The sequence below is a fragment of the Phascolarctos cinereus genome, unplaced genomic scaffold (genome assembly GCF_003287225.1).
Source record: "Phascolarctos cinereus isolate Bilbo 61053 unplaced genomic scaffold, phaCin_HiC Scaffold_2;HRSCAF=192, whole genome shotgun sequence".
Taxonomy (NCBI): domain Eukaryota; kingdom Metazoa; phylum Chordata; class Mammalia; order Diprotodontia; family Phascolarctidae; genus Phascolarctos; species Phascolarctos cinereus.
In genome coordinates, this window is record NW_027555625.1 from 100,182,814 (window position 1) to 100,254,902 (window position 72,089).

The 72,089-nt window shown below is 35.1% G+C and overlaps 1 pseudogene; it reads right to left on the reverse strand.

Moving 5' to 3' along the window:
- Positions 1 to 19,095: 19,095 nt before the first annotated feature.
- Positions 19,096 to 51,655, reverse strand: LOC110215095 (zinc finger protein 410 pseudogene; annotated as a pseudogene).
- Positions 51,656 to 72,089: the final 20,434 nt, after the last annotated feature.

Consider the following 72,089-nt stretch of genomic DNA (forward strand, 5'->3'; position numbering starts at 1 on the left):
TAAAATCCCATCTTCGCCTTGAAGCTTTCTACAACCCTTAGTAAATCCAGTACTTTGCTTATGTTAATTATTTCCTATTAATCCCATACATGACTTTCTCCTTGTGTATAGAAATAGGTATAAACAAATGTATAGGCATATTGTATCCCTCATTAGTTTCTAAGCTCCTTAAGGGCAGGGAATGTTTTATTTTTTCCCTCTTTTTGTGTCACCAGTATGTAGCATTGATGTCTAGTACTAAAAGACACTTAATAAATGTTTGTTGATTGATTAATTGATTCACTGAACCTTTCTCCCTTAGAAAGACAAGTAATATTTTCTAAGCTGAGAAGGTAACATTTGGAAATAACTCACACATGTAGAGGTATCTTCTTGAAAATATTACTTTCAACTCTCAGAGGACTGAATCACAGGCAGCTGTGGTGGTTTCCAGACCTCTCAACCCACAAATGCGAAAGGTCAGTGAAAAAAGTCTGTTTCTTCAGTGGCGAGAAGAGCACGGGGTCTCAGCTCCAGTTCCCCCAGGGTTGTGGCTGCGTCCTGAGCTTCCAGCCCACAGACTGAGGTGGAATCGAGTGGCTGATCAGAGGGGGATTGCAGGGATCTCTCTGCTGGTGCAGGATTCTCTTGCTTTACCCTTGCTTGGATCTGGGTCACAGCTCTGGGTGACAGTCCTGGGGAGAGGAGGAGCATTGGCCTTGTAGTGGCTGTGGAGGGAAAACCCTCACAGTTCCAAGATGGAACTGTGTCCAAGAGTGCTTGTGGTCACTCATAGACCATAGCACAGGCCAGGAAAGGAGTAAACACCCCACCGTTGATCATAGCACCTTGAAAGAATTGAAAATTTAGAGGTCCCTAGAAGTATCTCTGAAAACAGCTGCACAAAACCCCTGAAGCTTGGGACAGTACATTCTCCACACTGGAAACAGACTCCTACCTTAACAAAGAGTTTGTAAGTCAAGTAATTGACTGGGATCATAAGTAAGCAGCACAAAAAGAGTAAGACTATATTATCTTACTTTGGTGACAAAGAAGATCAAAACGTACAACCAGAAGAAGAAAACACAGCCAAAGCACCTACATCCAAAGGCTCCAAGAAAAATATGAATTGGTCCCATGTCATGGAAGAGCTTAGAAAGATTTTGAGAATCAAGTAAGAGAAGTACAGGAAAAACTGAGAGTGATGCTAAAGGAGACCCAAAAAAATACTGAAGAAAATAACACCTTAAAAAATAGCCTAAGCCAAATGGCAAAAGAGGTCCAAAAAGCCAATGAGGAGAAGAATGCCCAAAAAAATAAAATTGCCAAATGGAAAAGGAAGTCCAAAAGCTTACAGAAGAAAAAATTTCCTTAAAAATTAGAATGGAGAAATTGGAAGCTAGTGACAATTTGAGAAATAAAAGCACTGTAACACTAATCCAAAAGAATGAAAAAATAGAAGACAATGTGATATATCTCATTGGAAAAACAACTGACCTAGAAAATAATCCAGGAGAGAGAACTTAAAAATTATTGGACTATCTGAAAGCCATGATCGAAAAAAAAAACCTAGATATCATCTTTCAAGAAATTATTGAGGAAAACTGCCCTGATATTTTAGAACCAGAGGGCAAAATAGAAATTGAAAGAATCCACAGATCTCCTCCTGAAAGAGATCCCCAAAGGAAAACTCCTAGGAATATTGTAGCCAAATTCCAGAGTTCCCAGGTCGAGAAGAAAATATTACAAGCAGTCAGAAAGAAACAATTCAAGTATTGGGGAAACACAATCAGGATAACACAAGATTTAGCAGCTTCTACATTTAGAGAGCACAGGGCATGGAATATGATATTCTGGAGGACAAAGGAGATAGGACTTCAACCAAGAATCACCTACCCAGCAAAACTGAGTATAAGCCTTCAGGGTAAAAAATGGTCATTCAATGAAATAGGGGACCTTCAAGTATTCCTGAGGAAAAAGACCAGAGCTGAATATAAAATCTGACTTTCAAATACAAGACTCTAGTGAAACATGGAAGAGGTAAACAGGAAAGAGAAATCATAAGAGACTTATTAAGGTTGAACTGTTTACATTCCTGCAGGGAAAGATGATATTTGTAACTCATGAGTCCTTTGTGAGTATTAGGGTAGTGACAGGGGAAAAATTATATGTATGTATACATAGATTGAGGCCACAGGGTGAGTTGAAGATGGAGGGGTGATATCTGGAAAATAAAATTAAGGGGTGAGAGAGGATTATAGTAGGAGAAGGAGAAAGGCAGAAGTAGAATGGGGTAAATTAGCTCACATGAAACAGGCAAGAAAAGGCTTTTACCATGGAAGGGAAATGGGGGATGGTGAGAGGGAATGAGTGAATCTTATTCTCATAGGATTTGGCTTAAGGAGGGAATAACATACACAATTGGGTATGGAATCTATCTTACCCTACAGGAAAATAAGGGGGGAAGGGGACAAGAGAACAGGGGGTTGATAGAGAGGAAGGCAGACTGGGGGAGGGGATAATCAAAAGCAAACACTTCTGAGGAGGGACAGGGTCAAAAGAAAGAATACAATAAATGGGGGGTAGGATTGGATGAAAGGAAATATACTTAGTGTTTTTTTCACAACAGGACTACTATGGAAGTGTTTTGCATGACTACACATCTATAACCTGTATCGAGATGCTTGCCTTTTCAATGAGTGTGGGGTGGGGAGGGAAGAATGGAGAAAATTTGTAACCCAAAGTTTTAAAAACAAATTTTAAAAAGAGAAAAAAAGGAGAAAAAAGAAAATATTAATTTCAGAGGGGGTCCATAGGCTTTACCAAAATGTTGAAGGTAATAGTGAAACACACACAAAAAAAGTTCAGAGCTTTTGTTCTAAATGGATTTCTTCACTTTGAAAAACTCTCTGCTTTGGTTGAGTGTGTCCTTCAATGAATCACCTAAACTCTCTGGATTTCAATTTCCTGGTCTGCAATATATTCTATAAGCAGATATTCTCTAAACTCCATTTTAGTTCTGATACTCCACTTGACTAAATTTTAGTAAAATCAGCAAAAACCCAAAAGTTGATTTTAGCTAGGTAAGAAACAGCTGATCTCTATTGAGAAAATATGGTTTGAGTGACTATCTTAAACATGGAATATAGAATTTCAGAAGAGGCACTAATTTTGGCAGATTAAATTATGGGGCACTGATACTATGTAACTACTTTTTAATTATATAGTCAATGTTGACTATTTATTTAATTATTGAATAATTAGTACAGAGTGGCAAGATAATTACTCAGGCCTTGCTCAGCCTCAAAATGCCTCTGCAGCTGTGGTGATTTCTGAGACTCCATGGCTTTCCTAGTCCTCCAGCTGCTTGAACAGCTCCTCCTTTTTCTATTATGTACTAGCATAGAGCTGAATCTATACTTGGGCAGAGAGAGAGAGAGAGAGAGAGAGAGAGAGAGAGAGAGAGAGAGAGACAGACAGACAGATAGACAGACAGACAGATAGACAGACAGATAGACAGATAAATATAGATGTACACACTGTATATATATATAATATATATATATGTATATAAATACATATATATGTATGTATGTGTGTATACATATATGTAGATATACACATCCATGGAAAAATAGAAAAAATGAAACCAAAAAAGCACATAGCACAGTGTCTTACATACAATAGTTGATGTTATGTGCACGTGTGTGTGTATGTATTGGTACAGTTTGATTGTCTGCCATGCACAAAAGATGTAAGGAACTATAATAATAAAGGCTGTCCATAAGTTACATTAGGCATGATACAGGAGAAAGTGTATTGGGCTATAACTATAGTGAAGTAACAGAAGATAAGTTTCAGTCAAAAATCTACCATTAACTAGCTGACGATATAATACAAGACTGGTCAGGCCATGCAATCTCTCTTATTCTTAGTTTCCATATCATTAACATGGGAACAATAAGACACTATTAAGTTTCAGTTGCATTAACTTTCTATCACTTTCTTAAATCTACAAAATCAAAATCAAGTCCTGTTTTATATTGTGTACATTTCTGAACTTTAAATCCTCACACAGAAAATTTAAAAATCAGCTCTAAAGCTGCCTTGAACTGGCTGTAGCACAACCCTATTTATTTCACTAGATATCATACATCTCTTACTTTATTGTTCTTTCCTTGATCTCAAAATGATATAATAAAAAATCAACAAGAGTGGGTTATTTAATGAAAATAGAACATGCTCAATTGAAAGGAATAGTAACCTACTATGTTGCATTTTTAGCTCCTGCTCCACGGCTCCTGAGTTTGACAGAAAAAAACAATCATGATCTTGTATGGTATTCACCTGCTACCCATTTATGCTATTTAACCTCCCATGGACTCATACTATTGATGGAAAATGTTTCAATTTTGCTTTTATCCATTATTTATCCTATTTTCCACACATATCTCTCCAAAATATTTTTTTCATCTCTCTTCACCAATACGATCCCAAACTTCAACATATAAGTGAAACTACTTAGGGTATATAAAGTCCCTTATCAACTTACACAAGCCTATCTTCCCAGATTTGCGCTCTCTCTCTCTCTCTCTCTCTCGCTCTCTCTCTCTCTCAAAGGCAATTTATTATATCATATTCTGATATGTCATATCACATATATCATCATATATTATATATATCATATTTAATTATACTTCATATAACTTCTAATTATATGATATTTTGTTGTGACATTGTTACATGATATATCATTATATACATTCATATTTTATTATATAATATAAGATGCTATATTAAACTATATTATTTATTCTCTACTCTACTTTACTAATCTATACTACTTTATTATTTCATATCAGACTAAATCATATCACATCACACTATATTAAGTATATTATATTGAATTAGATTATGTAATCATATACTATGTCATAACATATTATGAAAATTATATAACATATTGTAATAAAACATATTACAATATGTTATATAAAACATTATATGATATATCATATATCAGATAATATATTTTATAATTTTTGTGATATATACACATATATTTATACTATATCTATATGTATGTATTATTATAGATATATATTATATGTGTATATATATATATATGTGTGTGTGTGTGTGTGTGTGTGTGTGTGTATAATTATACATAAGGCCTTAACCCATATTTTATCACATGACATCTTATGGTATGGTACCATATTACATCACGTGTGTGTATAATACTTTAATAGAAGGGAAAGGTTACTAACAATTAGAGAGATCGAGAAATATTTCTCACATATATGTATCTTTAGAATATGTTTGTGCATATCTAAATTTATATGTGCATCTGCATTTATGCTTATATATTCACATTACTAATAATAGACTAATCTGTTTGCATGTTTTTTACCAACATAAGTTCTTAGAAGGCAGAGTTTTTTGGTTGGTTGTTTGTTTTCTTTTAATTCCTAATTCCTAGACAAGTTCCTAAAATATAAATTATTTTTTTTAATAAATACCTTGGATATTTGATTAAAAGAGCATATGGCCCACAATATCAAAGCCACAGAGAGATCGTATAGAAGAACATCTGCAGAAAAAGTCTTGTATTTACCAGAAATCTTAGAGTGATGTAATCTATATGAAAATAATGTTACAAAGATCTTGGTAATGAGAAAGAAGTGAGGAAATTGCAAAAGTTATACAGGATGATTCTCCTAAGGGATTGAGAGGATCTACTGCAGAGTTGGTTTTCTTTTCAAAGTATGAAGGAGATGTGGGCACATACATAAGCAGCAATGACTGAGCCAGTAGTTGAAGAATAATTGAAAATGAGAATTAGGGGAGGAGAGTAATAATTGAGGTGGCATGAGCATCATGAGATAAGAGAGAAATGAATAAATGAGAGAAAAGTGTGGGCCTCAGTAAGGAGAAATGCTACCTCTTAGTCTAAGATTGAAAAGGATAATGTTTAGGGTTTTGAGGTGTACAATTGGAAAGAAGTATTAGCTTCTGGAAGATGGTCTTTATTTTCTCAGTAATGTAGGAGTAGCTGGATTCCTTTATTTAGAGGGACAGAGAGGAACAGTATGCATGATTTCAAGAGATGAAGGAACAGTGAAATAGTTGATATGGTTTCTGGGAGCAAAGATGGTGGAGTAAGCAATGAATCATTGTATCACTCCAATATTCACCCCCAAACAACCATAAAATAGTACCCCAGAAAAATCCTGGAACATTGAAGCCAGTAGAAAGGTGACCTGGAGGATCAGCAAGAAAGGTCCATCTCACTCATGTAAAAGGGAAGTACATTTCAAGACAGGAAGTGTCCCAGCAAGCCAGCAGCAATCCTCACCTCAGCAAACTAATGGGAGAATCTGAGTCCTAGGAAGGTGGAGCAAGCAAACACCAACATCCGGACCCCTTACATATCTTAGCATAGTCCAGGGAAATGGTAGACTCTAGCTCTGAGAACCATCATGTGCTTTAGCATAGCCTTGGGCGGGCAGGCATCCTGCAGCAGCCAGACTTCTAGATGCTTCAGCACAGCCAAGGGCAAACAGGAATCTTCTAGGGGCCAAACATCCACATACCTCAGTGTAGCCCCAGGGAAACACACATGTCAGACACCACCACTAGCACCCCAACTCCACACCAGGTAAGCTGCCAGACTCCCTACCCCCTCCAGCAGTGCCATTCATTCCCGTTCCACTCCCTCAAAATAACACCAGAGACACATTGTACAGTGACTGACTTTGATAGACTTGGCTCTTCACAGCAATGTCAGAATGTAAGACAACTCCAAAAGACTCACAATGGAAATTGCTAACCACATCCAGAGAAAGAACTATGGAGTCTGGATGCAGATGGAAGCATACTATTTGCTCTCCTTTTCCTTTGCTGTTTTGTTTTATTGCTTCTTTCTTGTGGTTCCTCCCATTAATTCTAATTGTTCTTTACGTCATGACTGATGGCAAAATATGCTTAATATGAATATATAAGTAGAGCCTATATCAGATTGCATGCCATCTTGGGGAGAGGAGGGGAGTGGGAGGGAGGGAAAATTCAAAATTCAAAATGTTGTGAACTGAATGTTGAAAACTAAAACTAAATAAATTTTAAAAATGGAGAAAAGAACTATAAATTATATTCCAAGGGCATCTCTCTTACCATTCAACTTCTATGTGAAAACAGACTATCAGGCTGGTGAGTAAAATTATACAATTTCTTTTCTCATCTTTGTGATGTTATTTTCCTACCTGATAAAAAGTGTAAGGACCAATCAGACTGGGCAGATATATCAACACTTCTTACCACTTGCTTAACATTTCAAAGCTACATCTCTCTTTGCATCTGTGTTTCAGTCTGTTGTTCTAACTGTGGGATGACATTCAGGGGTCAGGCAAACCACTTCACATGGTAACTAATGAGATCTTGACAATATTCTGTGCTCTCTTGCGAACTAGTTTGGAGGTCTTTTTCGATTTTCAAAGATGCAATGGCATTTCCACAGCTGAAAACTCACAAGGCATGGAAGGGACAGGCAGTTCCCAAGTGGTTTTCATTTTCTTGATTAGTATTATACAAAGGAATTTCAAATGTATACAATGTAAATATGGAATACCTTTAACTTCAAAAACTGCAGTAGTGAAAGGAAACATTTTAAAATAATATTGCTTCTACCTTTCCTAAATAACAGTAACATATGTGTTTTTGTTAATTATACCTCTTCAAAACTGTATATACCTTATGATCCAGCAATACTACTACTAGGTCTGTATCCCAAAGACATTTTCTAACATTGTTAAAATAATGCCACAAAATGAATTCTGAAGCTGCAAGACCAACAAGAAGTTGAGGTGAAACAGTTTTTTTTTCAGCCCAATATAACCTGGAACGTTGGCAGGAAAGGTCTCTTTCACTGGAGTGAGAACAGAGCACAATCTAGGGCAGGCTGTGTCAACATAGGCTAAACTTGGAAGGCTAGCAGCAGGCCTTGGTGGTGACTAAATCAAGATGAACTGTGGTTTTAGGAGCTTTTAGCCCATAGACGACAAGGTGGGGTGAGATAACAGCTCAGAAGGAGATTAAATGATGGTCCTGGGAGTAGGATTCTGCTGAATTGGCTGTACATGGTTCTGGTTCTGGTTCACAGTCCCAAGGTAAAGAGGTACACTAGCAGGAGTGATGACCTTCATCAAGGTTCCAGGCTGGGAAAGAATGCTTGTGGTCACTCAGAATCCAAAGAATAGGCCAGGAGAGCAGTGATCACACACCTTCTTAGGTCATAACACCTTGGAAAAACTAAGAGCATGCAAACATTGAGAGCTAGCTTTGAAAACAGTAGCCCAAAAAACCTAAAGCTTGAAACAGTGTCCCTGCTACCCAAGGAAGAGATTCCAACTTTAACATAAAATAAGAAACCAAGAAATAAACTGGAAAAATGAGCAAACAGCAGAAAAAGAACCTCACCTTAGAAAGTTAATATGGTGACAAGGAACATCAAAACAGAAGACAACTGAATCAAAGAAATTATATGCAAAGTCTCAAAGAAAAATGTGAATTGGTTTCAGGCCCTAGAATAAGCTCAAAACAGGATTTTAAAAATCAAATAAGAGAGGTAGAGGAAAAATTGGCAAAACAAGTGAGAATGATACAAGAAAAAGGGGCAACAGCTTGGTAAAAGAGGTACAAAAGTACTGAAGAAAATAATATTTTTAAAGTCAGAATAAGCCAAATGGCAAAAGAGGCATAAAAATCCCCTGATGAAAAGAACCTTTAAAAAGCAGAAATGGCTTCCAGAAGCCAAGATGGCAGAGTAAGAAGTAAGTCACTCTCATCTTCTGTAATTGATCTCTGAAAGCCCAGGAAAAAAAAAAAAAAACAAGGAAAAACCCTGTAACAGTTGAGCCAGCAGAAAGATGGGATGCAGCAGTCTTATAGCCCATGAATTGGAGGATTAATGGGAAAGGCCACTTTAGCTGTCGGGGAGGAAAAGCAGGACAGGATGGGAGCTTTCCCAGCAAGCCAGCAGCAAGCCCACTTGAGTAAACCAGGATGAGATCATGAGCCCCAAAGTGGTGGAGCAGGAAAGCACCAACACCAGGACCCTCAACTGCCTCAGCACAGGCAGGAGAACCTGTGAACACTAGCTTGGAAAACCATCACATGTGCCAGCTTTCTCCAGCAACCAAATCTTGTGGCACTTCAGCACAGCTCCAAGCTGGCAGAGATCCTCCAGCAGCCAAATATTTGAGTACTTTAAAGAAACCCAGGTAAGCAGGAGCCCTCTAGGGTCCAGACTACCCATCACCATACCTGAGAGCTACAATGCTCCTGACCCCAGCTCAGCATCCATGATAAACTGCCAGACCCCTACAGACTCCAGCAGACAGCACCTGAGGTCCCAGCACACAAAGCCAGTGATCAGATCCTGGACTCCCATCACAAGAAGCTTGGGTCAGTGCCCCCTGTGCTCCAGCAATACAGATTAACTTTAAAAGCCAGGAAATAGGCAAGCATCATAAGTAGAAAGCAGAAATGATCAATGGCTATAGATCCTTATTATGGGAAAAAGGAATATCAAAGAACAAATTCAGAAGAGGACAATGTTGCCAATATATCCACACTGGAAATCTCAAAGGGGAATGTGAACTGGTCTCCAAGAAAAAAAAAAGTCTTCTTGAAAGTGTTCAAGAAGCATTTAGGGAGATGAATATCTCTATAGAAATGTATAAGAAAAATTGGGAAAGGAAATGAGAGGTATACAAGAGCGAGTCAATAGCTTGGAAAAGGAAGGACAAAAAATGACTATGGAAACGAAGTCTTTAAAAAAATACAATGGGCCAAACGAAAAAAGAAATACACTGAAAAAATCAACTCCTTAAAAAGTAGAATTGTTCAAATGGGAAAGAAGGCACACAAACTCACCGAAGAGAAGAACCCCTTAAAAAGAAAAGTAGGACAAATTGGAAAAAGAGGCACAAAATCTAATAGAATGAAACAATTTCTCAAAATTTAGAACTGAGCAAGTGGAAGCTAATGAGATATCAAGAATCAGTCAAACAAGAACAAAAGAATGAAAAAATAAAAGAAAGTATAAAATACCTCATTGGTAAAACAACTGACCTGGAAAATAGTTCCAGGAGAGACAATTAAAAAAAAATATTGGTTTACCTGAAAACCATGATGAAAGAAGAGCCTAGACAGCATATTTCAGGAAATCATCAAAGAAAACTGCCCTGAGGTCCTAGAATCCGAAGGTGAATTAGGCACTGAAAAAATCCACTAATCACCTCCTAAAAGAGGTCTCAAATTGAAAATGTCAAGGAATATTGTAGCCAAATTTCAAAATTACCATGTCAACGACAAACTACTGCAAACAGCCAGAAAGAAACAATTTATATATCATAGAAACACAGTTAAGATTACAGAAGACCTTGCAGCTTCTACATTAAAAGGTCAGAGGACATGGAATAAGATATTCTTTTCTTTTTCACTATGTACATTTGTTTTATTTTTATTTTTTATTTTATTAATTTATTTTGATTTGTCAGCAATCATTTCCATATGCTTTTGAGTTGAAGATTTTTCTCCCCCTTCCTCCACTCACCCTCCCCAAGATGGAGAACAATCTAATATAGGCTTTACATTTACATACCCATTAAACATATTTTCACATTAGTGAAGTTGGAAGTAAAAGCTAAAACCAATAGGAGGAACCATCAGAAAGATGAAACAAAATTCAACAGAAGGTAAAAATAAGTGATAGCGATTTGACTTCCATAGTTCTTTCTTTGGATGTGGACAGCATTTTCCATCCCGAGGCCTCTGGAGATGTCTTAGATCCTTGTAATGCTGAGAATGGTTCAGTTTAACAATATTAGTCATTGCATAACATGGCTATTATTGTGCACAAAGTCCTCTTGGTTCTGCTCACTTCACTCAGCATCAGACCATATAAGTCTTTCCAGGTTTTTCTGAAGTCAGCCTGTTCATCATTTCTTATAGCACAATAATGGAATACGATATTTCATAAGGCAAAAAAGCTTGGATTACAACCAAGGATCAACTACCCAGCAAAATTGAGCATTATCTTTTAGGAGAGGAAATGAACGTTCAACAAAATAGGGGATTTCCAAACCTTCTTGATAAAAAGACCACAGCTCAACAGAAATTTTGAACTTAAAATATAATATTCAAGAGAGGCATTAAAAGGTAAACAAGAAAGAATAAACATGTTATTAATAAGGGCAAATAGTCTATATCCCTTACAATACAAGATGACATTTGTAGCTCTTGAGAACTGTATCATTGTTACAACATTTAAAAAGAGTAAACATAGACAGAGGGCATGGGTATAAGTTGGCTTTGATGTGATAAGAAAAAATTCTAATTAAGCAGTGTAAAGGAATTGTTCTGGAAGAAGAGGAAGGAAGGCAGACCAAGGTAAATTTCATCACATGAAAAGGCACAAAAACATGTTACAATACAGGGAAAGAAGAGAGAGAGATGACCATTGCTTGAACCTCATTCTCATCAGATTTGGCTCAAATATGGAATAGTATAATCAGGTATAGAAATCTAACTTACCCCATAGGAAGTAGGAGGGGAAAGGGGAAAGAAAAGAGAGGGGGTGGATAGAAAGGAAGGAAAAAGTAATAAGTTTAAAGGGGAAGAAAAGAGGAGTTGATAGAAGGGAGGGCAGACTGAAGAAGGTGGTGGTCAAAGCAAAACTCTAACGAGGAGGGAAGGGGAGTTTGAATGCAGATGGAAGCATACTATTTGCTCTCCTTTTCTTTTGTTGTTTTTTTTCTTCTTTCTTGTGGTTCCTCCTATTAGTTATAATTCTTCTTTACATCATGACTAATATATGACTTCAATGACTTAATATGAATATATAAATAGAGCCTGTACTGGATTTCATGCTGTCTTGGGGAGGGAGGAGGAAGGGAAGGGGAGAAAATTTAATACTCAAAATTTTATGGAACTTAATGTTGAAAACTAAAAGAAAATAAATTAAATTAAATTAATTAATTATTAAAAATAAAAAAGAAACTACCTTCACATCATATCTGTTATCTGGTCCCTTTCTTTCTACGTCCATTTCCACCATCATATCTTTCTTGTGCAGTTATGGTCTATAGGATAAAAATAGCTCATGTTTATACATTGTTGAAACATTTACAGAATACTTTTCTCACAAAACCTCATAAGTTGGTAGGTAGCACAAATAATACCCTCTCCATCTTACATATTAAAAAGAAATTGAGGCAACCATCCAGAGAAAAAGCTGTGGCATGTGGATGCATATCAATGCATAATATTTTTTTCTTGCGTTTTTTTTTCTTTTGCTCTGATTCTTCTTTCACAACATGACTAATGTGGAAATATGTTTAATATGATTGTACATGAGTCATTCCTCAATTGATAAATGGTCAAATGATATGAACAGGCAGCTTTCAGGTGAAGAAATTGAAGCTGTCTATACTCGTATGAAAAAATGCTCTAAATAACTATTAATTAGCAAAATACAAATCAAAATAACTCTGAGGTACCACATCACACCTATCAGATTGGCTAACGTGACAAAACAGGTAAATGGTAAATGTTGGAAAAGATATGGGAAAATTGGAATATTAATGTACTGTTGGTAGAGTCTGTGAACTGATCTAACCATCCTGGAGAGCAATTTATAATTATGGCCAAAGGGCAATCAAACTGTGCATATCTTTTGATCCAGGAATGCCACTCTACATCTGTATGCCAAAGAGATCATACAAAGGGTAAAAGTACTCACTTGCACAAAAATATTAACAACGGTACTTTTGTGGTAGCCAAGTATTTGAAATTGAAGGGATGCCCACCAGTTGGGGAAAGGCTGAACAAGTTGTATTATATGAATGTAACAGATTACTATTATGCTATAAAAAATGATGTGCAGACAGACTTTAGAAAAACATGGAAAGACTTGAAGAAAGTGATGTTAAATGAAGTAAGCAAACCAGTAGAACATTGTACACAAGAACAACCACCTTGTGTGCTGACTAACTTTAACAGACTTATGTATTCTTAGCAATGCAAGAATCCAAAATAACTCTGAAGGGCTCATGATGTAAAAATCCTGTCCAAATCTAGAAAAAGAACTATGGAGTCTGAATGCAGGTTGAAGCACTTTATTTGCTCTCTCTCTTTTTCTTTTTTTGTTTGTTTCTTCTTTCTCATGGTTTCACCCATTGGTTTTGATACTTTTTTACAATGTGACTAATGTGAAAATAGGTTCAATATGAATGTATCTATACAGTCTATATCAAATTGCATGCCCTCTTGGGATGTGGGAGGGGATAAATGGGGAGAAAATTTGGAACTCAAAAACTTATGGTAGTAAATGTTGAAAGCTAAAAATTAATTAATTAATTAAAAAATAAAAAGCAGAAATGGTCAAGTGGGAAAAGAGATACAAAAACCCATAGAAGAAAGTAATTACTAAAAAATTAGAATTGTACAAATGGAAGCTGAAGAATTTTTTTTAATATAAATTTATTTATTTTCAGTTTTTAACATTCACTTCCACAATTTTTTGAGTTCCAAATTTTTGCCCCATCTCACCCCTCGCTCCACCCCAAGATGGCATGCATTTTGAATATCCCTTCCCCTAGTCCATCCTCTCTTCTATCTCTCCCCCCTTCTCTTATCCCCTTCCCCTTCTATTTTCCGGTAGGGCAGGATAGACTTCTATACCCCATCTCCTATATTTCTTATTACCCAGTAGCATGTGAAAACATATTTTTTAAACATATGTTTTTAAGACTTTAGGTTTCAAATTTTCTCTCTTCCTCCCTCCCCATCCACCCCAACTGAAAAGGTACAAAAGTCAATATAGGTTATACATGAGCAGTTATGCAAAACACTTCCATAGTAGACATGTTGTGAAAAACTAACTCTATTTCCCTTAATCCTATCCTGCCCTCCCATTTATTCTATTCTCTCTTTTGACCCTGTCCCTCCTTAGAAGTATTTCCTTCTGATTATGCCCCTTTCCCAATCTGCCCTCCTCTCTATCATCCCCCTGCTCTCTTGTCCCCTTCTCCCCCTATTTTCCTGTAGGGTAAGACAGATTTCCATACCCAATTGAATGTGTATGTTATTCCCTCCTTAAGCCAAATCCTATGAGAATAAGATTCATCATTCCTCTCACCTTCCCTGTTCCCCTCCACTGTAAGAGACTTTTCTTTTCTGTTTTTTTTTGTGAGATAATTTACCCCATTCTACCTCTCCCTTTCTTCTTCTCCGAGTATCAACCTCTCTCCTCCCTTAATTTTATTCTCCAGATATGACCCCTTTATCTTCAACTCACCCTGTGCCCTTTATCTATCTATCTATATATACATACATTTAAATTTTTTTCCTTCAACTACCCTAATACTGACAAAGGTCTCATGAGTTATAAATATCATCTTTCCATGCAGGAATGTAAACAGTTCAATCTTAATAAGTCTCTTATGATTTCTCTTTCCTGTTTACCTCTTCGTGTTCCACTTGAGTCCTGTATTTGAAAGTCAAATTTTCTATTCAGCTCTGGTCTTTTCATCAGAATGCTTGAAAGTCCTCTATTTCACTGAATGACCATTTTTTCCCCTGAAGGATTATACTCAGTTTTGCTGGGTAGGTGATCCTTTGCCCTCCGGAATATTATATTCCATGCCCTGCGGTCCTTTAATGTAGAAGCTGCTAAATCTTGTGTTATCCTGATTGTGTTTCCACAGTACTTGAATTGTTTCCTTCTGGCAGCTTGTAATATTTTCTCCTTGACCTGGGAACTCTGGAATTTGGCTACAATATTCCTAGGAGTTTTCCTTTGGGGATCTCTTTCAGGAGGAGATCTGTGGATTCTTTCAATTTCTATTTTGCCCTCTGGTTCTAAATATCAGGGCAGTTTTCCTTGATAATTTCTTGAAAGATGATGTCTAGGCTCTTTTTTTGATCATGGCTTTCAGATAGTCCAATAATTTTTAAATTCTCTCTCCTGGATCTATTTTCCAGGTCAGTTGTTTTTCCAATGAGATATTTCACATTGTTTTCTAATTTTTCATTCTTTTGGATTTGTTTTACAGTGTCTTGATTTCTCATAAAGTCACTAGCTTCCAATTGCTCTATCCTAATTTTTAAGGAAGTATTTTCTTCAGTAATCTTTTGGACTTCCTTTTCCATTTGGCCAATTTTTCTTTTTAGGGCATTTTTCTCCTCATTGGCTTTTTGGACCTCTTTTGCCATTTGGGTTAGGCTATTTTTTAAGGTGTTATTTTCTTCAGTATTTTTTTGGGTCTCCTTTAGCAAGCTGTTGACTTGCTTTTCGTGATTTTCTTGCACCACTCTTAGTTTTTCCCTCTACTTCCCTTACTTGCTTCTCAAATCCCTTTTGAGCTCTTCCAAGGCCTGGGACTGATTCATATTTTTCTTGGAGGCTTTGGATGTAGGAGCTTTGATTTTGTTTTCTTCTTCTGGTTGTATATTTTGATCTTCTTTTTCACCAAAGTAAGATAATATAGTCTGACTCTTTTTTGTGCTGCTTGCTCATGATCCCGGCCAATTACTTGAGTTTTAAACTCTTTGTTAAGGTAAGAGTCTGCTTCCAATGTGGAGAGTGTACTGTCCCAAGCTTCAGGGGTTTGTATAGCTATTTTCAGAGATACTTGTAGGTACCTGTAAATTTTCAGTTCTTCCAAGGTGGTATGATAAGGGGCTAGGTGTTTACTCCTTTCCTGGCCTGTGACCACAAGTACCCCCTTCTGTCCTGTACTGTGAGGAGGGGCTCCTCTCTATAGCCACTACAAGCTCCTCCATGCCAGTGCTACTCCTCACCCCAGCATTGCAGCCCGGAACTGTGATCCAGCTCCAAACACAGGCAAAGCAAAAGATTCCTGCCTCAGCACTGGCAAAGAGATTCCTGCAGTCCCTCTCTGATCATCCACTGGATTCCCCCTCAGTCTGTGGGCTGGAAGCTTGGGAAGCAGCTGCCCCCCCCCCACCAGGGCCACGCTCTTAGGGAATGGAGCTGAAACTCCGCCTTCCTGTCTCAGCACCAACAGAAACAGACTTTTCCCACTGACCTTCTAAGTTGTCTTTGGCATTAGTAGATTGAGGAGTCTGGAAACCTCCACAGCTGCCTGAGATTCAGTCCTCTGAGGCCTGCTCCAGGTTTGCTGTGGCCTGTGCACCCACGTCACGCTGCGCTGTGCTCCCAGCCCGGGCACGATACACCTTTCTGATCAATCATCCAGATTGTCTTGGGCTGGAAGTTTGTTTCACTCTGTCTTTTGGTGGGTTTTTCTGCTGCAGAAATTGTTTAGAGCCATTTTTTATGAGTATTTGGAGAGGTTTGGGGGAGAGCTCAAGCAAGTCACTGCTTTCACTCCACCGTCTTGGCTCCGCCAGCGAAGCTATGAGTTAATAAGACATCAAGAAACAATACAGCAAAAACAAAAGAATGAAAAAAAAAAACATAGAGTAAAGTGAGAAATATCTTAACTGACCTGGAAAATAGATTAAAGACAGTTAATTAAGAATCACCATGTTACCTGAAAACCAAAATAAAGAAAAAAAAAGAGGAGCCTAGAAACAATATTTCAAGAAATTAACAAGGAAAACTGCTTTGATATCCTAGAAACAAAGGGTAAAAATAGACATTTTTTAAAATTCCACTGATCACCTACTGAAGAGATACCTAGATAAAAAATCCCAGGAATATTATAGTCAAATCCCAGAATTCTCAGGTTAAGGAAAAAGTATTGCAGGCCTCCAGAAAGAAAGATTTCAAATATCATAGAGCCACAGTCAGGAAAACACAGGATACAGCAGTTTCTACATTAAAGAAGTGAAGAGCTTGTAATATAATGTCAAAGAGACCAAAGTCGATCACTTCCATGAAGACCTAAAACATATAGAAATAACACCACAAATACATGTCATATTCATCACGCGTGATCAGAATGCTATAGTAGAAAATCAAGAGAATTGGAATAGCAGGCAAGCTTATTACTGGAGTACAAAATTGAGCAAGGCAGAGACTAATAGATTTTGTCAAGAAAACTCTCTGCAAACACTCTTTTTCAACAATTGAAAGGTCAGCTCTACACACTGACATCACCAGATAGTCATTATAGAAATCTGATTGATTACATACTTTGCAGCCAAGGGTGGAAAAGCTCCGTACACCCAGTTAAAACCGGATCGGGAACTGTCTGTGGTACATCACATGAGCTTCTTTTTGCAAAATTAAGACAAATTGAAGAAAGTAAGGAAAACCATCAGACCATATAAGTATGAACAAAATAACATCTTTTATGAATATGAAGTGGACGTGATGAATAGATTTAAGGGATTAGATCTTGATGATGGAGTCCCTGAAGAACTATAGAGAGAAGTTTGCAGTATTGCAATAACAACCACAACAACAAAACTTTCTAAAGAAAACGAAGAGCAAGAAAGCAAAATGCCTGTTTGATGGGCTTTACAAATAGCTGAGGAAAGAAGGACAGTGAAAGGTAAAGGAAAAAGGGGAAAGTAAGCCTAATAAATGCAGAATTCCAAAGAGTAATGAGAAAGAAAAACTTAAATGAGCAATGCAAAGAAATAGAAGAAAATAATGGAATTGGAAAGAGAAGAGATGACTTCAAGAAAATTAGAGATATCAAGGAAACATTTCATACAACAATTGGCATAATAAAAGACAAAAATGGCAAGGACTTAACAGAAGCAGAAGCAATTAAGAAGAGGTGGCAGATACACAAAAGAACTATATGAGAAAGATCTTAACATCACTTTTAACCAGGAGGATATGGTTATTGATCTAAAGCCAGACATCCTGCAGAATGAAGTATTGCTAAGAATAAGGCTAGTAAATCAGATGGAATTCCAGCTGAGCTATCCAAAATCTTGAAAGATGATGCTGTTAAAGTGTTGCCTTAAGTACACCAGCAAATTTGGAAAACTCAACTGGGGCCGCTAGATTGGAAAAGATCAGTTTATGTCCCAATTCTAAAGAAGGACAATGCCAATGAATGCTCAAAGTACTGAACAATTGTGATTTTGTCACATGCCAGCAAGGTTATGCTTAAAATTCTGCAAACTATGGTTTAATAATATGTTAACTGAGAATAACCAGAAGAGCAGGCTGGTGTTTGAAGAGGTAGAGGATCTAGAGAACAAATTGTCAACATTTGCTGGATTATGAAGAAAGCAAGTAACTTCCAGGGGGAGAAAAAAAAACTACTTCTGGTTCATTGACTAAATTAAGTTATTTGATTGTGTGCATCACACAAAATGTGTCAAGTCCCAAAGAGATGAAAATATCAGATCATCTTACCTGTCTCCTAAGGAATCTGTATGTGAACCAAGAAACAACAGTTAGAATCAAACATGGAACAACTGATTGGTTTAAGATTTGAAGAGGAGTACAACAAGGCTGTATATGGATTTAACTTATACGCAGAGTACATTTTGTGAAATGGTAAGCTTAATGAATCAAAACCCAGAATTAAGGTTACTGGGAGAAAGATCTGATCCAGATGATATCACTCTAATGGCATAAAGGGAAGAAAAATTAAGAAACCTCTTGATAAGGGTGAAAAAAGAGAGTAAAAAAGCTGACTTGAAGCTTAACATTTAAACTACTAAGATCTAGTCAACTGGTTCCATCACTTCCTAGCATCTATAATAGAGGGAAATAAAATGGAAGGAGCATCAGATCTTATATTCTTAAGTTCAAAGATCACTGCTGATAAAAAACATTGCCATGGAATTAATTGCTTGCTCCTTGGAAGGAAACTTATGGAAAATCTGGACAGCATACTAAAAAGCAGAGATATCCATCTTGTTGACAATGGTCCATGTAATCAAATCTGTTGCTTTTTTTCGATAATAATACATGGCTGTGAGAGTTGGACTATGAGGAAAGCTGAGTGCCACAGAACCAATGTTTTGAATTGTGGTTCTGGAGAAAATTCTTGAGAGTCCCCTAGAAAGCATGGAGACAAATCAGGCAATACTTAAAGAAATTAATTTAGCCTATTCACTGGAAGGTCAAGTATTGAAGGTGAAGCTTAAATACTTTGGTCACACAATGAGAAGATCGGACTTATTAGAAATGACCCTAATTTGGGGAAAGATTGAAGTCAAAAGGAGAGGTGATGGAAGAGAATAATATGGAAAAATATTGTCATTCCCTGTCGTTCCCACCATTAAGTGATGTTTCCTTATGAACAAGTTCTGGCCCCCACTCTGAAAGGTATTTGCTGTAAACTCGTCACTGCTGTGGTGGCATCATTTTTGAATGAACCAAGAGATGCTTCTGAAGGCTGGAATACTCAGCAAAGGCATGACCACAACCTTCAGCCTCACAGAAAAATGGCTTCTTACCTTTGTGCACTCGGAAGTGGTTCTTTAGTTTCCCAGTGGTGGTGAATTGCATTCCACATTCTAGCTCAGGACACACAAAGGGCTTCTCCCCATTATGAGTTACCATGTACACTTTCAGTCTCTGAAGCACATAAAACTTTTCCCACAGCCTTCAACTGCACAAATAAAAGAAAGGTCATTCCTATGGGCTTTTAGGTAGTATCTGAAATATATTGGCCACACAAATATCTGATCACAGTCTTCAACTGTTCACTAAAGACTCTTCTCTTGAAAAATGTGAGGGAAGTCCCAGAGTCTTTAGGCTGCTCATCAGTTTGACCAAGCTGAAATTTTTCTTACTCGCTACTGTCTTTGGCATTCTTTGACAGCTGTGCCTGAGTAGTAGGTATCAGACTGTCATCGGCAAACTCCTGAAACCAGATGAACCATGGCATACTGGCATCAGCATTATCACTGAAGAGAAAGTCATTCCCAAAATTCTCTGCCTCATCCTTAACAAACAATAAATGCTCAGCTGAAGAGAAAAAGGCCTGCTTTTGTTAGGTTAAGAATGATAAATAAAATTGGTTGGTTGGTGTCCTTTTTTTCTCAAAGATGAACAAAATGACATCAATATGCTAGAGTCAAGTTACAGTGTATGTGAATGTGGCTGATCAGACTAATACAAGCTTGGAATGTTCTACCACAGGTCAGGCACAAATAGTCCATGTGAATATTTTGGGTGGATTCTCTAAATTTCTACATCTTGCATTTCTTTTGAGCTATTTCAATTCTGCTTTGATGAAATGAAGTATTGTCACTTGGTTGAAGGTCTTGCAACAAGTGAGGAGACTCCACAGCTGAAAAAAAGCTCAAGAGACTTCTACATGGTATATGCCCTTGTTTCCTATCTGTCAGGACCCAGGTTCACTCAAAAGTTTCTCAACACAGCAAAGGGACCTCCTCACAGGAGTTGTTAGAATTTCAAGTATTATCTATATCATGAGCTGGCTGTATTCTGAGGTCTCAATAGGAGACAACAGGAACAAATTCTTTAGGTTCAGATTCGACCTGACCCTATCCCAATAGTATGGATGTGTTTTGAACAAATTGGAGAAGCAGCTCTGATTTGAACTCTAAATTGTCTCATAGCCTTGCTTCAGCTTCTAAATTATGTAACTGTTAAAGAGAGTTGCAAAGCTTAACGCAGAGTCTATGACAACCTCCAGTTATTCTCATATTTTCCTACAGAGTACAATTATCTCCTTATAGCTAAATTGTTCTGGACAGTGAATCAAATAACCTTCTCCTTCTGGGTAGCTGGCTGTCTCTGATCCCTAATTCTGTCTAGAAGTGGAGCTTTGGGCTCCTAATGGCCACTATTTTAACCAAATAAACTTGATTGAGAGAATATCAACAACCAGTGATCCATATATTTTTTCATCATTACTAGAAAATTTTCATAACAATAATTGGCAGACAAATTGAATGCATGCTTTCTGAAAGTGTTAAATGAGAAAAGGCAAATTATTTCCAACAATATTTTATAGTAGAGCATTCCAAAAACACAAAACTGATTAAAATTGGAGCAAATACATAATTTTATTTTGTTTTTTTGTTTGCTCACTATAAAGAATAGTTGAATGAAGCAAAAGAACATCAAGAAATAGAAGATTGATGGTGATATCCAGAGAGAAGGCCAGTTGGGCTTAGTAGCAGAGTGTGAGTGGAGTGTGAATCTCAAAAGGTAGATTGGAGCAAGTTGTTAAATGGGTAAGCAATAAGTGAACAAGCACAAAACAGAGGAGTTTGTGCTTGGTTCTAAAGGCATTAAGAAGTCACTGAAGTTTCTTGAGTAGAGAAGTGACATAGATAGTTCAATACTTAAGAAAAATCACTTAGCAGATTGGTGGAGGAATGATTAGAATGGGTAGAGATTTCTGACAAGAAAACCAATAAGGAAGCTGTTGTAATAACTTAGTCAAAGGATGATGAGGACCTGAACTATTGTAGCTGTATGAAGAGAAAGAAGGGATATAACAAGATATATATTGTTGAAGTAGAAATAACAATATTTATTTTTAATTATGTTTGTATGTATTTATTTAGATAATTCTCAATTACACTTGAAATTTTTTAACAATCTTTTTTATACTTTTGAGTTCCAAAATCTTACTGTCCTTCCTCCACTTCCCCCCTCCTTAAGAAGGCAAGCAATTTCATTTTGATTATACATGTGAGGTCATGCAAAACATGTCCACATTAGCCACATTACAAAAGAAAACACAAACAATAAAATAATAAGAACAAAGGTATTTAAAAGAAATTTATTTCAATCTACACTTTAAATTCATCAATTTTCTCTCTGGAGGTGGAAAACATATTTCATCATAGGGTTTTGGAATTGTCTTTGATCACTTTCTTGATCAGAGTAGCTAAATCTTTCAGAATTGATCACCCTTACAATATTGTTGGTACTATGTACAACATTCTCTTGGTTCTGCTCACTTCACTCAACATCAGTTCATATTAATCTTTCCAGGTTTCTCTGAAACCATCCTACTTCTTATTTCTTATACCACAATAGTATCTCATCACAATCATATAACACAACTTGTTCAGCCATTTCTGAATTAATGAGCATCCCCTCAATTTACAATTATTTGCCAACACAAAAATAGCTGCTATAAATATTTTTGTACATATAGGTCCCTTTCATTTTTTCTTTGATCTCTTTGGAATACAGACTTAGCAGTAGTATTGCTTGGTCAAAGACCAAGTTATATAGGCCTTTGGCATAGATCCACATTGCTCTCCAAAATGGTTCACAACTCCACCAGTACATTAGTGTCTCAATTTTTCTATGTCACGTTCAGCACTTGTCATTTTACTTTTCTGTCATGTTATCCAATTTGACAGATTTGAATTGATATCTCAGAATATTTTTAAATATGCATTTCTCAAATTATAAGTGATTTAGGTAATTTAATGTGACTATTGATAACTTTGATTTCTTCTTCTGAAAACTGACTATTCATAACTGTTGACCATTTATCAACTGGGGAATGGCTCTCTCTCTCTCTCTCCCCAAACTTGGTTAAGATATATATATAGATAGATAGATAGATAGATAGATAGATAGATAGATAGATAGATAGATAGATATAGATATAGATATAGATATAGATATAGATATAGATATAGATATAGATATAGATATAGATATAGATATAGATACATACATACATATATAGATATACATACATATATATCTATATATATATCTATATATATCTATATATATCTATATATAGATATATATAGATATATATGATATCTATATATATATCTATATATATTTGAGAAATGAAGCCTTTATCAGGAAAACAAAACAAAAACTTGTTGATACCCCCCCCCCAGTTTACTGTATTCCTTCCACATTTCGCTGCATTAGTTTTGTTTGTGCAAAACATTTTACTTTGTAATTTTTAAATTCCCTAAGTGATGGGCACTCACTTTATTTTCAGTTCTTTGTTACAACAAAAAGACAAAGTGATTTATTTTCTCTGTGGGGCTAGGGCAAGAGTAAACTGAAATAATGGGAAGTATATATGACTAATGAATTCACACAGAAATTACAGCCTCATTTGCTCATGTCAAAACAGAAAAAAATATATGGTGGTTTTTTTTCTTCTCCACAATAAAAAGCCCTAATATACTCCTAGTTAAATCTTCCACAATATATAATGCCTGAAAATTGTTAAACAAATCAACACTAAAATGCAATTCTGAATTATATTGCATGTAGTTTTATATTCTAGTAGTTTCCTGTATGTCAGAAGAAAGGACCTTTGTATACTAATGAAGTACCAATATGACAATGTTTTTAGTGGTGTTTTGAGGTATGTAATTGTCATATATATGTATGTGTGTGTGTGTATATATATATATACATATATAGACACACATGTGTACGTATATAGACACACGTGTGTCTATATATGTACATGTGTGTCTGTATTTATATATACCATATATATGTATATGCATATGGATGTATGTATATATGTACATGTATGTCTATCTGTCTGTCTATCTATCTATCTATCTATCTATCTATCTATCTATCTAAATTGTCCACCTGAAATAAATGCACTTTTATCCAAATTCTTTTTTTATTTAAAAGTCATTCAAGTTAGAAGAGGGACTAGAATTTTTTGTTCTTGACCCAAAATGGCAAAAGTAGAAGAAAATAGAATCAGGCAAAAGTAGTATGGGGTGCCTTGGAGAATCTGTCCTCCTCACTGGACATCTTAAGGCAAAATCTTAGTGACTAGAATTTTTAGAAATGATGGAGTTAGCATTATTATTCAGGTAAGAGTTGGGCAACAATAACGTTTTATTTTATTTTAAAATATGAAACCTATACTTATATTGTAACAATAGAAAGTGTACCAAGATTTTGCCTTTAGGCCATAGTTTGGTGGCCCCTGGACTGGATGGCCTCTGAGGCTCAGTCCAACTCTGAAGGTATGTGATTCTGTTTGTTGTTTTGTTCAAGCTATCCAAGTAGTTCTAAATACATAGAACTGTATTAATCACCAAGAACACATCTCTTTAAATGTTTTACTGCAAAATTATTCTTATAATTTTGACAGGAATTGAAGTCAGGAATTGGCTTGTGGCTTGTATATTCCATTCTGTTACTTTTTTTTATATATCAGCATAAGTTAGGTCTTATACTAGTTAAATTTGTGTTTGTCCAATCTTCTTGTCATACAATATCAGTATTCTAGTTTGTTTTATGAGGAAATTAAAATCATTCAATATCATTCAATAATTGTTTTTTGCTCTTTAATTGACCTTATTCTGCATTGCTGTCCCATTTTCTATGATGGCTTAAGCTACATTTCTCTATTCTTGAGTTAATCTCAGGATTGCAGTTTTCATTCCAAGTTAATTTAAAGCTATAATTAAAAGGGAATGCTCTTTTCACTCACATTATCAGCCCCTGGGACATCTGCTTGTTGTCTGTAAGCCCCAACCAGCTTGTCATGGTGACATCCCCCAAAAGATATGTCATCTGTCCCTGCCTGTCTTTATGCAGTTATTAGAGATTTGATCTCCTCACAGAAGACAGCAAGCCTGGTGGTACTGATCCCCTAGAAAAAATTACAAGAGGGAGATTGTGTCTTACAAAGCAATTAATGTTCCTTAATTGTCAGAAAGGGGCATGATTGGCCACACCTGAAGGCCAACCCACTTTTCTTCATATAGCCAATTGCAATGTTCTACAAGATACCCTTATTTCCTGTTTTTCACTAAGCTCCCCCCCCTTTATCATTGGATTTCCTGACCTTACTGGGTTGGCCACTGTGACCCACTGTGTTAACAGTTATATACATCACTGCTAATAAACTGATTTGACTAACAGTATGTACCTTAGCTTGACTTTTTAAAAATTTTATGATAATTGAGTCAATCAATTAGTCAACTAAATTAAGTTATTATCAACATATTCCAATTTTTCTACTTTTGTCATGTAAGAATGCCTTTACTAAATCAATTAATTAATCAAAGGCATTAACACAATGCATGACATGTCAAGCTTTGTGACTCTTCCATGAAATGGCAAGCCATTTCTGTGCCTAGCTTTCATTCAAGTGTGTGGAAGCATAGAAAACATTTTTTCAGTCAACTACCTGAGAAGGAAATACTTGGGGAAGGGGAAGAGGAATAGATATAGCATGTCCTCTCTACAACATAGAACAACTTTGTGAACTGTGAAGATTTGTTCATGAGACTTCTCATCACTCTCCTAGTAGCATCCCAGGAATAGCCATGATTGGCAGCAATGCCTACATTAGCTGCTAGGGACCAATGGTACATACCAAGAAAAGGCCACTTTAGGACTCTACAAGGAGCCCAGAATAAGTGTCATTCCTAAGCAGAACATCTTGAAGGCTTGGCAAAGAGGCTTCACAAGCTGAGTAACTACTTTTGCTATATATGCTTTAAGCATGAGCCAACCATTCCTCGAATTAATCTATTTGTGAAAGTTTTGGGGGGATTGTTTTATTCCAAATTTCCTTACTATAACACCTTAGTAAATATTTCTTTCTAAATATTAATTGAATGTGGCTGATTAATAGATATAAACTGATATTTTGGGTATGGAGAAGAACACTCCTAAGGGCTTATGAGGTAATACCTTTAGAAAGACACATCTCAAATAATGCCCCCTGGAATTCCAACAAGAGACATATTAACTTCTTCCTGGGGTCTCTACCTGTTGAGACCAGTGGGAGGTGGAAAAGCACCACTGGAGAATATGAAAGTTTATTATGAAAAACAAAATAAAATTTGTTCAAATAGAACAAAATGCTGCCTTAACATTTCTCTTCAAAGAAAGCATTCCCCAGGTGTATATATAAGTGACTACAAAAGTGAACTTTAATTTGGACCCAAGCTTAAAGAGGAGAAGGAGAATTATTGGAATAGTCTTTAGAAAATTATAAACCTCCTTCAATGGCTTCAAATATTCCCAGAAACAAAGGCTTAAATTTAAAAAAAAAAAAAAACTTGGCTCAACTTTTTAATACTAGCATTTGACAGTGTCACTGCATGAATTAAAAATGAATTGCATACAGAAGGAAAGGTTGTAAGCAATTTTAACATATAACAAATGAGTAACAGAATAAAAATAAAAGTAAAAGATATCATTGTAGAAATGTATAATACTCAAAGAATATGGTCTAATGAGGGTATAGACTAAGTGATAGACAATATTAGCATTTCATTTGTGATTTTGGGAAAGGGAAGAAGGCCTTCAATGGTTGAGTGGCCGCTCAGTGGAAAACATTCCCCTAATATTTTGACATTTTCTTCTTCTATACAGACTTTGTAAATATTCGCTATAGTTATATATCATGATCCTTTCTGTAATTTGATTGTTACAGTATCAAATCAGCAGGGGAAAAGGTTTATCCTATTTTGATTGTATTGGTATGGCCCTGCAATTAAATATTTAATAAATTTATACTTTTTTTAATTTTATTTATTCATTTGAAAGGTATGTCATGTCATATATATCTTGGCAGGTCACTTCCAACATTTTCAATGCATTTTGTCTTTATTTTTTAATATTCTCTTTGTATTTATCTTTCTATTTTTCTAATACATATTATTAATAATACTAAATTATTGGTGATTATTTCTCATTTTCTAAGTCAACCAGAATGGCACACAAGAATAAAGGCAACCTTATATGCAGTATGGTAATGTTTATTCCAATAATTCACATTTCTTGGGCTCCCCATAGCCATCCAAAAAAATTGTGTGTGTGTGTGTGTGTGTGTGTGTATTCTACTTATTATTTGCTAAAGAAATTTTTCAGTATTTCTTTATTATATATAATCACTTCCCTTAATTTCACGTAAAGTTTTTGGTCATGTTATGAAACACTTATTTCATACATATGGTTAAAGAGTTTACATTAATTATAAATGAATTCTGCATCTTTAACTGGCTTGCTCTACATCTATTGCTAAAATCATATGATTTTATTTGTTTTTATAATTAGTGTGATTTATTATTCAATTTATTTTCTAATGTGGAACTATTCTTGCATTTCCAATGCAAATTCAATTTAGTTCTATTGTATATTTTGGATATATTGCTATAATCTCTTTGCCATCACTTTATTTCCTTTGCATCTCAGAGTTCATTAGTAATATTATACTGCTGTTCTTCTTTCTGCTTTTTCATTCCTTGGTATAACATATATATATATATATATATATATATATATATATATATATATATATACACATATATATATATATTTGAAACTGCTTTATAGGGACTTCTGAAAGTCAAGATGGTGGAGTAAGCAGTAAATCCCTGTAGTTCTCCCATATACACCTCCAAACACCCATAAATTAGTCCCCCAGAAGAAATGCTGGAACAATGGAGCCAGTAGAAAGAGAGGGTAGAGCAATCTTTAGACTGGAGATTTGGAGAATCATCAAGAAAGGTCTATATCACTTAGGTAAAAGGGGGCCACAGATCCAAGACAGGAAGTACCCCAACAAGACGGCAGCAAGCCCCAGTTCATTAAACCAGTGGGAGATCCTGAGCCCCAGTGGCAAATGCCAACACCAGCACCCCCATGTACCTTAGCATGGTCAGGGAAATCAGCACACTACAGTTCTGAGAACCACTACATTCTCCAGTGTAACTCCCCCTCCTCAAAGAATATGCAGAAATACCCCATCTTGCCTCAGCACAGTCCAGACACCACCACTGGTTTCCCAACTCAGCATCAGGTAAGCTGCCAGATCCCAACAGTCTCCAGCAACCAGCACCTGAGGCCCAAGAAAACAAAGCTAGTGACCAGGCCCCTAGTCCACAGTATAAGAAAGTTGGGAGACTGCCCTCTGCGCTCCAGAAGAAAACTCAACTTCAAAAGCCACAAATGAAGCCCAAAAATGAGCAAGAAGTAAAACAGAACACTGACCATAGAAAATTAATATGGTGACAGGGAAGGTCAAAACAAAATCTCAGAAGACAACATTTTCAACATACCAACATCTGAAACCTAAAAGTGGAATATGAGTTGATTTCAAGCCCAAAAGGCTTTCTTAGAAGAGCTCAAAAAGGATTTTAAAAGTCAAATAAGAGAGGTAGAAGAAAAACTGGGAAAAAGAAATGAGAGGTATGCAAGACAGAGTCAAGAGGAAGGACAAAAATTGACTGAAGAAAACAATTCCTTAAAAATGAAGTTGGCCACATTAGGAAAAATCCACTGAAGAAAGCAACTCCCTAAAAAGTAGAATTTGCAAAGTGGAAAAGGAGGCAAAAAAAAACTAACTGAAGAAAATAATTCCTTAAAAATTATAATTGATCAAGTAGAACCTAATGACTCCATGAGACATCAAGAGTCAGGCAAACAAAATCAAAAGAAAGGGAAAAAAATAGAATAAAATGCAAAATAACTGATTAGAAAAACAAGTGATCTGAAACACACATCCAGGAGAGATAATGTAAGAATTATTGGACTACCTGAAAGCCATGATGAAAAACAGATCCTGCAAAGCATCTTTCAAGAAATTGTCAAGGAATACTGCCCTGATATCCTAGAACTAGAGGGTAAAATAATAATTGAAATAATCCCCTGAGCACCTCTAGGAACAGATCCAAAAATGAAAACTCCAAGGAATATTATAGCTAAATTCCAGAAGTGTCAGGTGAAGAAGAGACTACTGCAAGCAGCCAGAAAGAAACAAATAAAATATCATGGAACCAAAGTCAGAATTAAGTAGGACCTAGCAGCTTCTACATTAAAAAAATAAGAAGGCTTGGAATATAATATTCCAGAAAGCAAAGGAGCTTGGATTACAACCAAGATTCAACTAGCCAGCAAAACTAAGCACAATATTTCAAATGAAAACATGGACACACAATTAAAAAATAAACTTTCTATCATTCCTGATGAAAAGACCAGGGCTGGAAAGAAAATTTTGTCTTTAAATATAAGACTCAAGAGAAGCACAAACAGGTAAAAAGGAAGAAAAAATACATGCAATTCAGTGAGGTAAAACTGTCTACATTTGTACATGGGAAAGTGATATTTGTAACTCTTGAGAACTGTATCTTCATTATGAGTTAGAAGGAGTATACATACAGAAAGGATGTGGATATAACTTAACTTTGATGCATTGATAAAGAAATTAATTAAAGGTAGAAAAATTATTTTATTGGCAGAAGGGGAAAGGGGAAACAAAATAAGGTAAATTATATCACAAGAAGAGGCAAAAAGACCTATTGTTTAGAGGATGGGGGGGTGAACATTGTTTGAATCTTACTCATATTTTAATTGGCTCAAAGATGGAATAACATGCATAAACAGTTGGTTATAGAAATCTGTCTTAACCTACAGGGAATTAGGAGGAGAAAGGGGAAAGAAAAGGGAAAAGGAGATAAAAGGATGGGCAGTAGAAGGGAAAAAGGGAAAGAAAAGGGTGGGAGGATGATGGAAGGGTAGACTGAAAGAATCAGAGATCAGAAGAAAAACAATGGTGAGGAGGAAAAGGGTGAAAGGAGACAGAAAAGTATTAATGGGAGAGAGGAATAGGATAGAGAGAAATACACAGTTAATAATCATAAGAGTGAATGTAAATGGGATGAACTCTCCCATAAAACACAAAAGGACAGCAGAGTAGTTAAAAAACAATAAAGTTATAATATGTTGTTTACAAGCAACACATTTAAAGTAGAAAGATATTGGGCAAAGGTAAAAAAGAACTAGAGCAGAATATATTCAGTTTCAGCTGAAGAAAAAAAAAGGGTAGTAATCCTTTTCTCAGACAAAGCAAAAGCAAATATAGATCTGATTAAAATAGAAAAGGGAGGAAACTATGTCTTACTAAAAGGTACCATAGACAAAGAAGTAATAACAATATGAAACATGTATGCACTAGGTGATGTAGCATTTGGATTCTTAGAGGAGAAGTTAAGTGTGTTGCAGGAAGAAATACATTGTAAACCTTTACCAGTGAGGGACATCAACCTCTGCCACTCAAAGCTAGATGAATCTGTCCACAAAATAAGCAAGAAGAAAGAACATGAGGAGGTGAATGGAATTTTTAAAAAGTTAAACATGATCAAATATTAGGATAAAAAAACCACAATCGAATGGAGAAAGGCATAAATATCAAATACATCCCTTTCAGATCATGATGCAGTAAGAATTACATGTAATACAGGGCCACAAAAAAATAGACTAAAAATTAACGGGAAACTAAATAATCTAAGCCTAAAGAATGAGTGGGACAGGCAGCAAATCATAGAATCAATCAATAACTTCATTAAAGATAATGACGAAAATGAGACAAAATATCACAACTAATGGTATACAGCCAAATCAGTTCTTAGAGGAAATTGTATATCTCTAAATGTTTACATAAATAAAATAAAGGAAGAGGTGATCAATAAATTGGGCATTCAATTAAACAAAAGTTAGAAAAAGAACAAATTAAAAATACCCAAATAAATACCAAATTAGAAATTCTGAAAATAAAAGGAGAGATTAATAAAACCAAAATTAAGAAAACTATTGAACTAATAAAAGAGCCAGTTTTATAAAAAACAATAAAATAAATAAACCTTCTGTTAATTTAATTAAATAGAACAAAACCAAATTACCAATATCAAAAAATTAATGTGAATTCATCACCAATGATGTCAAAGCTAAGACAATAATTAGAGCTATTTTGCCCAACAGTAAGACAATAAATTTGAAAATCTAAGTGAAATGGATGAATATTCACAAAAATATAAATTTCTCAGATTGACGTAAGAGGAAATAAAACACTTTAAAAACCCCATTTCAGAAATAAGAAATTGAAAAAGCCATCAATGAACTCCCTAAGAAAAACTCCCTAGGGCCACACGAATTTCCAGTGAATTTTAGCAAACATTTGAAGAACAATTACTTCTAATACAATTAAACTATTTGGGAAAATAGGCAAAGAAGGAGTCCTACTAAATTCTTTTTATGACATAAATATAGTGGTGATGCCTAAATCATAAGAGCCAAAAATAGAAAGAAAATAATAGACCAATTTCCCTAATGAATATTGATGAAAATTTTTAAATAAAAGATTAGCAAAGGGATCACAGCAATTTTTTCAGGAGGACAAAACACTATGAGGAGGTATCATTTATACCAGAAATATTAGGCTGGTTTATTATTTTAAAAATTGCCAACATAATTGACCATATCAATAACAGAACTAAGAGAAATCATATGATTATCTCAATAGATGTAGAAAAAGCTTGGACAAAATACAACACCTATTCCTATTAAAAATGCTAGAGAGTATAGGAATAAATGGAATTTTCCTTAGAAGTAGCATCTACCTAAAAACATCAGCAAGCATTATATGCAATGGGGATAAGTAAGAAACATTTCCCATAAGATCAGGGTTAAACAAGGATGTTCATTATCAATGCTATTATTCACTATTGTTTTTGAAATGTTAGCTTTAGCAGTAAGAGAAGAAAAAAATGGAGGAATTAGAACAGGCAATGCAGAAACAAAGATATCACTCTTTGCAGATGATATGATGAGATACATAGAGAATTCTAGAGAATCAATTAAAACACTACTTGAAATAATTAACAATTTTACTAAAGTTGTAGAATATAAAACAAACCCACAGAGATCATGAGAATTTTTATATATTGCTAACAAGGGCCAGGAGCAAGAGATAGAAACAGAAATTCCATTTAAACTTGCTGTGTAGAATATAAAACATTTAGGAGTCTACCTGCCAAGACAAACACAAGAATTATATAAACACAGTTACAAAACACTTTTCACACAAATAAAGTCAGATTAAAATAATTAAACAAATGTCAGTTGCTCATCAGTAGGCTGAGATAATACAATAAAAATGACAATTCTACCATATATATATATAATAAATTAATTTATTTACTTATTCAGTGCTATACAATTAAACTTCCCAAAAATTATCTTATGGAGCTAGAAAAAATAATAATAAAACTCATCCAGAAGAACAAAAGAACCAGAATATCATGGAAATTAATGAAAAGAAATTCAAGGTAAGGTGGCCTAGCCATACCAAATATAAAACTGTAATATAAAGGAGCAATCATCAAAATTACTGGGTACTGGTTAAGAAAAAGAATGGTGGATCAGGGGAATACGTTAGGTACACAAGACACAATAGTCAATGATTATAATAATCTACTGTTTGATAAATCCAAAGATTGTAGTTTCTAGGATAAGGACTCACTATTTGACAAAAACTGCTGGGACAACTGGAAAATAGTATGGAAGAAAGCAGGCATGGCCCAACATCTTACACAGTATACCAAGGTAAAGTCAAAAAGGGTACACAATTTAGATATGAATACTGATAATATCAGTAAGTTAAAAGAGTAAGGAATAATTTACCCATCAGATCTATAAAGAATATAAGAATTTGTGACCAAACAAGAGATAGAGAATGTTATAAAATACAAAATGAATAATTTTGATTACATTAAATTAAAAAGTTTTGTACAAACAAAGCCAATGCAACCAAGATTAGAAGGGAATCAGAAAGCTGGGAAACAATTTTTACAGCCAATTTCTCTGATAAAGTCCTCATATCTAAATACACATACATACATACATATATATATATATATATATATATATATGTGTATATATGTATGTATGTATGTATATATATAACATATATATATTTATATATGGTATATATTATTAAATTTATAAAATGTCATTCACAAATTTATAAATGGTCAAATGATATGAACAGGCAGTTTTCAGATAAAGATATTAAAGCTACCTCTAGTCATATGAAAAAAAAAGTTCTAAATCACTAATAATTAGAGAAATGCAAATTAAACTAACTCTGAGATACCACATCACATGATCAGATTGGCTAACATGACAAAGCAAGAACATGATAAATGTTGGAGAAGATATGGGAAAATTGGAGTACTAATGCATTGTTGGTGGAGTCTGAACTGATCCAACCATTCTGGAGAGCAATTTGGAACTATGCCCAAAGGAGATCAAACTGTACATATCTTTTGATGTGGGAATACTGCGCTAAGCCTATATGCCAAAGAGATAATACAAAGGGGAAAAGTACCCACATGCACAAAATATTAACAAAAGCTCTTTTGTGGTGGCCAAGAATTGGAAATTAAGGGGTTGTCCATAAATTGGGGAATGGCTGAAGTAGTTGTGGTATATTAATGTAATGGAATAATATTGTTTCTTAAGAAATGATGAAGGGACATCTAGGTGATGCAATAGAGCACCATCCCTGGAGTCAGGAGGACCTCAGTTCAAATCTGGACTCAGACACTTGATACTTACTAGCTGTGTGACCCTGGCAAGTCACTTAATCCCATTACCTCGCCAAAAAAAAAAATTATGAGTAGGCAGACTTCAGAAAAACCTGGAAAGACCTATATGAATTCATGCTGAGTGAAGTGAGCAGAACCAGGAGAACATTATACACAGTAACAGTAACATTGCGTGATGACCAACTTTGATTGACTTAGCTTTAAAAAAAATAAAGAAGGTTTTACAAGAGATGACATGTTGAACATCTTTCAGATGAGAGCTATGCCATGAATTGACATAAACAGAAATATTCCCTCTTTTGTTCATTCCACTGTTTGTGGTACAGGCCTAGTGGTAATTTCCTCACTATGATTTCTTTTCAGACATTCAAGAACAAGAAGTTTCTTGCAAAGGAGTTGAAGCAAAATCTTCAGTGTATCTGCATGAAATTATGCAATAAAAGTGGTCACAACTCCATGAAAAGACAGTGGAGAAAGTCTAAGATGGAGTTATACAGAACACATTCAGCATTATAACATACATTGTACAGAGACCTCACTATGTGACCAACCTAAATAAAAATAAATACAACTGCCCTCCCACCATAGAAACTGTTTGCTAGGGACTTCTGGCAGTACGGGAGCACTTAAAGAAACTTCATGCTTACAAGAATACTCCTGACCTTTGCCATTCATCATCATCATCATCATCATCATCAACATTGTCATCATCACCATCAAATAGCTAGTATTTATATAGAATCTTCTTTGTGCCAAGCACTGTGCCAAGTGTATTATAAATATCACATTTGATTTTCACAGAAATCCTTATTATCTCCTTTTAGAGATGAGGAAACTGAGGTTCAATCACCAATCATTTAACATTAGAACAGCAAATATGTTTACAATAGTTCAACTAGTATCCTGTGTATTACACTTTGTGTAGTAATTTTATGCCTTAAATTGCACTTTGAAAATCAGTTTCAATTTTAAATAAGGAGTTGGGCTTAGAATTGAGAAGACCTGGGTTTGAATGCTACTTCAAACATTATCCTGAACAAGTTATTAATCTTCTTTGAATGTTTTTACTCACCTACAAAAGAGGAAAAATCAACTCTTTGCAAGATGGTTGTGAGTGTAATGGGTTACCTGATTGATGTCAGTCACTCTTCATCATTAAATGGAGATCAAATAGAAAAGCCTTTGTAAACCCTAAAGTAAACTCTATCAAGTAGATGACCTCTGGCTGGCTCCAAAAAAAATCAAAGACACAGTGAGAGTTAACTGTTCATCTCCAGCTTATTTTTCTGAAAGGATAAGTCATCTTAGTCTCTTTTTTTAGGAGCTTGTGATTTTTGATGTTGACAGTGTACAGTGCCTGACATGTAGTAAGCATTTTATAAATACTTGTTGACAGACTACTTGACTGAAAACTTCATGTATAGAATATGTCTTTTTGGAACTAGCCTGTCTGTAGATGAAACACACATGTATGTAAACATATATGTATGTATGTATGTATGTATATTTACCGTATATGTGAATATGTGTATAAAATGTGCTGAATATATAGCTCTGTAATTAATGGCTGCTTATTTAAAAAAATAAGATAGAAACAGTTAACAAACACGCAAGAATAAAATGTCATGGTTATGCAAAGATTCTGTGATTTCTTCTGCTAGGAAACAACTGGTGTTGGCACTTCCTCCAACTGAGTTGGTCTGTCAGTCCCAGAAAGTTGCTTGAAACGGAGAAAGGGTCAATGAATTGCTCAGGGTCATATAGCTAGTAATTATCAGAGGTAAGATTTGAACCCAGATCTTTCTAGCTCTAAACCCAGTATTTCAGTCCCAAAGGAATAGTGCCTTTCTCTATAAAATTATGTATTACAAATTACGTATTTATTCATTGAAGGATTCAGAGACAAGGAAGAAGCTTATTTGACTGCTATATGCTTCAATATCTTTCTCAACTACAAAATGAAAGACACTCACATCAAATCTCAACGTATCAGGAAAAAGTTCTATTCTCAGGGCAACTATTGAAATATTTTTTTCCCTAGCAAAATCTGATATTATATAATGCAATTCAAAAATAATAAGCAAAGAGGCCAGGCAATAACTTGGACCTTACTGTAATAAGATTTGACTTTATGGGAATTGACAGTAAAATACTTTGAATTCCTCAAATGCACATGCCAAAAAACTTTTTTATTAAACACCAATAGGGTTTGGAAAACTAAGGGCTTTATATTCCTAAATGGAAAGCATTTTTTCAATTATATATAAGAATGTGACATATTTTTTTTGTCAATCAATTGACTCAAAAATCCTAAAACTTTGAGATAATTTGAGAGAGTCAATAAATCAGCAGTGTAAAAGAGCCTTAGGTTTGGAATGTGATTTCTTTCCAAACAAATTTCGTGTACTGGCTCCATGACCTTGACCAAGATGTTTTACTTTTCAAACCTATTTTATCACCTACAAAATGCAAATAAACAAACCTTGCATTCTCTATCTCATGGGACTGTTGTTGAATTAGATAATGTATGTAGAGGGTGTTGTAGACCTTAAAATACTCCATAAATTTGAAGCATTATTAGTAACGTATCCTTTCTGCAAGCACAAAAGCCATCTGTGATCTCCAGGATTGCTTCATGGAGATGAGCAGGTAAGAACTCAATACATGAAGAATTTAAGACTTATTTCAGTCTTCTCAATATGGCCATTAAGTGTAGCCATTGATACAAAAAGGATGCTAATAAGATGTGTTATCTGTATCTAGCCTTATTTGGTGTAATGTAGTGGATGGCACCCAAACTCATTCTCAGGAACACCTGGAATTCAAATACCATTTTCACTATTTTCTAGTTATATGACCAGGAGCAAATTAGTTCCTCAGAGCCTCAATTTTCTGTAAAATGAAGATACTAATCCTAGTTCCTCACAAAATTGTTGTGAAGTTCAAAAGAGACATTATATGCAAAATTTTTGCAAACACTAATTATACATTTACCAATTAGTGTTCACCCTTGGTATATTTCAAAATATCTAGGGACTATAAGCCATGGGTTGATATTTCTTTCTTTTTTCATAAATAGCATTTTCCCAATTGTGTTTAAATCTGGTTTTCAACATTCATTTTTTAAAAGATTTTGAGTTCCAAAATTTTTCTCCCTCCCTCCTTACCATCACCTCCCCAGGATGGCAAGCAATCTGATATAGGTTACAGATGTGCAATCATGTCAACATATTTCAATATTAATCATGCTGTGAAATAAGAAACAGAACAAAATGGAAAATACACACACACACAAAAAGAATGAAAAATAGTATGCTTCGATTCTGCATTCTGACTCCATACTTTTCTCTGAATGTGGATAGCATTTTCTGTCATGAGTCTTTTGGAATCGCCTAAGAACATTATATGACTTAGAACAGCTAAGTCTATCAAAGTTGATCATCACATAATGTTGTTGTTACTATGTACAATGTTCTCCTAGTTCTGCTCACTTCACCTGGTCTGTTTGTGTAAGTCTTTCCAGGTTATCTCTGAAATCCACCTGATCACTATTTTTTAAAGCACAACAGTACTCCGTTACATTCATGTACCACAGCTTGCTCATCCATTCCCTAACTGTTGGGCATCCTCCCAATTTGCAATTTTTGGCCACCACAAAAAGAACTTCTATAAATATTTTTGTACATACATGTTTTTTCTCACTTTTTTATGATCTCTTTTTGGGATAATGACCTACTAGTTGTATAGATGGATCAAAGGAATTGCACAGTTTGATGGCCCTTTGGGCATAGTTCCAAATTGCTCTCCAGAAGGGCTGGATCAGTTCACAACTCTACCAAAAGTCATTAGTATCTCAATTATCCCATATCTTCTCCAGTGTTTATCATTTCCCTTTTCTGTCATATTAGCCAATCTAATAGATGAGAGGTGGTACCTCAGTGCTGTTTTAATTAGCATTTCTCTAATAAATAGTGATTTAGAGTATTTTTTCATGACTCTACATAGCTTTAATTTCTCCCTCTAAAAACTTCCTGTTTATATCCTTTGACCATTTATCAATTGGGGAATGATTTGTATTCTTATAAATTTGACTCAGTTCTCTACATATTTGAGAAATAAGGCCTTTGTCCAAAAAATTTATTGTAAAAAGTCTTTCCCAGCTTTCTGCTTTCCTTCTAACCTTTGTTGTGTTGGCTTTGTTTTTGCAGAAAATGTTTTAGTTTAATGTAATCAAAATTATCCATTTTGTATTACATAATGTTCTCTATCTTTTGTTCACCATAAATTCTTCCCTTCTCCATAGATTTCCCAGTTATATCATTCCTTGCTCTCCTAATTTGCTTATGATATTACCATTTATGTCTAAGTCATGTACCAATTTTGACCTTATGTTGGTATACAGTGTAAGACATGGGTCCATGCCTAGTTTCTGCCATATTATTTTTCAGTTTTCCCAGCAGTTTTTGTGAAATGATGAGTTCTTATCCCAGAAGCTTGAGTCTTTGGATTTATCAAACAGTAGATAACTATAGTCATTCACTACTGTGGTTTGTGTAACTAATCTATTCCACTGATCCACCACTCTATTTCTTATCAAGTAGCAAAAAGTTTTGATGATTGCTGATTTGTAGTTTGAAAGCTAGTACAGTTAGTCTACCTTCCTTTATATTTTTTTCATCAATTCCATAGGCAGTTATTTCTAAAAGATACCAGACATCTTTGTCTATTTCAGGATTCAAATGAATATCCTTATCTCCTAAGTATTAGCCTGTAAGTTTCAGAGCCTGATTGATCCTTTGTATCATCTTGTCTGCTGTTTAATCTCTATAAAAAAAAAAAAAAACCAAGAAGCAATACTATGTCCTGTGGATTGTATTGTGGTGATCAGACAAACGCATCCTTATATTCTTTCTTCACTAATTCTACTAAGCCAAATTAATATAAAGATTTGCTTTCTGGGACTCAGAATTTTCAAACCAATATGTAAATATTGTAACATCATGTGATGCATCCAAATCACAAATATTTAAATTCACTTTAAATAAGCCACACATTATAATTTCTTAGGTTTTCATCATTTCTCACCTGGCTGCAGGAATATTGGATTCCCCTAATATCCTCCAGGAAACTCATTATTGGGAAATCATCATTCCATAAGCCTTGGTACTCCACCTCGTCACCACTCTCCGATGGAGGGTAGGAACATGAACTCTAAAATCTCCATTCAACGAAGAAGCTCAGCTTACAGATCTCATTTCTTACCTGGCTGAACTTTGAGAGTTTTCTGATTTCTCCTCCTTGTCCCTGGGTTTGGTATCTGCACCTAGACCCCATTCCCCTTGTTCTTCAGCTTCCTTTTCTATGTTGTCTTCCTCTGTTAGATTCTAAGCACATTGAGGCAGAGATTTTTTTTTTATTCCTATCATAGTGCTCAGTACAGTAGCTGGCAAATAATGGATACTTAATAAATATTTATTGATTATTGACTTAATTTCTATGCTGTTGTGTTGTATTTTAGTGAGATACTATTATGTATAGTGTTGAACTTGGAGAGAATAATAGTTCACATTGATACAACATTTGAGTTTGCAAAGGGCTATGTGATTTTGAGTCTCAAAGCAATACTGTGAACTATTATTATCCTTGTCTCAATGATTCAAAAACTGAGGCTCAGAATGGTTGAATGATTTATCCAGGGTTAAATAGCTAGTATCTGAGGCAGGATTTGAACTGAGTTCTTCCTCATTCCAAATCAAATGCTTTGTTCACTATGACAAAAGGAACTGGATTTAAACTTTGATGTCATCAGCGTATCACTACCATCAGATTCATTTTCCTCATCTGTAAAGTTGGTATACTATCTAGACAGCACCTACCTCGCAGAATTGTTACATTCCTTGAATCAGATAATATGTCTAAATTACTTGCAGTTTAAAGAGCTATAATACCAGTTTTTATTGTTTCTCAATGTGATATGCTCAAAAAAGATCTTTTCTGAAATTAAACCCATGATGTTTTTCAAAAGTGCAAAGCTATAATATTTGGATCTTGGTAGTTGAACAGTCCCATAACCCCATCCAATATTTTGGTAAATGATTTATATAATCTTTTTTCTTTTTATACAAAATATTCATGCCTCAACTGTTTGTTCTCTAGCCATATGACAGTATATAAGTCACTTAAACTCTTAGCCTCACTTTTCATTTAAATTGGGGAAAACTCTATATGTGGAGAGAGAAGAGAAGCAGAAAATTTGCAAAACTTAAACTTCTATATAAATGCTAGCTATTAATATCATTACTAATCCTGCTGCTGCTTCTGCTGCTGCTGCTGCTGCTGCTACTACTACTACTACTAGTACTACTACTATTACCAGTACTACCACTACTCTACCAGTACTATAATTATACAAGCAATACAAAGAAAGTTGTGCAATATGAAAATATGCACATGCATAACATTCTTATGAAAATGCACTGATGATATTTGATAGGCAATAAGGTATAATGCAAAAGTACCTATTTTTAAAAATGTTCTCTCCACCATTATAATATGATTTTTTAAGGTCAGGTACAATTATTGTATTTCTCTGTATTGCTAACACATGACACAGTGCAAAGCACAAAGCAACTACTCAATAAATGCTTTTTAATTTACCTTGATTGATTTGGAATCAGAATTCTGAGCTCTAAATCCTACTTTGACGATTTACTTTATGTGACTATAAAAGAATTCCTTCACCCCTCCTGTTCTTAATTTTAATCTACAAAATGAAAGAAATGGATGAGTTAACTCCTTGAAGTCTCTTTTAGCTTTAAATCTATGATCCTGTACCTAGATCTTTTAACAAATAGTGTAAATAACTCTGTCAAAAGCAGGTTTAATCTTATCCTACCTGGAAATTGGGGAAAGCAGGACCTTTAGACCTCTTGGTTTGGAAACAGCATGGTCTAGTGAAAACAGTTTGAGTTTCATCATTGGGCATGTACTTGTTAGGTTTGACCATGAGCAAGTCACTTAAAATCTTTTAGCAAGTCACTTCTTCCATAAAGTTAGACATATGAGGATTGATTGTGTCAGAATTAAACTGGTGACATTGGGATAACTTGCTAAGTGAAGAACATTGGGAAAACTCTTCTTGATGCCAATGAATAGTCACAGAGTGAAATAATTTGTGAATATCAGCAAGTAATAGCTGAACCATGGCAATAACAATTAGTTGTGTGACCTTACATTTTCTGGGCTAAGAGAACTCTGAAAGTAACATCATCTCCTTGAAAGTGACTCATACTTAATGGAGAAAAGAAAGAAAATTAAATTTACACAAAGCCACTCAAATGCTGTTTCACTGACTTGGTGTGTGGCAGAAATGGTACTGAGATGTAAATCCATTTTGTATTTTAGAAAGACAAGGATTCTGTAATGAAATAGAGTGCAGAGTGCACCATTACCATACATTGTTGTTGAAATGTATTTCCCTGGTGGTTTGGGCCAAAAAAGTATAAAATTGAGATAGAAAATAAAACAGGTGATGCTACAGACAGAGGTCTGGTGAATATGCATCATTAGCAGTCCATGACTGGCTTACCAAATAATAGGTTTCCTGATGGATGGAAATGCACACGTTATCAGTATTCATTGAAAAACTCTCATGATTGGAGTAAGGGAGGGCCTGAGCATGTTTCAGGTTTTATGTAAGCATTAATGATACCAATAGAGTGGACTATGGGGACGGAAGGAGAGAAAAGAATGAAGAAAGGAAAAGGGAAAGGAAAGAAGGAAATAAGGGAGGGAGAGAGGGAGCAATAGAAAATGAAAAGGAGGAAGGGAAGGAGGGAGGAAGAGAAGAGATAGAAAAATGAAGGGAAGGGAAGGGAAGGGAAGGGAAGGGAAAGGAAGGGAAGGGAAGGGAAGGGAAGGGAAGGGAAGGGAAGGGAAGGGAAGGGAAGGGAAGGGAAGGAAAGGGAAGGGAAGGGAAGGAGAGGAGAGGGCAGGGGAGGGAAGTCAGAAAGCTTGGTTTAAATTAATAAGTTCTTATTTCCAGAAGACTGTATAAGGAACTATGTGGTGGTATGTTGGGAGGGAAGAATGGGATAGATGCTCTCTATTTTAGGTCATAATAATAATAGCATCTAACTCTCAAAGTTGTTGAGAGGATCAAAGGAGAAATTATTTGTAATGGGCTTAGCACAGTGTATGGCACACAGCAAATGCTTAACAAATGCTTATTCCCTTCTCCTCACCTTTTTCCATCAGAACTCTTAGAAAAAAAAAAAAAAAGAACTTCCTTCTAAAAATGCTTCATAGCTTAAAAAAACAATTATTTAATAGTTCAAAAGGATATTGTTATCTTACATTTTCCCATTTAATTTTCAAAATAAAAATGTCAGTATTAAGCTATTATTGAGATTTTATTATTTGTGAAGAAAAGGGCATTTTTGGAAAGGGCAAACATGACTTTGCTTTTCAATGTTTAAGGAGTTCTTCCATCACAGAGGCAAAACTCATATGCACCAGACAAGGGGCCATGTAGCTATAAATGTTATATTCTATAAATCACTCCACTGTGCCAGCAGCTCATATTTATCTTCCTTCTGTTTGGGAACAAAATTATATGCTCTGTCATCATATACCATACCTGGTTGAGTATTAGGGTTAAAAATGATGTGTTTTTGTCTCAAGAAGTTTGACATTGTTGAAAGAGGTGCTGCATTCCTGAAAAAAAAAAAGTTCATCCTCTTGTCTTTGGCCTATCACATTTGGGTCCAGCACATTGGCTATGTGCTGTTATAGTAGGGAGAGTGTTTGTTTTATTTGGGCTAAGGTAATTTCCTTTTAAGGATAAAATCAGGTTATATTTGGCATTTCATCAGCCCAGAGGACTAAGAGTAGAAAGTGTAGAAAGAGTAGAAAATGCTAACCTAGATGGAGTCTAGAAGCTCTAGAGGTTTACTACAATTTTAAAATCTCTAAGGGGTATGAGTTTATCTGAATTTGCTTTATCATTATCACAGTGAATGCAGAAAGGTATCCTTTTAAAAATATTTCTCACTAATGCTGTTTTCCTTGCATTTTATGGCCCATAAGTGTTGTGTTGTCTGTCAATGAATCATTGAAATGACTTGAGCTAGTTCTGTTCTTGAATAACAGTTTCTGTCTTTGTACTGAGGGACCATGACCACAGGATGTCTCCCCAAAGCATATCATAATACGGGGATTATTTATTTTTATTTCATTTTGTCAATTTATGGATTGCCAAAAACTTTTGAGTTCTTGTAGTTCACATTTAGAAAGCTTGAAATTTTATAGACCATCCATAACTTGATGTCATCCACAAATTTCATCATCAATATCATTAATTTGGATTATTTTTAGATATCTTCTATGAAAAGGGTAAATAATTTGGCAGGCATACATTTCCCTGCTTTATGCCTTGTCCATTATGTTGAATTAAAGGACTATTGAACAAAGTTATATCACCTCATGTGTAAAATAGGTAATAATGGCACCTATCTTCCAGGGTTGTTGTGAGGATCAAATGTGATAATAATCATAAAGTGCTTAGTACACAGTGCTTAGTCAACAGTAAGCATGATATAAATGTTAGTAGATGCTATTTTTCCAATTGACTCTTTTGAGCCTACATCAATTTACATGTTACTGAAAGGCTGATATGAGGTTCATTACAGATTTAACTATATTTCAGCAAGTTACCAGTAACATGTGGGTAAAAACAAGATGGCAGTGCAAAGGGAGTATTTTTCTGAGATCTCAAAACATTTTGCTCTAAGCAAATTTTTAAAAGCATATTAAATCAAATTTTAAGCAGCACAACCAACAAAATATCAGAGTGAGATATTTATCTAGGTCAGGACAGCTTAGAAAGAGAGAAAGGTCTGCAGAACTGCAGCCAGGCCTGGCCCTGCGATGTGGTAGAAAGACACAAACATCCCTAAGGCTTTAGGCCTTAGAGGTAGTGGTAATGGCAGCAGCGTCAGCAGAATTACCAAAAGCACCATATGATGCTAAGGGGCAAATACCTGGTCAGAAAGAGAATAAAATTTACCACTTTGTTAGCACTGGGTGTCAAACTGGGTGCTATTAGGCCACTGCACCAGCCATTATTCAGTTCTGTGTCACAGTTTCAGGATGGAACACTTAACTGCTTACCACAACAGAGCAAGGTCCCTGCCTGAGGAATAAGAAGAACACAGATCAGGAGAAAAATAAAAACACATCCACTTAGATCATGTCACCTTCAAAGTACTGAAAACTTAAAAGCCCCCAGAATTAGATGTGAAAATAGTAGGCCACAAAATCCTGAAGCTTAGGGCAGTTACTCCCCTTGAAATGATGTAAGAAGAGCTCAACTGTAACATAAAATCTAAAATCAAGAATTTGGTCAAAAATGACCAAATAATAAAAAAGAACAAGAACTTAAAAGTTATTATGCTGAAAAGAAGTTCAAGACATAAATTCTGAAGAAAATAATGACTTGAAAATATCTACAAGAAAAGTTTCCAAGGAAAATGTTGATTGGACATAACTCCAATAAGAATTCCTAGAAGAGCTAAAGATAGATTTATTTTTAAAGAACAAAGATGATTTTGAAAATAAAATGTGTTAGATGAAAAATTAGGAAAACAAATGAAAGCAATGCAAGAAAAAAATACCAAAATGAAATAGTTTTGGGAAAAAACTGCAAAAACATTGAAAAAAATAACATCTTTTCCCCCACATAATAGTATTTTGTTTTTTTTCCAATTACATGTCAAGATAATTTCCAACATTCACTCTTAAAAGATTTTCCAAAAAATTTTACTCTCTCCCTTCCTTGCTCCCTTCCCCACAGAAGATGGCAACCAATATAATCCATTCTATAGGACTCACGATGTTAGTCATGCTATGAAAGAAGAATCAGAACAAAAGGAGGAAAAATGTGAAAAAGAAAAACAAAAGAACAAAAAATACTTAGAAAATTTCATGCTACAATCTACATTCAGCCTCCATAGTTCTTTGTCTGGATGTGGATAGCATGTTAAATGAAGAGTCTCTTGGAATTGTTTTAGATCAATGTGTTGTTGAGAAGAGTTAAGTCCATCAAAATTGGTCATCTCATTATGTTGGTGTTACTCTGTGCAATGTTTCCCTGGTTCTGCTTACTTCACTTAACATCAGTTAAAGTTTTTTCCAGTTTTTTTTTCCTGAAATCTACCTGTTCATAATTTCTTACAGAACAATAGTTTTCATTACATATATATACCAAAACTTGTTCATCCATTACCCAGTTGATGGGCATCCCTTCAATTTCCAAGTCTTGACCACCACAAAAAGCCACTGTAAATATTTTTGTACATGGGAGTACTTTCCCCTTTTTATGATCTTTTTGGGATACAGATCTAGTGTTGGTATGGCTGGATCAAAGGATATGCACAGTTTGATTGCCTTTTGGACTTAGTTAAAAATGCTCTCCAGAATGGCTGGATCAATTCACAACTCCACCAACAATGCATTGATGTTCTAATCATCCCACATATTCTCCAACATTTATCATATTCCTTTTGTTATTAGCCAATCTAATAGGTGTGAAGTGGTACCTCAGAGTTGTTTTAATTTCCATTTCTCTAATGAATAGTGATGTAGAGCATTTTTATGTGACTATAGATAGCTTTAATTTCTTCATCTGAAAACTACTTGTTCATATCTTTGACCATTTATCAAGTAGGGAATGATTGTATTCTTATAAATTTGACTCAGTTCTCTATGTATTTGAGATATGAGGCTTTTAGCAGAAACACTGGCAATAAAAATTGTTTCCAAGTTTTCTGCTTTCCTTCTAATCTTTGTTGCAATGATTTTGTTTATACAAAAACTTTTAATTTAGTGCAAATCAAAATGCTCCATTTTGCATTTCATAATATTCTCTATATCTTATCTGCTCACACATTCTTCTCTTCTCCACATATCTGACAGGTAAACTATTCCTTGCTCTCCTAATTTGTTTATGGTATCACTATTCATGTCTAAATCATGTACCCATTTTGACCTTATTTTGGTATGTGGTATAAGATGTTGGTCTATGTCTAGTTTCTGCCATACTATTTTCCAGTTTTCCCAGCAGTTTTTCAAATACTTAGTTCTTATCCTAGAAGTTACTAGAGCTATTCACTACTTTGTCTTCTATACTTAACCAATTCCACTAATCTACCACTCTTATTTCTTCACCAGTACCAAATAGTTTTGATAACTGTTGCTTTATGATACCATTTTAGATCTGTTAGAGGTAGGCCATCTTCCTTTGTATTTCTTTTTATTAATTCCTTTAATATTCTTGAACTCTTGTTCTTTTAGAATAATCTAGATGAATGTATTTATTGTTTTTAGCACTATAAAATATTTCTTGGAAGTTTGATTGGTATGGTACTGAATAAGTGAATTGATTTAGGTAGAAATGTCATTTTCATCATATTAGCTTGCCCTATCCATGAGCAACTGATTTTTTTCCAATTATTTAGATATGATTTTACTTGTGTGAAAAATGTTTTATAATGGTATTCATGTAATTCCTGGGTTTGTCTTGCCAGGTAGACTCCCAAATATTTTATATTTTGAACAATTATTATAAATGGAATTTCTCTTTCTATCTCTTTTTGCTCAGCCTTTTTGGTAGTGTATACAAATAACAGTGCAGGTAAGATGTTGTTTCACCCTTGATCTTATTGGGAATGTACCTAGCTTATCTCCACTGTGTATAATGTTTGCTGATGGTCTTACACAGATGCTACTTATTATTTTAAGGAAAACTCCATTTATTCCTATGACCTCTAATGTTTTTTTTTCTAAGTAGGAAAGTGTGTTGTATTTTGTCAGAAGATTTTTTTTTCTGCATCTACAGATTTCGGTTACAGTTGCTATTGATGTGGTCAATTATACTGCTAGTTTTCCTATTATTAAACCATTATTGAATTCTTGGTATAGAACCAACCTGGTCATAGTTTATTTTGTTCCTGAAAAGTTGCTATGATCCTATTGTAATATTTTATTTTAAAAAATTTGGGGGCATGGGGCCAAGATGATGGGTAAAAGCAGGGACTCGCCTGAGCTCTCCACCAAATCTCTTCAAATACCTCTAAAAAGTGAACAAATTCTACAGTGGCAGAACCCATAGAATGAGAAAGATTTTGAGACCAAGAGATCATGGAAGGTCAAGAGGAAAGGTCTATTGCACTGGCCTGAGAGAGAAGTGTCTGGCCCTCTGGAGATAGTGCACACACTGCATAAGTAAAGCTTGAGCAGGCCTTGGGGAGCTAAATCACTGGCAGCAGTGGTATTTTCCAGTCTTCTCAGCCCACAGAAGCCAGAGACAACCTAAAAGTTCAGCAGGAAGGGTCTTTCAGAACTTGGTGAGAAAGAAGCACATTCTAGTACAGGGCTTCAGGGCATGCCATACAACCCAGTACCAGCAAACCAGGAGCAGGCCTTGGAAGTGACTGAATCAGTAGCAGTAGTGATGGCAGTAGCTACAGTACCTGCTCCTGGAGCTATTAGCCTACAGACTGAATGTTTGAAAATCAGTTATTTCAACTTTCAGGAACCAAGATGATAGAGTAAGTAGTAAATAGCTCTCATCCTCCCTTATTGACCATGAAAAACACAGAGAATATAGCCTCAGGAAAAATCCTGAAATACTAGAGTCAGCAGAAAGACTAATACAGCAGTCTTTTAGCTCTTGAGGCTAGGGGGATTAATTGGAAAGGTCCCTCTTGCTGTGGTTGAAGGAGACCAGTACAGGAAGGGAGGCATCCCAGCAAGCCACTATCAAGCCCCACCTAAGCAAACCAGTAACCAGTCTCCTAGCCCCCAGGACAAGAAGCCTGGGACAATGTCTTCTAGGCTCAGAAACAGAGATCAACTCTAAAAGCCATTAAATGGCAAAAAGCATAAGCAAGAAGCAATATAGAAAAACAATGATCATAGAGAAGTATCTTGGTGACAAAGAAGATCAAAACTCAAATTCAAGAGATGAAAACATTGTCTATATACCAACATCTGAAACCTCAGAGGAGAATATGAGCTAGTCTCAAGCCAAAAAAGCCTTCTTGGAAGAGCTCAAGATAGATTTTAAAAGTCAAATAAGTTATGGTAAAAGGAAAATTGAACAATTCCTTTCAAATACAGTTGACAAAATAAGGGGGGAAAGTACACCAAAGAAAACAACTCCCTAAAAAGTAAAATGGACCAAATGAAAAAGGAGGGACAAAAACTAACTGAAGAAAACAATTCATTAAAAACAAAAATTGGGCAATTACAAGATAATAACTCTAAGAGACATCAAAAATTAGTAAAGCAAAATTAAAAGAATGAAAAATAGAATAAAATGCAAAATACCTCATTGAAAAAAAAACTGATCTGGAAAATAGATCCAGGGAAGATAACTTAAGAAGTATTGTTCTACCTGAAAGCCATGATAAAAAAAAAAAAGATCCTGGATACCATCTTTCAGGAGATCATTAAGGAAAACTGCCCTTAGGTCCTAGAACCATAGGGTACAATAGCCATGAAAAGAATCCACAAATCACCTCCTGAAAGAGATACCAAATTAAAAATGCTGAGGAATATTGTAGTCAAATTCCAGAATTATCAAAACACAGAGAAAATCCTGCAAGCAGCCAGAAAGAAACAATTCAAAAATCATCAAAGCACAATCAGGATTATGCAAGACTATAGCTTCTGTATTAAAAGATTAGAGGGCTTGGAATATGATATTTCATAAGGCAAAGGAGCTTGGATTACAACCAACGATCAACTACCCAGAAAAATTGAACATAATCTTCCAGGGGATGACATGGGCATTCAATAAAATTGAGGACTTTCAGACTTTCCTGACAGAAAGACCAGAGCTCAATGGAAAATTGTATCTTCAAATACAAGACTTAAGAAAGGCATAAAAGGGCAAATGGAAGGGAAAAAAAAATGTTATTTAATAAGGATTAACTGTTTACATCACTACGTGGGAAAGTGATACCTATAACTCTTGTGAACTGTATCTTTATTATAACATGTAGAAGGGTTATGCATAGATAGAGGGGGTGAGTTTAAGTTGGCTTTCATGTGATGATAAAAAAACCTAATGAAATGGTGAAAAGGAACTGTAATGGGTGAAGATGAAAGGCAGAGGGAAACAAGGGTAATTACAACACATGAAGAGACACAAAGATATATTAAAGTAGAAGGAAAGAAGGGAGGGAGATGAGCATCAATTTGAAATTTATTCTCATTGGATTTGGCTAAAAGAGGGAATAAAATACTTAGGTATACAAATCTAACTTGCTATATAAATAGTAGGAAGAAAAAGGGGACAGAAAAGGGAAGAGAGGGTAGAAGGGGGTAAGAAGTAGTAAGGGGAAAAGGAAAGAAAAGGCTGATAAAAGGGAGGGTAGATTGAAAGAGGCAGTAATCAAAAGCAAAACTCTAGTAAGGAGAGAAAGGTAGGAAAGGACAAAGAAAAGCATAAACAGGGGAGGGGAAAACAGGATGGAGAGACATACACTGATAGTAATCATAAATGTGAATGTGAATGGGATGAACTCTCCCATAAAACAGAAGCAGACAGCAGAATGGATTAAAAATCATAATCCTACAACATTTTGTTTACCAAAAAAAAAGCATTTGAAACACAAGGAAACACATAGAATAAAGGCAAAAGACTGGAGTAGAATATATAATGCCTCAGTTAAAGTAAAAAAAAATAAGCAGGGGTAGCATTCCTGATCTCAGACAAAACAGAAGCAAAAATATATCTTATTGATAAGGAAGGAAACCACATACTGCTAAAAGGCCCAAAGACAATGAAGTAATATCATTACTAAACATATATGCGCCAAGTGGTACACATTCAGATTCTTAGAGGAAAAGTTCAGGGAGTTACAGGAAGAAATAGAGAGTAAGATTATACTAGTAGGTGACCTCAAACTCCCCCTCTCAGAAGTAGATAAATCTAATCACAAAATAAATAAGAAAGAAATTAAGAGGGTGAATAGAATTTCAGAAAAGTTAGATATGGTAGACCTCTGGAGAAAATTGAATGAGGATAGACAGGAATATACTTTTTTTTCTCAGTAGTACATGGCACCTATACAAAAATTGACCATGTACTACAGCATAAAATCCTCACAATCAAGTACAGAAAGGTAAAAATATTAAATGCATCATTTTCAGATTATGATGCAATAAAAATTATATGTAATAAAGGGCCTCATAAAGATAGACCAAAAATCAACTGGCAACTAAATATTATAATTCTGAAGAATGAATGGGTCAAACAACAAATCATAGAAACAATCAATAACTTCATCTGAAAGAATGACAATAATGAGACAGCATACCAAAACTCACAGGATGCAGCAAAAGCAGTTCTTAGGGGGAATTTTATATCTCTCAATGCTTACATGAATAAAATAGAGAAAGAGGATATCAATGAATTGGGCCTGCAACAACAACAACAAAAACAAAAAACTAGATAAAGAACAAATTAAAAATCCTCAATTAAATACCAAATTAGAAATACTGAAAATCAAAGGAGACATTAATAAAACTGAAATTAAGAAAACTATTGAGCTAAGAAATAAAACTAAGAGCTGGTTTTATGGGAAAAAAATAAAATTTGTTAACCCTTGGTTAATTTAATAAAAAAAAAAGAAGAAAATCAAATTACAGTATCAAAAATTAAAAGAGTGAATTCACCACCAATGAAGAGGAAATTAAAACAAGAATTAGGAAGTAATTTTCTCAATTGTATGCCAATAAATTTTACAATCTTATTGAAATAGATGAATATTTATGAAAATGTAATTTGCTTAGGTTAACAGAAGAGGAAGAAACATACTTAAATAACCCCACCTCAGAAAAAAGAAATCGAACAAGTCATCAATGATTTCCCTAGGAAAAAATCTCCAGGGCCAGATGGATTTACAAGTAAATTCTATCAAACATTTAAAGAACAATTAATTACAATACTATATAGGCTATTCAGGAAAATAGGCAAAGAGGGAGTCCTACTAAATTCTTTTTATGATACAAATATTGTGCTGATACCTAGACTGGAAAGAACCAAGACAAAGAAAGAAAATTATAGACCAATTTCCCTAATGAATATAGATGCAAAAACTTTAAATAAAATATTAGCCAAAAGATTACATCAACTTATCATGAGATTAATACACTGTGACCAGTGTGTAACAAATTAACAAATGCAAAAAAATAAAAATAAAAAGCATGAGTTTAATATGTCTCTGTGTCATAAACATTTATATGCAAATTAGATGAGGTATACATCTGCTTTTAGTTCTGAAATCTCCAAGTTGTTCTTGATTATTTGTTTGCCCTTGAAACTATGCTGCTTTATATTGAAAAGTCTCTCTAAAATATTTTTCCACATCTTTATAAAAATTAAATTCTTCTTGCTCAAGCACATCATTAATTCACCTTCTCAAGAAAGAGATCCAAATCTTCATATTCTATACCACAGCTCTTTTACTCTCTAAATCTGTCCAAAATATCATTTGAAGGTGATCATTCATACACACACACACACACACACACATCTATACATATATACATACATATATTTATATATGTATATATGAAGTTTATATTAAAACTAAGTTATTTTTACCTGCTTTAGTCATAAAAATATCATTCATGATAGCAGGATTATCTTGCATAATTTGAAAATCAAAACAAATTTGTTGTTGGTGATTACATTTCTGTTATTGTGCTTTTAGCACCATAGTCCTATGTAATGGTTTCAGGTTATACCTCCTTGTTAAGGATATAGAAACCATGGCTCATTAATCTGTACCTTGGGAAATAGAACTAAAAACAGTGATTGAATAAATGATAAATGATTGATTTGACCTAGGTCATGTCAGGCTTGTTTAACCTTACAACTGTGGAGAGGCCAGAAAGGCATCTGAAGCAAAACAATAACAAACCAAAAAGCAAAAAACAAAAACAACAACCTGACAGTTGGTCTAGATATAGCCAGAGAGAAACACACTTTGGATCTTCTTCCATTTAATAAACATATATTAAGTTACTATTACTTTCTCCTTTACCTTGGTAATCTGGACTCCAGTACTGTGTGCCTCTGATCTGAAGAGTAAGATTTTTGCCACTGGTTCTATATTATGTGTCCTCCCCGCCTTCTACTATTCACCATGTCCTGTTTTGGGCACTATACTCTCCACCATCTTCTTACTATTAATGTCCACTGGGGTCGTGTGTTCCTTGGTTTTACTATGTTAGGTGATCTTTTGTCTTATCTTACTAGTGCCTAGTTCTCACCATCTGGGTAATGCAATGCCATGCTACGGATATGAACACCACTCCCTTCCTCTTGTATGTTATCTTCTATAAGAATATAAGCTCCTTGAGGGCAGGGACTGCCTTGCTTGCTTGTATGCATTTATATTCTGAAAGCTTAGTACAGTGCCTTGGACATAGTAGGCATTTAAATACTCTATTACATATCTTTCTAAAGATCTTTCTATCTATCTTTTATAAGCAAGCTTCCAGGCAGAAACTATACCATGATCACAAACAGCCAGTTATTTGGCCTCTATCAGTTTACATTGTTCTTAGGCAAATACAAAATACAAATAGACAATTATAACACAACTGATGGTATAACAGAGGAACAATTCTCATAAAAATATTTTAGGGAAAAAAATCAAAAGAGAGAATTACTTGGAAGCAGGGAAGGATAAGTAGGAAAACTTCATAAATTTCAACTCATCAGACCAATAAAAGAATATTAGTATTCCAAAAAGCAGAAATAAGGAAAGAAAGGATGCCCAAGAATTTTCAGTATCCTACTCCAATACATAAGAGGTGAATGAAAGCTTGTTGAGCTCAGGGAGTGACTTAGAATGCAATCCAGCTTAACTAGAATTCAGAGTGTATTATGGGACATAAAAAAGCATGAAGCTAGAAAAGGAGATTACAATCAGATTGTGAAAGGCCTGAAATGATACACTAAAGAGTTGGCATTTTTACAGTATAGGAAGCCACTGATGTATTTTGAGTATGTGGTGAGGCATGCAATTGGACCCATGCCTTTGGAAGATTATTGTAAAGCTGCATGGAGAATGAATTGGAAAGAGTAGGGACTGTCCACTAGCCATCTAGAGAGGCCAAATTCAGAGACAAGTTAGATAAAAGCAGGTCTGTTTTACCCAGAAACATGTGGCCACCATGTGTTGGCAAATGGAGGGCATTTTGTCTCCTGACAATCATTTTTTTAACCTAAGACACTCATCAAAAACTCTTGTAAATTGTATGAAAGACTCACTCAACTGGGAAGAGAAGAACCAAGACAGAATGAGCAGCTGAGCATGGATAGGTGTTCTTTGTCCTTGTTGGCATTGTGGGCATTTTGTCCCCAAGCTTGTCATGTCCCTGTATCACCTGATTCTACCCCTCAGGAAAGCACAACTCTCTACCTGGGATTAACTGTTGGCTCCTTTCTCTGCCTTGCTCCCTCTGGTTCCTCTTCCCCTATATAAAAACCTTTCCTACATATAAGGAAGATTTTAGCAGCCTCGAGTAAACTCCACACTTGTCAGATGTATAACTAGGGGCCTTAAAGTCGTCCCTATTGGGTTATAGGTTCATCCCCTATCCTTGTGACCTACTCTTCTTTGCTCACTGTGTAGGCTCTACAGGATATATTGAGAAGCCAATGGGAGGGGGGAATCAATTAAAATTTCCCATGAGAAAAAGTTATCCCCAAGAACACAATGCCTTCTAGGGTGGTGGAAAAGATACCATTAATAGTATTTTCTCTCACCTTTTCTGAATTAAAATGCATTTTCTCCTCCCAAGTAACTATTCTCTTCCCCTTCTTCCTAGGCAAAAGGCTGATAGACAAGTCAACTCTTGAAGGGTCATTCATATCAGCTCTAAAAGAAATGGCAAATTAAACCAGGACTGGGCCTGTCTCCCTATATGGGACTAAGCCAGAAGATAGGCCTTAGAGATAACAGGTTCACCTGAAAAACCCAGGGAAATAGGAACCTACTCTGCTACCTATTTTCACCATTTTGCCACCAAATTTGCCTATATCAACATCTATCTTATCACCACACTCCTTCCCCTGACCAGCTTCCTTGGAGAATAAGCACAGAGAATAGCCCTTTATACTTCCTACTCTGTGCAAATTGTTATCTTGAGTCAAAGCTCTAATGTTCACATCCTTGTTTGGGCTCTAGCAAAGAGCCAAAAGAAACTGCTATACAGGTAACTTAAGGGAACTGACTGATAAAAACTGAGGAAAGAGGAAGAAAATCTTCAACATGCCTAAGGTGGAATTTTGAAATGCAGTCCTCTATCCTTCTTGAGCTTACATCACAAAGAATTAAATATTATTTTTAATGCAGTTTTAAGACAGTCCTCCTCTATGAAGGAGCTTAATCAGTTTTATTTCACCTCAAAAATCAGAATGAAGTTTAATTAATAATCTGAATTTCTTGATATCACTAAAATCCAGATTTTCTTGCAATCTGAATATTAGAAGAATCACAATGTTTAACTGAATTTTCTTCTTCTCCAAATATCCTGGCATCAGGTAAACATAATCCTTGCCTCATTGATTCTGTACAATAATTTCAGCTGTCTTAATAGCCCATTTCCAACCAATTGGAACAACAGTAAGGCAACATAATTTGCTTTTGAGACAGGCAAAAGAGCTTGAATGAGCATACTGCAATCTATTTATTCTGGTGATGGACACAGCCGTCTCATCATGGAATTTTTCCAAGTTGGCTTCTAGGCTTTTTCCTTGGAACCTTCCCATTCACCCTTTCCAAGTCCTTCATTACTTGAAGAGCAGAATAAACATTCATCTGGTCAGATAAATTAAGGGTCCAGTGGCCCAGTGAATAGAGTGCCAGGCTCAGACTCAGGAAAATTCATCTTCCTGAGTTCAAATCTGGCCTCAGATACTTAGTAGCTGTGTAACCCTGAGCAAGTGGCTTAACCCTGTTTGTCTCAGTTTCTCAGGTATAAAATGAGTTAGAGAAGGAAATGGCCAACCACTCCAGTATCTTTGCCAAAATTACTCTAAATGGGGTCATAGAGTCAGACATGACTGAATCAAGTGAACCTCCACAGCAAAACTAGCTGGAGACAGACAGCCAGAACTCATGATTTGTTGGGGTCCTTTCCAGCTTGTTTTATGAATACACTCACAGTTCAACTCCTTCTTTGTTATTTTAGCACATTCTTTTCCTCTTGCAGACCGCAAAATACCTAGGGAACACAGTTAAGTTTAGGCAAATTGTCCAGTTTGCATTACACTGACTATGCAACCAGGTGTTAGACTGAAATTAGGCCTAAAATTAGAGACTATTTATGTAGATATCTAGACATAGACAAAACTTTTCTTTGTGTCATAAAATATTTAACAAACAGTGAGCACACCAGGCAGTGAGCAGAAGAGGAATATTTTATTAAATTATGGAGTAAATTATAGAGTAAATTCATTTGACCCATCATTACTCTATTCAAAGAATAAACAGTATAGTGTGAGTATATAGTGTAGGGACCTAAAGTCAAGAAGACCTAAATCCCATCCTTCACCTAACTCTTATTACCTGTATGACCATAGGAAAGCCACATGTCTTTTCTGAACCTCATGGAATTTTCTAAGATGTTATCTATGAAGTTGTAGATGAGCTATTATCTGCCTTCATATAGAAATTTGTCACACTAACAAAATCACAGATATAGGAATTGAAGAAGTTGATTCAAAATAAGGCACAATTTCTCAACAGCTATTTCTTATCTGGCCACTGAAAAATTCATATCCTTAAAATAAATGTTATCACTGGCCTCCCCTCACTGCATTTCAACCTCTAGAAAGTTATCTATTGAGTGATATTGTTCACATTTCAATATATTAGTACTCTTGACATATTTTGCTCCATGCTTGACCTGTAATGATAGTATATTAATTCATATAATATATTAAATCCATTATGCAGAACAAAACACAGAGCAAAAAAAAAATCTAAAAGGGACATAATTGTTATGATAATTAATGATTTAAGACCTGCTGTCTCCTTGGCACTGTAAGGAAAGATAAGGCTTTCTCCCCACCTAGGGGGCCATTGGATTGCAACTTTCATTATGAAAAGGGCAGCTATATGTGTAAATTATAGTTTTATCCTAGAAACAATTACTTTGCCCTGTGGGCCTCAATTAGATTGTTTTTGATCTTAAAAAGTCCAGTTTTTCATTTCTCAAAAAAATTCATCAAAATAAAATAACAGCTCATTTGTCAACCATTGTGTTTATAGAATTAAAGTCTGCAAGAACAATGCACACACTTTAAGACATAAGAACACACAGGACAATATATAAAACTATGAAGTGATGTTCTCTTCAATTTTTGTATAATTAAGTAACTAGAAGCTGGGTTTTGAGAAGTGTCTACTATATTTTTCATCTTAGCATTGCAACAAGGTTATTATTATTTCATCTGTAATATATATGGAATTGATGCAAAAAAGAATTGTTACTTAAACTCATACTTTGTTAAAGCCAATCTGCATGCTGATACAGTGTCAATTCTACTTTGTCCTGGAAGATGAGGAGCACTAGATATATAATAAAGCAAAATGAAATAAAGTCCATTGCATTATGTCTGGTGGTGTTTCAATAAAGGTGAATACATTTCAAGTTTTAAAATTTTATGACATCAACTTCCGTGCTTATTTTTTTTTCTTTCTGCACGTAGATATACTATTGTGTATCTGGATTTCAGGCACTAAATTAATAATTACTATAGTCACAATGTATAGCATTCAATATATTTGATCACTGTTTCCCAATAGATATAATGTTATGCATTACATTTGTAAATCTTAGCACAGGATTTCTTTCCACTTTTCAACTACCCAGAGGAAAAGGATAAATATTTCATACAATGACTCCAAATCAACTGGAAGTAGAATTTAAATATTTTCATTCTGGTGTATGTAATTATATAACTAACATCCAAACATTCTGTGATAGAAGACTGAGAATGAAAATATAATATGAAAGGCAGAATAAAGTATTTTAATGGAGTCAACTATTAATCAAATAAGTTCAGGAGGTTATATCAATGTAAAGATCACTAAGAAGAAAAAGAAGATCAATGTTTGAGCTAGAAGGTAAATGAAGGTAGAGTATTGAGAAACAGTACAGTGAACTTCCTCTCTCTTACCACCTCCTTATATCCACGGATAACATACTTAGCAAATCTGTACATTTTTCTCCTATGGAAGAAGAAAAAAGACAATATATTTAATGAAATAGAAGACATCCATGAATTTATGATGAAAAGAACATGGCTGTAGAAATATTGAAATATAAATCCAGGAGTTACAAGAAGCATAACACAGTAAACACCACAGAGAAATAATTAAGGACTAAATAGGTATACATTATTAAGTTGAACTGATACATTTATTCCCTATTAATCTGATCATCATCAAGAGTCATAGAGAGATTCTAATTAGACAGAAGGCCTGAGAGTGGTTTTATTATTTTGCACTGGTCTTAAAATTGAAAAGGGAAGAGAAGAATACACTGGCGGGGGGGGGGGAAGAGGGAATAAAAAGTTAGGAGGAAATTTCTCGTCCAATCAGAGTATATAAGTAGAAGTCTATATAAACAAAAAAGAAGGGATGGGGGCAGCTAAGTGGCACAGTGGCTAGAGCACTGGACCTGAAGTCAGGAGGACCCGAGTTCAAATCTGGCCTCAGACCAAACACTTGACACTAGGTGTGTGACCCTGGGCAAGTCACTTAACCCCAATTGCCTCCCCCCCATAAAAGGAAGGGATGGGGGAAAGAGGCTGACATTTGAACATCATTCTCGCAACTGAACTAGTCAGAGGAGAGAAAAAATATACACACAGAGAAAGATGGATACTGGAATATATTTCAGTCAATGGGGAAACAGGAGGGAAAGGAGAGAATGGTTATATATAGATTCATGACTGTATATGTTTGAAAAAAAGTGTTTTATTTTTCTTTAATTCAGAATTGGGAGGAGGGGTACAAGATGATGAATTTTTGCTGACTGGAAAAAAATATTTTTTTTGAAAAAGAAGGTAAATGAAAAGTTCATTCCTAACTGGGAGGGATTATTTTCTTCCCTAAGTCTTTCTTTCTAAGAAAGCTTCTAAAATTTTTAAGCTTTTCTTTCCTGGTCTTTGTCTAGACCAGCATCTTGCCATAGTATCAGTGTAATTCTATGGCTTCTGGTTGTTCAATTTCTTCTTGATTTTTTTCCTCTTTCTCTTCTGATTAATGATCTACTTGCTTGCCCTGGGTCTTTGGTAAACTGAAAGCTCTTTAATCCATATTTTGTCTGAGAGGTTTTTTGATCCATTCGCTTTGTTCTGATCTTTGGAAATTAGCAAATTCTTATTTTCCTGAATCTTTGATAACATAATTAGCCTATGGATGATTCTCTTTCCCTGATTTTTTTTCTATACTCTTGGACCCTGTCTGTTTATCTAATTTCAAACTACTACTTGCCTTTAAGTCTTCTATTTCTAACCTGTGATAACTTTTACCTCTTGTCAACCCCATGTCTCTTGGCTTGATTTTCCATCTTTCAACATTGTATTATTTCTATATCTTCGCTCACAACTGCTGATCCAAACTTTTTTCTGTTGCTAATGCCCTTAATCTTTTCCCTGCCACCTTCAATCTCAGCAATTAAATTTGTCTTCCATTTTACTATATTGACAGAGTTAATAACATGATCTTCTTCAATTCTACATTTCACAATTTCTACAAATCTTTGTTCATCCTCTGTAATTAATGCCTCCTTTAAGGAGAACTACCTTCTCACATCATTCAAAGGTTGTGCTCTTGATCCTGTCCCTTTCTCAACCCAAGCCTGAGCCTCATTTGGCATCTTCTGGTGTTAGTGAGATTCTTTACTTTTTGGCTCTCCTTTTTCTTACACTGACTGCCACTGCCTATGAACATGATTAGATTTCCTCAAAGTAAAAAGGAAGGGAAAGAGGAAGGAAGATAGGCAAAGGGAGAAGGAGAAGGGATAGAGGGAAGCAATAATAGGGGAGGAAAAGAAAGAAAAAAGGAAGAGAAAAAACTTTCACCAGTCCTAATATAATCTCACCTTCCTTTCAATGAAAAACTTCCATACCCATTACCTCAATATTCCCACCATCCACTCATTTCCCACTCAGTTGCAAACCTCTTTTGGATTCTATCACTGTACCAATACTTTATTCTGTAACATCAGTCTTCCCTAGAATTCTATCTTTGGTCACCATACATTTTCTTTCTATAATCTGTCTTGAGAATTGCACTCACTGAACAGGCTTCAGCTATGAAAGAGCAGTGTAGTAGAAACAGCACTGAATTTGAACCTGAATTCAAATTGTGGTTCTGCCATTTACTATCTGGGTGACCTTGGGCAATTTACTTAACATCTCTGGACTTCAGATATCTCAGCAGTAAAGTAAAGGGTTTGACCTAGATGATGTACAAGTTTCTGTGATCCTATAATGTCCTGAAATTAAGTCATAAGTATCACTATCTGCTGTGGCACTTTATGGATCATCTTGCCTTGTTATCTGACTTGAAACTGAAACTTTTCTATTATTTCTTGCATTACAATATAAACTTCTTGAGAACAGGGACTCTGACTTTTCTGTTTGTATCCCCAGGTATTAAAGTAATGCCTTGAACACAGTCAGTACTTTTAATACTTAGTTATCCATGAATTCATTCATATATACACAGGAGAAAATTAAAACTGTATATTTGAGTATATACTATGAAATTTGTCTCTATGTCCATTTGTATGTATGTATATATCAATCCTGCCCATAAGATCATCTTTTTATGCTTAAAGTGACTATTCATTAGTACTACGTAAATATTACTTATTTAAGTTTTGTATCTCTTTAAGTGTTTCTCTTTTCATATGAAAGAATTTAGTATCAAAATGTAAAGAAAAGAATGTTAATTTAAATAAAAACTATGTCAGCTGCTAAGGGATTTAAAATATTACATCTGTCACAGATTATTCTGATGCCTGAAAGATAGAGGAAAAGAACTATAGCTTAATTAAAACAAATCATTAGAATAGATGTGTACAGAAAGTTTTCAAATGGAATTTGAGCAGTTGGGCATAGAAAACGAACTGTGGCACAAATTAATGTAAAATCTTGTTGTAAAAAATGTAGGATGAGGCCTCATTTGTATGTCTAGGTTACTAGTTTAAAAATACAGAGGAAGAATTTATTTATTAAAACTGGACAAATGTGAGGACAAATAAATAAGATGAAAAATATATATATATTGAAAACTGAGAGTTGCAGGGTGGTATGGTCCATTTTCTATTTTAAAATTTAGCACGCAATTTAAAAATGGAAATGAGCATTTATGAAGAAATAAGCCTACACGAGCAGAGACTGAAATATGAATTTTTTTTTAATAAAAGACTGTTGGTTTAGTAGGGGAAATTTGTTAGTTTTTGTTTTAAGTGAAAATTGAGTCTCTGAGTCTCAAAGGAGCCTCTGTATTACATCAATTAAAAATTGGAGATAAAAGATAGAAAACTGAGGCTGTGTTTAACACTGAAGAGATTGAAACTCTAGTAGGGAGAATCAGAAGCGGTAAAAAGTAATTTTCTGGATCTGTTTCAAGAATTCAGCAAAAGGAGTAATCTGCAGATGAATGGCCCCATCTAAGTGATTTCCAATTGATTGGACAATGGACAAGAGCTTCCACTCCAGATATTGTTCTTCAAAGCTTTTCAGAGGTTAAGAGCAATGAAGGCTCTCAGGAATGACTGTTGCTTTTTGCAGTAGCAAATCTTCCTTTGGTTTGAGGAAGTCAAATAAAAAGTGAATAATAAGTTTTATAGCTGCTGCTAAGAAAGAATTCTGGCTTTGATTGGATAATGTTGGATCCTCTTGAGTCAATAGCTGACTAGATTAGCTTACTTTGAACAGTCAACTTGATGTGTTTTGCTATGAGCTCCATTTGCTAAAATTTGGTTGGATAATTAATCATTCTAATAAATAAATTATTGCCTGGACTTCACCATATTCATGCCAGAGAAAATCAGCCTGATGAATGTCATGGTACTTGAGCTTAAAGGAAACTGCTAAAGAAATTAAGAACTAAAACTTTTCCAACTTCTTTTAAAAGTAATTATATTTGGAAGAGCTACAAGTGCTGTATCAGCTCAATTGTAGAAGAGAAGAGGATTTTTCCAGTTGTAAACCAGTGAAGACCAGAAGACAAGCAATTAGCAGAGAAGAGGTTTGATGTAGTATAAATATTCTGAATGGACTAATGGCATCAAAATTTGTAATACAGATTTGGAAGTTACTCTTAAGAACATAGGGTTTTCTGCCCTCATGTATTTCTGTATAAGTTCCTGTAACCCTCTAGTCACTTTCCTCTATAGACATTAATGCTTTGGTAGTAAAGTGTGACCAAGTTTATGTTTGGATTTTAGCACATTTTACTATTCATATACTTACTTTCACTTACAAGTATCTCTGATATTATTATTCCTTTTGCTCTATTGCTGAATAAAGAGTTATGGATAAGACCTAAAAGTGTCATAGTGAATTTACACTTGTATAAATGGAAATATCTTTGGGGATTTAAGTGATTATGAAAAGCTTATTTACCCTCAACAGGATTATTTCTGAATCTTGTACATATTTTGAGTGTAACCACATCACATTCTTTTCTGGGGCTCTTTTTAGGAACCTTTGACACTACTAATCACCCTTTCATCATTAATACTTTTTTCCTCTCTAGGTTTCTATGATATTTACCTATCCTGCTAGCTCATACTGGTATGACCACTTTTTTTCAAGCTTCATTTCTAGATCTTCATGTATCAATTAATCAATATTTATTCAGAGGCTACTATGTCCCAGGCACTCTGCTAACAAATTGGGAATATAAGAAAAGGCAAAAGATAGTTCCTACCCTGAAGGAAAATACAATCTAATGGGAAAGATTACATTCAAACAGATATACACAAAGAAAGTTATATAAAGGATAAATAATGAATAATTATCAGGGGGAAGGCACTAGAATTAAGAATGCCTAGGAAAGCCTTCCAGTAGAAGATGGAATTATAATTGGGACTTAAAGGATGTCAGAGATGTCAGTTGTTGGACCCAGTGATGAAGAGCATTGCAGGCAAGGATGAAAGAAAAAGAAAATGCTGGAAACCAACAGACATAGTGTTTTGTTTCTGAAACACTTGGAAGGCTAGGGTTACTTCACCAAAGAGCATCAGTCAAGATAATTAAGGTGTAGGAAGACTGAAAAGGCAAGAGGAGACTAGTTTATGAAGGGCTCTAAATGCCAAATAGAACATTTTGTATTTTATTCTGGAGATGATAAGGAAACATTGGCATTGAATTAGACAGAAGTTAGCATGGCCAAGCTGATGCTAAAGGAGAATGACTCTAGTAGGTGAATAGAGGATAAGTTAAACTCAGGCCTGAGTGAGGACAGATGAACTCAATATAAAGTGAAAACAGTAATGAGGGATGAGGTAATAAGAGCCTGAACTAAAGTGGTTATAGTGTCAGAGCAAAGAAGGGAGTGCATTCAAGAGATGTTGCAAAAGTGAAATCAATACACCTTAGCAGCAGCTTTGATATGGCAGAGAGGAGTGAAATGAATATAGTGAAGAGTCCAAGATGACTCCTAATTTGGAAGCCTAGGGAAGTGGGATGATGGTGTTGTCCTCTATACTAATATGGAGGATTGGAGGGAAGACAGGTTTAGGGGGAAAGATAATGAGTTGTATATTGGATATTGAGTTTAAGAAGTTTATTGAACATCCCGATTGATATGTCTGAAAGACAGTTGTAAATGCAGAACTGGAGGGCCTGGTGCAATAAAGATAGGTTTGATAGTCATCAGCATAGATGTGGTGATGAAATCTATGGGAGCTTATAAGATCCTCACATGAAGTAATACTGAGGAAGAAAAATACTCAAGAAAGAGCCCTGTGGGAAACCTACAGTTAGAGAGCATGATCTGGAAGAAAATCCAGGAAAAGAAACAGATTAGAAGTCATCAAATTATTATAAAGAGAAATAGAAGAGAGTGGTATCCTGAAAAACCAGAGAGTATTAAGAAATGAGTAATCAACTATGTTAAAAGATGCAGAGAGGAAAAGGAAAATAAGGATTTAGAGACAGAAATTGGATTCAGCAAGTAAGAGATCATTATTAACTTTGAGAAGAGCACTTTTGGTAGAATGTTAATATCAGAAGTCTGATTGTAAGGGATTCAGAAGAGAATGTGAGAGAAGAAAGTAGAAGCACCTAAATGGCCTTTTTAAGGGGTTTAGCTACAAAAGGCAGAAGAGATATAGGATGAGAGTGGGGATGGAAAGTTCTAGGGAGTATTATTTGAGGATGGAGGAAATATGGGCATTTTTAATATGAAGTAGGGAATAATCTTGTAAACAAGGAAAGACTGAAAATTAGTTAAAGGGTAGGGGTAACAGAGGTGATAATCTTTTGGAGGAGATGAGGTGGAATGGCACTGCTTAAACATATAAAGAGGTTAGCCTTGGTAATGAGTAAGGTCACTTTATCATGTGAGATAGGGGTGAAGGAGTAAATAGTGTCAGAAGACATCTAAGTGATAAGACATGAGGAAGAGAAGAGAAGTACGAGCTCATAATAAATGGCCACATTTTTTTCCTGTAAGTTATGAGGTAAGATTCTCAGTTGAGAGCAGGGAGAGGGGAGCCATGTGAGTTTTCAAGAGAAATGTAAATATTTCTAAGCTCTGCTGTGCAAAATGGGATAGTGAATTGATAAGAGAGGTATAGTAGGAATACTTAACAGCTGGGAAGGCCCAGATGAGATTGTGTAATATACATTTTTAGTGGACCCAGTCAGAATAGTTGTATGATTTTCTCTCTCCCTGTCTTGTAAATTGTGTGAATAATCCAAGGCTTAGTCTTGGCAGGGCATAATCAGCAACATGATATGAGAACTAGAGATCTAAGAGAGGAAGGCAAGATAAAGTTGAATTGGTTCACCAAAGATCAAGATAGGGAGAAGAAGAGAATAGGTGAGTAATCAAGGATTTGGAGATGATGGTACAGATGAAGAGCATGGCTTTACAAGGAAAAGCATAGACAGAGGTGGAAAGTCAATAGATTATGGTCAAATAAGGAGATTTCAGAATTCTTGAAAATATTGGTAGTACATTTGTTTGTGATAACAAGATGATATTTGTGTGCTTCTGAGGAAGGTTCAAGGAGTAGAAATGGATAGATTGAGGAACATAGTGGTTAGGGTATTTGAGAGATAGTCAACATATATGTTGAAGCCCCCTAGTATGAGGTCAATTGTTGAAGAGGAGTAAAAAATTGAAAACCAGGAAGTGGAGTGATCTAGAGTTAAGTAGACAACAACCACAAGGATTCGATTAGTTGATAGACATAAATAGCATTAACCTCAAAGGAAGACAGGTTACTGAGTGACAGAGGGAAAGAATTTAGAAGAAGAAATGTAGGACACTCTCCGTCCCCTACCTTAATCAATTAACTAAAAAGAATGGATGAGGTTCTCATCTGCTAGAAAAATTGGCCAGGGAGGCTGTGTCATCAGGGAGGAGAGGAGTTTCAATAATAACTTGTAGACAGAAGGAATGGGAGAAGAAACCAAGTAATCAATCAATTAATTAATTAATTATTTTATTAAGTGAATTAATTAATAATTATGTGTTATAATTTACATAATACTGATTGATATTAAAATAATTAATAAATTAATTAAGATGAATACAAGTTTGTTGCCTATGGAACAGGCATTGCAGAAAGCACAGTAGAAGGACTAGATAGAATTAGCTTGCAATTTGGGAGTGGGATGGTTGAGAGTCATGCCTATTAACTATGAGTGTCTACAAGGGAATATCATCTCATTTCTCTTCTTCTTCTATAGAATCTTTCTTGGTGAACACATCCATTCTTATAGGTTCAATATCACCTCTATATGAAAATCATTCCTAGGCCTAACCTCCCTCCAGAAGTAAAATTCAATATCATCAACTTCTCAGATATCTCAAAGTGGATGTTGTATGGAAATATTAACTTGAACACATCCAAAACAAAATTTATTATTTTCCACTTCAGCAAGACCATTGTTTTTTTCTGAACTTCTCAATTAACATCACTACCATTCTTCTAGTTATCCAGGCTCAGAACTTCAGTATCATGCTTTACTTTTCTTTATTTACCCCACAAATCCAATCTGTTGACAATTTCTGCAATTTTTGCATTCAAAATATCTCTCATATATGTTCTCTTCTCTCACTCATATAGCTGACACTCTGCTTTTGTCCTAATCACCTCATATATGGACAACTGAAATAGCCCTTCAGTTAGTCTCAATTCTTCAAGGTTCTTCCAGTTCTCAATTCAATCCTCAATTCAAATTCCAAAGAGATTTTCCTAAAGTATAGTTCAGAGAATGTCACCTTCCTACTCCATAAACTCCAGTGGCTTGCTATTATCTCTAGGATGAAATGTAAAATTCAATATGTGACTTTTAGAGCCCTTTACATCCAATTCCCTTCCTAAATTTTGTTTTCTTTCATTTTGCCACCTTCCATATACTCTATGATCCATCAGCATTGCTGTTATTTGATGGAGTACTCTCCATCTTCCTCTCTGCTTCTTATTTTCCCTAGTTTCTTTCAGGTATTTTGTGGGTTCTCTGTCTTCTCTGACTATATTTACACTGTATATATTTTATATGTACATAGTTATTTGCATGTTTTCTTACTTATTATAAGGTGAGCTCCTTGAGATCAGGGACCATGCTTTTGCCTTTCTCTTTATATCCCACCACTTATTACACTTCCTGGCAGAACATATTAAGCAATTAATAGCTTCTTATTGATGATGTAGACTAGATGTGTTATTGTCATTGGAAGTTGGGATGAGCAAGCCAGTGAGCCCAGGGAGTAAGTAGAAGGCTATATAATACTCTGAACTGACTCACTCTCCCTGACTCACCCCCTTCATACACACATGAATATGAAAATGATAAATACAAGAAACCTAGACAGATTACAGAAATAAAGGTATTGATATAAACATACATGCCTATATCATAATAATCATATTGTAATTCTAATACTCTACATATTTATCAATGGTCCAGTGATTTCATTTATGAAGGGAATTGTCACTGAGTAAACTTTTTCCTTAGAGCTAGATTTCCAATCATTCTCTAATTCGTTATCTTAAACAGTTGCCTGGGGCATGAGGAATTCAAAGGATTTGCTCAGAGTAATCTAGAAAGCATTTTTAGAAAAGGGATGTGAAGCCAGCTCTCACCTGCCTCTAAATCCAACATATATCAAAACAGTTGTGAAAATCCTGTCAGTTCTATCACCACAATATCTATCGTCTCTATTCCTTCCTCTATATTTACACTACCATGAACATAATTTGGGCCCTCATCACTTTTGTAATAGATTGTTTTTTTAGTTTCCAAGTGTTCTCCCCACCTCCAGTTTCTTATCTGTCCAATTTATCTTTCATGTGGCTACCAAAATAATTTTTTTCTAATGCACAAATCTGACCATTTCACTACCTTGATCAATAAATTTCAGCACGTCCTTACTTTATATAAGACCAAATATGTGCTTAACTTAAGTAGTAGGGAGACAAAGTAAGAAAATATCTCTTCCCTTTTAAGTGAAAATGATAATTATAATAGAGTTTATTAAACAATTTATTTTAAACTCAAACTTTTAAGGAATGAGTTATTCACAATGGCTTAGCATGAGTAAATTCTAAGGAAACACTGCTCCAGTGAAAATTCATTAAATGCCCAATATACAAAGTAGCCAATTCAGATTTCAGAATGACCTGAATTAAGCTAAAAATAAGAAACTAATAAATGCTCTAAATTTCCTAAATTAATATTTTTCTGTTTAAGACAAGACATTATTCCATGCTAACATGAATTAAAATAGAATCCCAGGGAATAAATTTTGTAGTAGTTCAAATTTACATGAACTTAAATGTAACATAATGTAATTTGTTAAGTCCATGCAATTATTTTCTGTCAACTTATAATTGTTTTTATATTCTTTCCATTCACCTTTCAATTTAAGTATGTTGTAAGATACATTAATTTTTCTCTGTCATTGGAAAACTGGAATCTACTTCTTCTGCAAAAGGGTAGAGGTAGATTAAATATGCAGAGAAGATGCTATTATATTAAAAATATATGCGTATGTAGAAACTTAGAAGTTAAAATGAGTAAAATCATGCTGTTTATCCTTTTGTCTGGTCAGAGATTTTCCTGTACAAGAGTTACAATATTATGTGTTGTGTACTCATACATATATAGATATAGATATAGATGTAGATATAGCTATAGACATAAATATTGATAGATAGATAGATATACACACTTACTTAAATGTATGTATATATGCATATGCAACTAAACACATGCATGATTATCCACATGAATGTTTCCTCCACTCCAATTTTAAGCTCATGTAAGCATATACAGAGGTTAGAGAGAGGGTTATTACTGCAGAAGTCAGTAGCAAGAGCTGAGTGACTTTTTTTTTCAGTGAAATAACTCAGGATTGTCTAAATTGTGGCCTGGAGAAAAGTAAACTTCTTGTGCACATGCTTTGTTTTATCACTGTGTAATTTAGGAAAGGCCATAGATGTCTTTTTTTTTTCAGCCAACATATTTACAAAGTACCTACTATACTCAGGAAGTGTCCTAAGCACTTAAGATACAAAGAAAGACAAAAAGTGTTAAGGAGTTCACATGCTAAGGGGGAAACAATTTACAAATAGCTGTGTGATACAAATAATTTGAAGGCAATGTCAGAGGGAAAACACTGGTATTATAAGAGACTAGGAGAAGCTTCTTGAAAATGGTAGTATTTTAACTCTGACTTGAAAAAGGGAATCCAAAAGCTGTAGACAAAGAGAAAGAGCATTCCATGTATGGGGGCAGCCAGTGAAAATACAAAGAGTGAAATGAAAAGCAAGAAGAGTCTTGTGTGAGGAATGGTAAGAAGAACAGCAAGGAGGCTAATGTCAGTGGATCGAAAAGTACTCAGAGGTCAGTAAAATGTGAAAACACTGGAAAAGGACAAAAAGGCCAGTCTGTGAAATACTTCAAAAGACAGACAGAGGATTTATATTTGATCTTAGAAGTAATGGGGAGATTTTGGAGTTTACTGAAAAGCATGAGGGTGACAGGTTCACAACTGTGTTTTAGGGTTTTGTTATTGGAGTAAAGGATGGGCTGGAGTCAGAGAGATACTTGAGAGAGGAAAGGCAATTATAAGGTTATATCAAAAGTACAAGTGTGAAGACATGAGAATACACGTTAAATTAATGCAGTATTACTGGAGAGAAGTAGGGAAATATGAAAGTTGTCTTGAAGTTAGCATCAACAAGACTTATCAATAGATTTCATATGGGGGATGAGATAGCAAGGGGAATTAATGATGATAACTAAACAATGAATTCAGGTTGTTGGAAGTATGGTGGTACCTTCAAGATTAATGGGGAAGGTAAGAAGAAGGGGTGGTTTTGGGGAAATTTATTGCATCTACTTTCAGATGGACTGGGTTTAAGATGTCTACAGGATGGTCAGTTTGATAAGTCTAAGAGGCACCTGGTAATGCGAGACTGATTGTTAGAAGATAAGATAGGATTGGACAAAGATCTCAGCATCATCTTTGTAGAGATGATAATTGAGTATATTGAAGCTGATGACATCACTGAAAGAAATAATGTAAAGAGAGAAAGAAGAGAGTCCAGACAAAGACTTGGAAAAGACCCACAGTTAGTTAACATGACTTGGATGAAGATCTAGCAAACAACACTGAGGAGTGTTATACAGGAAGGTAGAGAACCAGGAGAGAGATGGCTAAGGGAAACCTAGAGGGAAGAAAGTATCAATGAAAAGAGTATGATAGACAGTGTGAAAAGCTGCAGAGAGTTCCAAAAGGAAGAAAATTGAGAAAAAAGTTTGTAAGATTCAATGATTAAGAAATCATTTGCATCCTTGGAAAGAGTAGTTTCAGTTGAATGGTGAAATCATTAGCTAGAGTTCAGAAAGTTAAGAAGAGAATGAGAGGGAAGGAAGTGAATATAGCCTGATGTGAATGTCTTTTTCAAAGGAATTTAGGCATGATAGAGAGAAGAATTATAGAATGAGAGATGGATGGATCAATTTTTTTTTTAATATAGAAGACATGGATATGCTTGTAAGCAGCAGAGAAGTGCCCGGTAGACAGGGAGAGATTGAAAGTAATAAGATAGTAGAGATTAAATAGAGAACTCTGACTGGAGACAACTAGATGGAATGAGATTACTTTTGTATGTAGAAATGTATTTATATTTGAAAGGAGAAGGGCCATCACTTCCAGTCCTAATAATTGCTTTTTTATTGACTGTTGAATAATAGGATGCCACTAAAATTTATTGAGTAAGGAGGAAATACTCTCAGAAGTATGTATTAGAAAAGTCATTTTGCAGCTAAGTAGAGGATAGCTTGGAATGGTGAGAAATACAAAGCAATTACACCAATCAGGAAGCTCTTACAGTAATCCAAACAAGGGATGATGATGAGGTCAACAACTAGAGTGGTAGCTTTGTGAGTTGGGAGAAAGAAAGAAATTAATATCAAGTAGGCCAAGAGGGTGAAAATTATAATATTTGTCAACAGATGGGATCAATGGTGTGAGTGAAACAATGAGGAGTAAAGAAACACATTGAGGGACTGAGCCTAAGAAACTGGAAGGATGATGGAGTACTCAACAGTAATAGAAAAGTTAAGTTTAGCAGAGGATTTGGAGACTGAAAAATAGTTCTGTTTTGGACATGTTGAGTTTGAAAAGGTTATGGCACATCTAATTTGAATTGTTGATAAGGTAATAGGTGGTTATGAATAGTAGCTCAGGAAAGGCATCATGAATTCTTATAGAGATCTTGGGATAATCTGAGTAGAGATTATGAGTAGGCTCAAGGAGATTAATAAAACCAGTAAATGAGATAGAGGGCCAAGGGTGGATTCTTTGGATAGGGCATGGATGAAGATATAGTGAAGAAGATAGAGAGAAGTACCAGGAGAGAAAAGTGTCATGACAATCTAGACAGGATGAAATGGTAGTCACAAGTATCAAAAGCTAGAGAATCAAGTTGCATAAAGGCCATTACATTTGACAACTAAAAATCTGGTAATTTTGGAGGGGAAAAGTTACAAATAAATAATAGTATCAGAAGTATAGATTAAAGGAGATTAAAAAGACAATAGTAGAGTTGCCTAGTGTAGGATTTTTCTTGAGGACTTTAGCAAAGGAGCGAAGAGATTTAGGATGATAACAGAGATAGTAGAATTGTTATATTGTTTTATTAATGGGGAGATATGGATATTTACAGGAAACAGGGAAGAAGTCAGTGTATTAGAAGAAATTAAGTGATTTTGGTAGTTGGTGCAATCTGCTGGAGAAATTGGGAAAGTTGGGAGTAACAGTTCAGGTAGATGACTTGTTCTTGGAATGGTGAAGGACTATCTCATTTATAGAGATGTGATGGAGAATGCATTGGGAGAAGATGTCTCAGTGATGTAAGAGAAAATTTCTCATTTAAAGGATTCTTTTTTTTTTCAGTAAAGGATGAGATGATATCCTCAGCTGAGAGGATGGGCAAAGGGAGTATTATAGGAATTTGAGGAAAGAAGAGAAAGTTTGGAAGAGTCACTATGGAGAGTAGGATGGAAAATAGATTAGGGACAAATAGCATGATTGCCTTTTGGCAGTGAAGGTTCAGTTGACATTATGTAACATTGTAGTGGATATAATTCAAGGGGAGAAGGCAGAAAAGAATAAGCACATATACAGCACCTACTACATGCCAAGCACTGTGTTAAACACTTTGCATATATTATCTGACTTGATTCTTACAACATCCATGCAAAGTAAATGCTGTTATTATTCCCACTTTGCTAAAGACATTTACATTTTACATATAGCTGAAGAAATGAGGGAAATAGATGTTAAGTGCCTAGATGAGGTTCATACAGCTAGCAAGTGTCTAAGGTCAGATTTGAATTCAAATCTCCCTGATTACAGACCTACTGATCTTTCTAGCTCACCACCTAGCTACCATCATAATGGTATCACAATCAGCATAATTTCTTGATTTTTCTATAGTTCTTTTTAGTAGTATGTGAATAGAATCAAAGGAGGTGGATGATGAGAAAAAGAATAACATGATTGGCAGTAGTGACTTGATTTGGGAATGAATTCACATATTCAAACTGTCTTCCAGTCAAGGGGCAAATTTTATTGTAACTCCAAAAGAAACAGGCAGGGGTTCTTAGTAAACCTACAAACTAATGAGTTTGGTCCTGATGCTTATATACAACAGGGACTGTGAAAGAATCTATAATATTAAGGAAAAGTAAGTAGACTGGGGTGGACCAGGTGCAACAGTGAAAGGAAAGTAGAGTAATCTAATTAGGTGATCAAGTACTCTGGGATGGGCTAGTGATCTGGGCTGCTGGAATGTACAGGAAAATTCAAGGATGACATTGCTTTCAAAGACATGGTCTTTTCCTTTTTGGGTCCAGGTTTCATCACCCCATCAGCAGGATAATAGAATAAGGTATATGAGAGTAGAGGAATAGTATGGAGATGAAATGGATTACTAAGTAACAAAAAGTAAATAAATAAATGAAGAAGCATAGTGTTAGTGCAGGGTGGATGGCCAAGGAAAAACACTTTGGAGTGAAGAGAAGGGAAATAATGGTGAGACCACAAAACAAAATCATGGGTCGTAACATAGAAAGATAGAATGATAAAATATAATGATCTATGTCAGTGGAACATTTGTAGGTGATTGTGAGATCAAGGGTAGAAAAATCTCTATGTATAACTAAAAATAAGAGAAGTAAGTCAGGGAGTTGAATAGATTAGGAAATAGGAAGTTAAGGTGAGTGAACATTTATAGTATGATGAATTCCTACTGTAAAAAGGAAGAAAATTACAATTGTATGCCAAGCTGTGGTTGTGGCTGTGGTTTGTCCTTCTCTCTCAAAGACAACCATGACATTAGAAAGATGACCCTATGACTTGCAAGTGAATTGGGTAACAGTGAAGGAGGGCTGTGCAAAGTCATCAGCCTCACTTTCTCCTCCAAGGCCATCTGGGCCCAGTGGCCAGATATAGATCAGGAAAACTGGACATGGCCCAGAATGCAGTAGGAGACATTGGCCTCTTTAAGCTAAGATCTTTCCTACTTCTTACTTTGCCTTAGGCAAGACCCATTCAGTGATTAGGGCTATTTAAGAAGTGAGCCAAGGGATGGCCCCTTTCATCAAAAGATAAATCAAACTGGGATGGGGAGACCCTCAGGGTTGTTTCTGGTCAAAACAGAAACAATTATTATTTACAATCACTTTGAGCCCTCAGGACCTAAAAAAAACCCAAAACATTAAATGGAGCTTTGGCAGGGACCTATTGTTTGCCAGTCAATGACAGCAATACTGAATTGGGTTTCAAGTATGGTCTTTTTTTTTCCCTCTTTTTTTTTTTTGGACAATCAATTTATTTATTTTTAGTTTTCAACATTCACTTCCATAAGATTTTGAGTTTTAAATTTTCTCCTCCTCTCACTACTCTCCCCCTACCAAGATAGGAAGCAATCTGATA